Source organism: Bufo bufo, chromosome 3, assembly GCF_905171765.1.
Source record: "Bufo bufo chromosome 3, aBufBuf1.1, whole genome shotgun sequence".
Lineage (NCBI taxonomy): Eukaryota > Metazoa > Chordata > Amphibia > Anura > Bufonidae > Bufo > Bufo bufo.
This window is the reverse complement of record NC_053391.1, coordinates 60102072-60174160: the sequence shown is the minus strand read 5'-3', so window position 1 is coordinate 60174160 and position 72089 is coordinate 60102072. Positions and strand designations below refer to the sequence as shown.

At 42.2% G+C, this 72089-nt stretch overlaps 2 protein-coding genes across 2 annotated transcripts; both read left to right on the top strand.

Annotated features, from left to right (window-relative positions):
- The first annotated feature begins 32490 nt into the window (after positions 1–32490).
- LOC120994562 lies at positions 32491–42330 on the top strand. The gene is made up of 2 exons (XM_040423218.1): positions 32491–32688; positions 38613–42330. The coding sequence occupies exon 2, from the start codon at positions 38621–38623 to the stop codon at positions 41180–41182; it is 2562 nt and encodes an 853-aa protein (XP_040279152.1). The 5' UTR covers positions 32491–32688; positions 38613–38620; the 3' UTR covers positions 41183–42330.
- On the top strand, positions 33224–34879 carry LOC120993620 (posterior protein-like). Its single transcript, XM_040422097.1, has 2 exons — positions 33224–33800; positions 33849–34879. Exons 1-2 carry the CDS (start codon positions 33224–33226, stop codon positions 34877–34879), a joined length of 1608 nt encoding a protein of 535 aa, XP_040278031.1.
- Positions 42331–72089: the final 29759 nt, after the last annotated feature.

Here is a 72089-nt window from a genome sequence, read left to right as displayed (position 1 = left end):
TGGAAATGGTCAAGTGGCTCAACAGTTAACGATAATAGAGGGAGGATTCTGGAGGAATCTTCAAAAAGCCAGTTACTCAATAAGCTAATGGAATTGAACCAGAAAATAAATAGAAAGGTATATTTATAAGTAACAGTAGCAAGAGTAGAACCTATAATATCCAACAATATGCTGTAATAGGTGAGAGAAGTGAGAAAGATCAACACAAAAGGAGAGAAAAGACCTTACAGTGTATATGGGACAAATTGGGTTTGGCTAATGTCATTGCAAACAAATATAAACTATGCTGTACAATGAGCTACATTTAGCCATGAAATTGCACCAGAATTATAGTGAAATTTGTTCCACAAAATTTGGCTTGTGCCCTGCATCATATTTATTAATTGAGTGACTTTTTCCTTTTCATCCTACAAGGAGAAATGGCTTAGTGAAAAGGGAGTTTCTTTTGTGCACCAAAAAAATTGTGTGTCAAAAAAATGTGTGCACTTTGTATTGTAAACTGAGCTAACAAATAGTTTATGTAAAGATAGGCTGAACAGTCTTAAGATGCATCAAATATTTCATCAACTACTTATTAAATCTGGCACAGTTTAAGACCAAGTTCATACTAGCTAACTAATAAACGTTATCAGTAAATCTGCCCCAATGTATTTATTTGCTACTTTATTGATTACAGTTCCGTAATTTCATATTGTTTCTTTGCTACTTTGCGGATTAGAAACAATATGGCAACCTGATGCATGAGGATTATCTCATCATGGTCTATTTATATGGCATGCAGGTTCCTCACTCTTGTCTTGAGTATTAGCTTGTTTCTGCATTTATCATCCCTGCCACTTGTTTGCTTTTGGTTATCATACTGGTTCAGTTTCTGATTTACACTCCTAGTTCATTCTTAGTTGTAACACATCTTTAAATCTTTGACTTCTGCTTTGACTCATTGAATTTGTTTGACTGCTGATCCTCTATTAGGCTACTTTCACACTTGCGGCAGACTGATCCGTCAAACAGTTCCGGCGCCGGAATTGGCCGCCGGATCCGACAAAACGCATACCGCCGCACATTTTTACTGTAACGGATCCGTCCTTCCGTCGAGGTTTAGAAAAGCCGGATCCGTCGTTCAGTTTCCTTCAGTCGTCAATTTTCGTCGGATCCGTCGTAAAACCGGATCCGTCTATTCCGTTTTCTTCCGTTTTTAGACGGAAAGGCGGATCCGGCGTTTAAATTTAGAGATAAAAGATGCTATCTTTTTAAGCAAATATTACAACTGTCTATAAAAGATAACAGAAGGTCACAAAAAGATGCAATCTGTTAAAGCAAATACTACAACTGGCTATAAAAGACCACCGAAGTTCACTTACCACTCAGAAGTTCCTTCAGCAGAGTGCAAAGATGATGGCGGACCATCTTCGTTTTGGATTTCAGGCTTTAATTCTGGTTTCACGATGGAGAAGACGCCTTCAAGCCAGGCGGCGTAGAACGCGTCGCTATTGGGTGCATCCAATAACTTCTGCAAGAGTAAGAAGGGGAGTTTTTGAAACTCTATTTCCTGAATTGAGGGATTATCCACAAATTCTTTACCTATTTACGGATGACGGTAGAAAGTTTCGATGATCTTCTACAACGTGTGTCACCTCACATTCAAAGGCAAGACACCACTTTCCGTCACTGTGTTTCCCCAGCAGAACGCCTATTGTTGACGATAAGGTAAAGTGTATCATTTATTACATATTGTACCAATATTTTGTCAAAATTTTTAAAAGCTGCTTTTTTGTAGTGTGAAGCCATAGGTAGTGTGAAGCCATACATTTTTTGATCCAAATTTAATTTTTCTGGGATCACTGTACTTTCTGTGATCACTGTACAAAGTATTTTGGCCCCAATTGATGCTCATATTTTTTTTTTTTTTATTGTACATCTTGTTTTGGAAAAGTTTGAATCAATATACTCGTCATTGAAGATTTATTAACTGTGATGAATATTGTTCGCCATGGAGAACAAACATTTATCGTATAATTTTTAAAAAAATTATATTGGCCACATAAAAAATCTTGACCAAACTAATATATATGTAGGGGTGCAATAAAATTGCGTCCGATTGATATACCTTCTATATTGTCTTGTTTTGCAAAAATTTTTATACACTTATTTTTTTCTTTTAAATTATAGGTTTTTGGCAAGTGGAGAAAGTTTCAGCTCACTCCATTTTCAATTTCGCCTTGGGATATCAACTGTTTCAATAATTGTAAAGGAGACATGTCGTGTTTTGTGGGAACAACTGCATGATGAATTCATCCCACATCCAACTCGACAGCATTGGAAAGAAATATCTGAAAGATTTTGGGATGTTTGTCAGTTTCCCAACTGCCTAGGTGCTGTAGACGGGAAACATATTCGTATTATCAAGCCCCACGGAACCGGATCCAAGTTTTTCAATTATAAGAAATATTTTTCAATTATACTGATGGCCATCGCAGATGCTCAATATCGTTTTGTTGCAGTGGACGATTCAATGGTGTTTAAAAATTCTAATATGGGCCGTAGTCTATATAATGGACAATTCGATTTTCCTCTCCCTCAACCACTGCCAGGTACTGATGGCCCACCCATGCCGTTTGTATTGGTTGGTGATGAGGCATTTCAAATGTGTGGAAATCTACTTAAACCATATTCCAGCCGCGGATTAGATATAAAAAAACGCACATACAACTACCGCTTGACTAGGGCTAGAAGAATAATAGAATGCACTTTTGGAATTTTGGTCGCAAAATGGAGGATTTTCACTAAACCAATTCAGATGAAGGTTGAATCGGTAGACGAGGTTGTAAAGTGTGCTGTGGTGTTACATAACTACCTCCTTCATAAAGAACCACTCAATTTGGAACAGGTGCCCGAGGACAGCGAGATCGCAATCATTCAAAGTTGTCGACATCGGTCAACTGTAGCGGTTGCACGGATGCGAGACTCGTTTGCAGATTATTTTTGTACTGAAGCTGGAAGGGTGGACTGGCAGGACCAATTTTTATAAACAATTTGGGATTAATTTTCAAATAACCGTTAATTTATGTTTGTTGTGCCGTTGGTTGATGGTTACAGTGTGTTGTATTTGATTTCAATTGCATTTTGGGTTCAATAAATATTGTTTTTACGTAATTGTGATTTTATTTTAATATATTGATGTGCTAACGCTGGAGTAGCGACACATACTTGTGTCGCTCCAATCAGGCCTGTTATGGAGACTGTCTGCCCACGCTGGAGGAGCGACAATTTGTTGTGTCGCTCCGCCAGTGCTGGGAGATTATGTCTGGCCTATTAGACACCTAGCTTTCTCACAATCTACCAACGCTGGTGGAGCGACAATTTGTTGTGTCGCTCCGCCAGTGCTGGGAGATTATGTCTGGCCTATTAGACACCTAGCTTTCTCACAATCTACCAACGCTGGTGGAGCGACAATTTGTTGTGTCGCTCCGCTAGTGCTGGGAGATTATGTCTGGCCTATTAGACACCTAGCTTTCTCATAATCTACCAACGCTGGTGGAGCGACAATTAGTTGTGTCGCTCCGCCAGTGCTGGGAGATTATGTCTGGCCTATTAGACACCTAGCTTTTTCATAATCTACCAACGCTGGTGGAGCGACAATTAGTTGTGTCGCTCCACCAGTGCTGGGAGATTATGTCTGGCCTATTAGACACCTAGCTTTCTCACAATCTACCAACGCTGGTGGAGCGACAATTTGTTGTGTCGCTCCGCCAGTGCTGGGAGATTATGTCTGGCCTATTAGTCACCTAGCTTTATCACAATCTACCAGCGCTGGTGGAGCGACAATTTGTTGTGTCGCTCCGCCAGTGCTGGGAGATTTTAATTATAAAAAAATGTAAAATATCTATCTTTATTTAAAAAAAATTATTATAAATAAGAATAAAATAAATAAAATAAATATTTACAAATTAAGGAAATGGTGGGGGGTGGAGGGAAGTGGTTGGTTTGGGTCCACTCTCTCCTGTTGTTCTTCTGCCACTGTGGACAACAAAGTGCGTGTTGATGCAAGTGGCACAGAGGGAGTATGAAGACTGGATTGGGCAGGAGAAGGAGTTTCCCGAGCAACAGTAGAGGGAGTGGTGAAAGAGGTAGGAGCATAGTAAGAAGGAGGAGAAGAAAAGCTTTGAGAAAAGAGCTCGGGGGTTTGGGATGGGGGTGGGTTGTGGGGAGGGGGAGGGGGAGGGTGGGAATGCTGAGCCTGGTGGGGCTGTAAATTTGGATAGGTGTGGGATGGGGGATAGGTGAAGGATGGGGGATAGGTGTAGGATGGGGGATAGGGCAGGGGTGGGGGAATGGTTGTGGGGCGGTGTGCCAGTTGCCACAAAACGCTGTCCATCTGTCTTCTGGCCTCATACTGCTGGTCGGGTGATAAGCGTTCCAGCGTAGGTAACAACGACACAAGATAGTGATGCATCGGACTCATTTGTGTCGTCAACACCACCCCCTCCTGAAGACGACGCGAATGATCCTCCACAGATGCAACCCTATTTGTGATCCCCGCCAAGGACTCATACATGAGCCTTGTGAGGTCTTCGTAGTTAGTCTGGCGGCTCCTACCTGACCTCTGGCGACGCATGAGGGCCTCAAAAAGTGGTGCCATCGTTGCCATCGTTACGTCGCCAGAGGGCACAAGTAGGGGAACATGGTGTTCCTGACAAGCAGTAGGAGCAGGGCGAGAGGGACCCGCGGCGGCTTGCTCTTCAGGGACCGCCTCCTGAGGAACTTCGGGCGCAAGAGTGCTGCTTGATGTTCTGTGAAGCAAAGAAAAAAATAAATTTAGCATTTTTTATGGATGGGAGAAACATTCGGATAGAGGTGAGCAAAGAGACTTCTGAAGCGACATAGGAGGTTACATTAAAAAAAAAAGAGAAACATACTGTACATAGATAGAGGCCATGAATTAAATGAATTTTCAAGAAAGTGTCTATGTACAGTATAGCCTTTTTTTTTTTGAAAACAACTTCAAATGTAAAATCAGAAGCACACATTGCTACTCTCTACTACACTAAATACAATGTGGATGTCGAAGACAAAGTGCCAAATTACAGTCTGTCTGGGCCATACACCTAGTTAGAATTTTTTTTTTTTTAGAGACACCAAATACCTTACCTTTGCATCTCAAGGGTCCTTCGTAGGAACCCCAAGGCGGCTGAATAGCGGTATTCACGCCTTGAGGTTCCTCCTGACCCACTCGGGCGCCGAAGTTCCTCATTAAAGGCCTTCTTGTAGCGGTCCCTGATTGAGCACCACCTAACCATGATCATATCTCCTACAAAGAAAGAAATCAAATTAGGATGTATAAAAAGTGGTTTAATCAAAGTTGGTTTACAATTAACTTGAAACAGCCACAATAAGAAAAAAATTTTTTTTTAAAAAACTTAAGTGGCGCTTAAAAGAAAATTATACTGTAAACCACTTTTGATTAAAAAAGTTTTTTACATGTCTGCTATCCACAAAAAAATTTATACTTACGGCATTGGCCCTGTTTCCTTTCTCGGAGGTCATCCCAGTTGGGCAGAATGGCCGCACATATCTCGTTCCAGAGGAGCCGTGTAAGATGATGGTCAGCATGGCGGCGGTCGGTGTGGTCCCACAACGGTGTACGTTCCTCCACCATATGGATGAGGAGGTCATTGTCAATATAAAATCTTTCAACGTCCTCCTCATGCCTTCTGGTGGAGGTTTGGGAGCCCTAAAAGAAGAAAAAAAAAAAATCAAATAAAAATTTAGTTGAATATTTGAAAAAACAAAAATATGAAAAATTAAAATAATTTACAATACTCACACGACCACGACCGCCGCGTGCTCCACGGCGTCCTCTGGAAGATCTTTGATGACCTCTCTCACTGGCAACAGGACGAGATGGCTAAAAAAAAATAATAATAAATAAATAAATATATATATATATATATATATATATATATATATATACTCAACAAATGACGAGGCAGCACTTCCAGCTTTTGGTGACAGGGTGACGAGGCCAAAACTTTTTTTTCAGCAACGTTTCGGCCTACTCAATGAGGCCTTTGTCAAGCTTGACAAAGGCCTCATTGAGTAGGCCGAAACGTTGCTGGAAAAAAAGTTTTGGCCTCGTCACCCTGTCACCAAAATCTGGAAGTGCTGCCTCGTCATTTGTTGAGTACGTATCGTGGAGGAGAAGCATACCTCTGTGAGGAATTGCACCCAGTGCACATGGTCTGACTGTGCTGCTGCGGTATTTGTGATTATATATATATATATATATATATATATATATATAATATATATTATAAAAAAACACAGGCATAAAAAACTTTGAAAAATATAAAAAAAATATTAACAAACCGTTTCTCCTCCACCCCCAACTTCCTCCTCCCCTGTTCCTCTGGCTCTTGCTTGACCGGGAGAACTCTCCTCCATAGAGTCCGACTGATAAACAAATAAAAAAATAATTATTTGAATAATAAACACAATATACAGTTTGGAATGCTTAGGAACTTTACATACCACATCCTGGAGGTGTCGTGATCGGGGAGGAGAGCTCCCGGCCTCGCTCGCAGATGAAGATGTGCCTTTAAAAAACAAAGAAAAAAAGTTGAATATTTGAACTTTTACATAAACATACATACCGACGAAAAAAATACTTACTGGTCATATTAATTTGCTGCCTGGCTGGCTGGCTATCTGGCTGGCTGGCTGGCTTGTTGGCTGTCTTGTTAGCTAGCTGGCTGGCTGGATGGCTGGCTTGTTGGCTGGCTTGTTAGCTGGCTGGCTGGCTGGCTGGCTGGCAGGCTGGCTGGCTGGCTTGTTTAGCTATCTGGCTGGCTGGCTTGTTGGGTAGCTGGCTGATTTTTTTTTTAGATCAGTCAAAAAAAATTTTTGGACAGGTTGTCATATTGTTGAACGAAAAAATACTACCCCTAACATGCACTGGGTAGTTATATTACCTGCAACCCCTATGCTACAGTACATAGGGGTATGCAGTTAATATAAGTACACAGTGGATGCTAGGAGTAGCAGCAGACAGGACTACTACCCCTAACATGCACTGGGTAGTTATATTACCTGCAACCCCTATGCTACAGTACATAGGGGTATGCAGTTAATATAAGTACACAGTGGATGCTAGGAGTAGCAGCAGACAGGACTACTACTCCTAACATGCACTGGGTAGTTATATTACCTGCAACCCCTATGCCACAGTACATAGGGGTATGCAGTTAATATAAGTACACAGTGGATGCTAGGAGTAGCAGCAGACAGGACTACTACTCCTAACATGCACTGGGTAGTTATATTACCTGCAACCCCAATGCTACAGTACATAGGGGTATGCAGTTAATATAAGTACACAGTGGATGCTAGGAGTAGCAGCAGACAGGACTACTACTCCTAACATGCACTGGGTAGTTATATTACCTGCAACCCCTATGCCACAGTACATAGGGGTATGCAGTTAATATAAGTACACAGTGGATGCTAGGAGTAGCAGCAGACAGGACTACTACTCCTAACATGCACTGGGTACTGACAGCTCCTATGTACTTATAGCTCCTATGTATAAGTACATAGGAGCTGTTTATATGACTTTTTTCAGTCATAATACAACATATACTCACCTTCTATGGCTTGCACCCGACTCCCTCGCAGGCAGGATCCAGACTGGATGGCGCGAAACTTGCTCCTCCTCTATCCAACGCAGGCGCAGACAGGATATCCGGATCAGTCGTTGCGTCGTTCCCCGGAAGATTTAAAGTCGGATCCGTCCTTAATACAAATCAATGGGACTTAAGGACGGATCCGGCGTTACGGCAAATGATACGGCTTTTGAGACGGAGAAGAAAATTATGCATGCTACGGTTTTTCGTTTCGACGGAAACGTCGAAAAGACTGAAGCGGAGCCATCCTGATGCATCCTGAAGGACGGACTCTCCATTCAGAATGCATGTGGATAAAACTGATCAGTTCTTTTCCGGATTTGAGCCCCTAGGACGGAACTCAACGCCGGAAAAGAAAAACGCAAGTGTGCAAGTACCCTTACTACTCCCTGAATATCCATTTTATTTTATTTTCTTCCCAATGCAAAACAACACATATTGTAATAGAAAAAACAGCCAATACAGGATAGTCACTATAAAACAATAGCGAACTACCCTATAACATAACACAGAATCCTACACAGATTATAAATATGACTATAAATTCACAAATGGTACAAAAAATAAACCTATAACTTCCCACCCCGTCCCCTCCAATTGGCTGTCATCACTACAGCTCTAGTAAACACAGACATAATTACACTAGTATCTATGTCTGAACAGTCACACGTGCCGCTCTCCGTTTCCTTTCCATATCCTCATAGACTTTAATTTGTTGGAGGTACAGGCTCCATTCATTTAATGAGGGTAGGGAGACAGGCCCCCATATTTGACTAAAATAACTTTTGCCACCATCAGACCCCTCATCCAGATCTGTCTGACCCGAGCCGACACTTTCATGTCTAAAGCATAATATCCCAACATCACTGTCAACATCCCAGGGCTATATGTCGAAGAAGACTCGTCCTGTTCCCAATACCTTTTTATTTTACTACATTCCCAAAGTAAATGCCTGAAATCCGCGTTCACATATCCACATTTAGGACAGCCACAGTCTCGGCCTTTATTTTGGGGAAATTTCGCTTGGGTTTTTGGCGTATAGTACAACCGATGCAAGATCTTAAATTGAATTAATCTGTGAGCATTAGAGATTGTGGCCTTTCTTACATTTCTATAAATACTAGTCCATTGTAATGGTGGGCAATGCAACTCTCCCATTTACTTGGACCTTTAAATAGAGTTACAGTTGCCAGTGCCGTTCGAAGTTTACTATATAGACTAGCTATCTTAACCCTCTGATCTGTCTGGGCATAACAATAATCAAAAAATACATTCTCCCATGGAAAAATATACCCTTTATTCCTAGAGGCCACATAAACGTGTTTTAAACGTGAATACATAAACACATCTAATGATGTACTATCAGTGAAATTATGATCCGAAAAGGATTTAAAGTGTTTAAAAACAAAAAGGTGACACACATTAACAACTCCCCTACGTAGCCAATATACAAAATCTGTGATTTCGAAGAATTCCACCAAATTCCTGTTCTCCCACAAAGGGGTGAAAACAAAAGAGTAGGAGACTTTCAGAATCCTCTTAAGCTTATTTCAAACCTTCTGTAGAGTCCAAGGGATCAATAGGGACTTTCTCACTCCCAAATAACCAGATTCCAAAAATGTAAAAATGTTATAAATTGGTTTTTCCATAACCTGCGTCAAATATTGTGCAAATAAACTCTCTTTAAATTTACAACAACTTTGAACCTGTGCACATAAATAATATCCTTGAAAAAAAGGAAATGATAGCCCAACATCTGAGTCTGACAGCCATAAATAACTCAGTTTTATCCTCACCCTCTTCCTTCCCAATATTAGATCGTTAATAAGAGTCTCCAATCTATAAAAGAAAATATCATCATCCAGACAGGGGAGGCACACATCGGGTACATGACAATAGGCAGAATAATCATTTTGACCAGCGCTATTCGATCCGTCTGTGCCAGTATCAATTTCTGGCAAGCGCATATTTTAGACTTAACTTTATTCAACATCGGGGCCAAATTAAGCTCATAAAACCTGTTTATGGGAACCCCAATCTTCACCCCCAAGTAGTCCAAGATTTCATTGGGAGCCAGGACCCGGACTCCACTCCCCTCATCTACGGCCTTGCGGTTCAGCAGGAGGAGCGATGACTTGGTCCAATTAACCAGATAGCCCGATAATTTACCAAAGTCCTCTATTGCTGCCATCACATAGGGGAGGATTTTACATCCCTGGTCCAAAAACAAAATAGCATCCTCGGCATAGAGACTTATTTTATCACTGACTCCTGCCACCCCAAAGCCGTCCATGCAGTTATCTGAACGGATCTTACAGGCCAATGGTTCAATAAATAAAGCAAAAAGAAGGGGAGAAAGAGGGCATCCCTGTCTCATCCCCCGCCGCATCATAATGGGAGAAGAACCAATGCCATTAATATTGATACGTGCTGACGGCTGTTCATATAGCATTTGGGTCATTTCTATAAATACAGTCCCCAAGCCAAAATGAGACATAGTGGACCACAGAAAAGACCACGCCATCCTGTCAAACGCCTTTGCGGCATCTAAAGACAGGATGGAGTGGTCTATGCCAACCCCAACAGAAAGATTCAAATACACCCTATAGAGACTGATCTATATTTGCCGGCCCGAAACGAATCCCGTCTGATTGGAATGTACCAGAGAGGCAATGACCCTTTCCAAACGATTTTTTGCAAAAATTTTGTAATCTGTATTTTAGAGCGATATGGGTCTATATGATCCCATATCGCATCTATCTTTATCCTTTTTCAACACCAAGGTAATCACTGCCTCTCTGAATGATGGAGGCAAAGAACCAGATACACAGGATTCATTCAAGACCGGCAAAAAGATTGGAAGGAGCGATTTAGCATGGTACCTATAAAGTTCAAACGGCAAACCATCAGTGCCAGGGGATGAATTATATTTCAGCAATGGAAGTATCGATCGCAACTCCTCCAAACAGATAGGCCAATCCAACATTTCCCTATCCTTTAAATCTAACTGGGGAAGCCCCAGTTGTTGTAAGTATTGCTCCATATCATCCCGTCTAGGCGTAGGGTCAGACTGATAAAGCGAAGAGTAGTATTTCACAAATTCCTCCCTAATCATCTCTGGGGACCTCACCCTATTGCCTTTTGAATTCCTAATCTCACTTATACTAGTAGCCTCTCTCTGATTAGAGACTAACCGTGCCAAGAACTTACCTGTTTTACCCTATTCACAGAAGCGATTTTGACCTTGGAAGAGAAGCTTATGTTGAGCTTTACTGTACAAAAGTATCTTAAGCTGTGAGTTGGCCTCTTTTAACTGGGTTATATATTCCTCATTATGGTGAGTAACTAATACACCTTGTAATCTCCTAATTGTCTCTGTCAACTGTTGTTCCCTTTAACGGAGTTCAAATCTATACCGGTTAATCTTAGTAAAATATAAGCCCCTTATATGGGCCTTCAATGCATCCCACACATAATGAATATGTGTTGAGCCTACATTAAAGCCCCAGAATTCCTGTACATCCTGGTCAATTCGGCCTTGCTCCCCTATCACATCAAACCAGTGCGGGTTCAATTTGAAGGTTCTACTGGGGCTGGAGGGTCTACCTCTCTGAACGAGATCAGGACTGGGGAATGATCTGAAATTCCATGAGGTTCATACTTCATTCTCACAATTTGATGACTCAAATTACGGCTTGCAAAAGCCAGATCAATACGGGACATTGACCCGTAGGACTGGCTAAAGCAATAGAAAATGTTCTTATTGCCATAGAGGTGGCGCCAGATATCAACCAGCGCCAGCTCCCGGCAAATAGTACTCAAAAGAAGATCCAGTCCGACCCCGCCCAGAAGAGGCAGAAAAGCGATCCAACTCGGAACAGCATTAAAATCTCCAGGTACTAATAATGGACATTGATTTTTTGTGGCTAGGTATTTAGATAATAGGGAAAAGACAGTTGATTTATATGGTGGAGGAATATAGATAAAGGCCAATATAATCTCCTGCCCTTTCCAAAACCCATGTAGGAAGACAAATCTACCTTCTTTATCAATCATGTTATCTACCGGTAGAAATTCCATCCCACCGTGAATATATACACTAACCCCTCTTGCATAAGAGGAGAAATAAGCATGATATTCCAAAGAAGCCCATTTTCTTTTCAATGTATAGAGCCTACCTACTGTCACGTGGGTTTCTAATAATACCACAATTGCCGGCAAATGACGGGCCACAAGATCAAACACCACCGTCCTCTTCACTCTGTCTCCCAACCCTCTCACATTCCAGAATAGAATGTTACGTAGCATAAGCAGTGTCTAAATGACATTCCCGGTCCCCCATCTAATAGAGAGAGACGTAGACCTAGAAAGCAAGTGACGACAGCCAATCCCACCCTTATACCCTCCCCCCAAAAAAAACCTCCATGGTTGATAAGGAATATCACATTACCCATTAACCTCTTCCAATCCCCCAAACCTCCCCCCTGGCCACTTCCCCATTAACCTCCCTCCTCCCCACATTTAGATTTTCTTTATAGCCCCATCGAGTCCAGCCATTGAACAACATCCGCCTGTGTAGGAAAGAAGCGGACAGAATCATTGTGGACCACCCTCAATTTGGCTGGATATAACATTGAGTACTTAATGTTAGCTGCAGCCAATCTTTTTTTAACATCAAAAAAGGATCTTCTTTTAAGTCTGGGTATATTAATATCAGATTACCATCCAAATATGTATCCAATACTTCTCTTTTACGTCTAAATACCCAGTCCCGATCTTTTGAGCAAACTAGTTTCGCCAAAATTGCCCTGGGGGGGCCCATGGAGGAAGTTTTTTAGAGGGGATTCTGTGGGCCCTTTCCACGCAAAAGGTAGCTGCATCGTGATCTAGCCCTAGATTTTCAAGTTGCCATTTTTGGATAAAGTTAGCAGGATTATCCTGTTCTGCGCCTTCTGGGAAACCTACCAGTCGCAGGTTGTATCCACGAGACCTATCCTCCAGATCTATCACTTTCCTTCTGAGCCAAGAATGATCTTCATCTACCTCTTCTAGTCTCTTTTTTAATAGACTGTTCTCTAACGTAGCAGAGTTAACTGCAGATTCCAGTTCCTTCACCTTCAGTCTCAATTTGGTCATCTCATCTCTGATTATCGTGACATCTCCTTGTACTACCGAGAGGGAAAAGGCCAACTCTGCCACGGAGGTGCTAGTAGAATTTACTACTCCCAGTATATCCGAAAGTTTTTTATTAATACTCTCAAAACCTTCACTCTGGGGCATGGTAGTTTTTAAAGTACCCAACTCTGAACGGTCCATATTGACCACTCTCTGCTCAACGTGTGGGGCAGATCTTTGCACACCTCCCCTGGTTTTAGGTGGTGGTGACTTCAAAAATGTATCTAATCGAACCTGGGGGCTTCCCCCCGGGCCACCTTTCGGCGAGGACATCCCTCCTCATTTACGGTACTTAGGCGGCATTTTTAGGGAGCCTAATAGCAGACCAATGTACATACAATTCACACAAAAAGGAGCTTAGTATTAGAGCCAGACAATATGCAACACGGGAGGATTTCCAATACCAGATCCACTAGCAGTCCGGATCTACATGAGAAATACCCAAAGTTAACTATAAGACCCAGACAGCCTGTTTCGTGCTCATAGAGAAGTAAATGTAGCATATGTAGCATATGTAACATATGAAAATATAATGCCCAGTAACTAACAAAGCTGAGTACATATACAGGAAGAACATAGAAGCTGGGTACATATACAAACCGGATTCCAAAAAAGTTGGGACACTATACAAATCGTGAATAAAAACTTAATGCAATGATGTGGAGGTGCCAACTTCTAATATTTTAATCAGAATAGAACATAAATCACGGAACAAAAGTTTAAACTGAGAAAATGTACCATTTTAAGGGAAAAATATGTTGAATCAGAATTTCATGGTGTCAACAAATCCCCAAAAAGTTGGGACAAGGCCATTTTCACCACTGTGTGGCATCTCCCCTTCTTCTTACAACACTCAACAGACGTCTGGGGACCGAGGAGACCAGTTTCTCAAGTTTAGAAATAGGAATGCTCTCCCATTTTTGTCTAATACAGGCCTCTAACTGTTCAATCGTCTTGAGCCTTCTTTGTTGCACCTTCCTCTTTATGATGCGCCAAATGTTCTCTATAGGTGAAAGATCTGGACTGCAGACTGGCCATTTCAGTACCCGGATCCTTCTCCTACGCAGCCATGATGTTGTGATTGATGCAGAATGTGGTCTGGCATTATCTTGTTGGAAAATGCAGTGTCTTCCCTGAAAGAGATGACGTCTGGATGGGAGCATATGTTGTTCTAGAACCTGAATATATTTTTCTGCATTGATGGTGTCTTTCCAGACATGCAAGCTGCCCATGCCACACGCACTCATACAACCCCATACCATCAGAGATGCAGGCTTCTGAACTGAGCGTTGATAACAACTTGGGTTGTCCTTGTCCTCTTTGGTCCGGATGACATGGCGTCCCAGATTTCCAAAAAGAACTTCGATTAGTGACTCGTCTGACCACAGAACAGTCTTCCATTTTGCCACACTCCATTTTAAATGATCCCTGGCCCAGTGAAAACGCATGAGCTTGTGGATCTTGCTTAGAAATGGCTTCTTCTTTGCACTGTAGAGTTTCAGCTGGCAACGGCGGATGGCACGGTGGATTGTGTTCACTGACAATGGTTTCTGGAAGTATTCCTTAGCCCATTCTGTGATTTCCTTTACAGTAGCATTCCTGTTTGTGGTGCAGTGTCGTTTAAGGGCCCGGAGATCACGGGCATCGTGTATGGTTTTACGGCCTTGACCCTTACGCACAGAGATTGTTCCAGATTCTCTGAATCTTCGGATGATGTTATGCACAGTTGATGATGATAGATGCAAAGTCTTTGCAATTTTTCGCTGGGTAACACTTTTCTGAAATTGCTCCACTATCTTTCTGCGCAACATTGTGGGAATTGGTGATCCTCTACCCATCTTGGCTTCTGAGAGACACTGCCACTCTGAGAAGCTCTTTTTATACCCAATCATGTTGCCAATTGACCTACTTAGTGTTAATTGGTCTTCCAGCTCTTCGTTATGCTCAAATTTACTTTTTCCAGCCTCTTATTGCTACTTGTCCCAACTTTTTTGGGATTTGTTGACACCGTGAAAATTGGAATCAACGTATTTTTCCTTTAAAATGATACATTTACTCGGATTAAATGTTTGATCTGTCATTTACGTTCTATTACAAATAAAATATTGACATTTGCCATCTCCACATCATTGCATTCAGTTTTTATTCACAATTTGTTTAGTGTCCCAACTTTTTTGGAATCCGGTTTGTAGAACGCAGAAAAAAACATATTCAGCTGTGCACATAAACACTCCCAGAGCTATACCAATTTGAGGTCACAATATATAGGCGGAGGTCTCCTTTAACCCCAAATGTCAGTCTGGGTCAAATAGCAAAAGGGCAAACAAGCAAAAGCCACTGTATATCTAGAGATCTTGCTGAATGAGAATTTGTCATATAGTTCACCAGTGGTGTATCAGGTAAGAGCCTCCTCGGACCTCGCGGTCCTGCCCTCCAAATGGAGCCCCCAAATATGCCATTTCCACCCAGCAAACACATTTGTCAAATCGCTCGACTAAATGGCTCCCATGCCTCCCAGCGCCTGATATTAATCCAGAGGGCAGGGCAAATCCATCCAGACACACGGACAGAGGCAAACAGAGGCACCTTATAATTGCAGGTGGCACTGAAGACCTCCACTGGCATTCGTCTGTGACCTCACCCCCTCTCAGGCACACAGAAGGACTCAGCTCCCCAGACTCCACGGCATGCAAGTCCAGCCTCCACAGCCGACTCCACTGGCATCCACAACCAAACACCACAGTCCACCGGGATCCACTGAAGGGTCCACCGCCCTCCCCGGAGAGAAAAAGGCGCAACATTGCCCACACACCCGGATCACGAGGCCTCCACCGTCTCCCGTCACCCACCGGAGGTAAGCATCTGAACTTCAGCCGCATCACCCTCCGGTCAGGCAATTGCTATGCTTGCTAGATATTTGCTTTGTCCTGAATACAACTTCAGCCTGCTTCCAATGCAGTTTCTGTATAGCTGCCACTGATCACTAAGACAGCTTTTATTCACTTAGTGTTTCGTCAGTGTTTGATGAGCGATTTCTATCTGTGATTGTGAGCCGAACCCAAATGCAGGTCAAAAACACAGAACAGGTGTAAAATCTTATAGCAGTAACATTAAACCTAATATTTCCCGTTCAAAGACTTAAATACTTTTTGATGTTTTGTTGAAGACGTTAATTTCAATAATTGTATAAAAAAAAATGGGATTATATGCTTGCAGCTTTATCCAGAGCATGTTGGAGCGGGGCTACGACCGCACCCGGGTCCATGCAGAAAAGAAGGTCATTGTGACTGACATTCTGTCCGAGCTGAAAAGAAAATTTAAGGTCAATCACCCTCGGATGGCCTTTTTGAAAAATTGGTCTGATTTGAAGTGTTGGAACTCGGATCGTATCAGAGAGATCCGCGACAGAAAATGCCCAGGTACAATGCTTACATTACTTTTGCATCTCTCGCCAACACTCTGTAATGTATATATATATACAGTTATGAAAATAAGTATTTCATCCCTTTACAAATGATTACTTATTAACTGGTGTGACATGTAGCAAATCAGCTGGTTAAATCATACATACATCTCTACCTCGCCATGAGTGTATATATACAGTGGGATACGAAAGTTTGGGCAACCTTGTTAATCGTCATGATTTTCCTGTATAAATTGTTGATTGTTACGATAAAAAATGTCAGTTAAATATATCATATAGGAGACACACACAGTGATATTTGAGAAGTGAAATGAAGTTTATTGGATTTACAGAAAGTGTGCTATAATTGTTTAAACAAAATTAGGCAGGTGCATAAATTTGGGCACCATAAAAAAGAAATGAAATCAATATTTAGTAGATCCTTCTTTTGCAGAAATTATAGCCTTTAAACGCTTCCTGTAGGTTCCAATGAGAGTCTGGATTCTGCTTGAAGGTATTTTGGACCATTCCTCTTTACAAAACATCTTTAGTTCATTCAGGTTTGATGGCTTCCGAGCATGGACAGCTCTCTTTAAGTCACACCACAGATTTTCAATTATATTCAGGTCTGGGGACTGAGATGGCCATTTCAGAACGTTGTACTTGTTCCTCTGCATAAATGCCTTAGTGGATTTTAAGCAGTGTTTAGGGTCGTTGTCTTGTTGAAAGATCCAGCCCCGGCGCAGCTTCAGCTTTGTCACTGATTCCTGGACATTGGTCTCCAGAATCTGCTGATACTGAGTGGAATCCATGCGTTCCTCAACTTTGACAAGATTCCCAGTCCCTGCACTGGCCACACAGCCCCACAGCATGATGGAACCACCACCATATTTTACTTTAGGTAGCAGGTGTTTTTCTTGGAATGCTGTGTTATTTTTCCTCCATGCATAACGCCCCTTGTTATGGCCAAATAACTCAATTTTAGTTTCATCAGTCCACAGCACCTTATTCCAAAATGAAGCTGGCTTGTCCAAATGTGCTTTAGCCCACCTCAAGCGGCACTTTTTGTGCTGTGGGCGGAGAAAAGGCTTACTCTGCATCACTCTCGCATACAGCATCCCCTTGTGTAAAGTGCGCCGAATGGTTGAACGATGCACAGTGACTCCATCTGCAGCAAGATGATGTTGTAGGTCTTTGGTGCTGGTCTGTGGGTTGACTCTGACAGTTCTCACCATTCGTCGCTTCTGTCTATCCAAGATTTTTCTTGGTCTGCCACTTCGAGCCTTAACTTGAACTGAGCCTGTGGTCTTCCATTTCCTCGATATGTTCCTAACTGTGGAAACAGACAGCTGAAATCTCTGAGACAGCTTTCTGTATCCTTCCCCTAAACCATGATGGTGAACAATCTTTGTCTTCAGGTCATTTGAGAGTTGTTTTGAGCCCCCATGTTGCTACTCTTCAGAAAAAATTTAAAGAGGAGGGAAACTTACAATTGACCCCCTTAAATACCCTTTCTCATAATTGGATTCACCTGTGTATGTAGGTCAGGGGTCACTGAGCTTACCAAGCCAATTTGAGTTCCAATAATTAGTTCTAAAGGTTTTGGAATCAATAAAATGACAACAGTGCCCAAATTTATGTACCTGCCTAATTTTGTTTAAACAATTATAGCACACTTTCTGTAAATCCAATAAACTTCATTTCACTTCTCAAATATCACTGTGTGTGTCTCCTATATGATATATTTAACTGACATTTTTTATCGTAACAACCAACGATTTATACAGGAAAATCATGATGATTAACAAGGTTGCCCAAACTTTCGCATCCCACTATATATATACAGTGGGATGCGAAAGTTTGGGCAACCTTGTTAATCGTCATGATTTTCCTATATAAATCGTTGGTTGTTACGATAAAAAATTTCAGTTAAATATATCATATAGGAGACACACACAGTGATATTTGAGAAGTCGAATGACGTTTATTGGATTTACAGAAAGTGTGCTATAATTGTTTAAACAAAATTAGGCAGGTGCATAAATTTGGGCACCACAAAAAAGAAATGAAATCAATATTTTGTAGATCCTTCTTTTGCAGAAATGACAGCCTCTAAACGCTTCCTGTAGGTTCCAATGAGAGTCTGGATTCTGGTTGAAGGTATTTTGGACCATTCCTCTTTACAAAACATCTTTAGTTCATTCAGGTTTGATGGCTTCCGAGCATGGACAGCTCTCTTTAAGTCACACCACAGATTTTCAATTATATTCAGGTCTGGGGACTGAGATGGCCATTCCAGAACGTTGTACTTGTTCCTCTGCATAAATGCCTTAGTGGATTTTGAGCAGTGTTTAGGGTCGTTGTCTTGTTGAAAGATCCAGCCCCGGCGCAGCTTCAGCTTTGTCACTGATTCCTGGACATTGGTCTCCAGAATCTGCTGATACTGAGAGGAATCCATGTGTCCCTCAACTTTGACAAGATTCCCAGTCCCTGCACTGGCCACACAGCCCCACAGCATGATGGAACCACCACCATATTTTACTGTAGGTAGCAGGTGTTTTTCTTGGAATGCTGTGTTCTTTTTACTCCATGCATAACGCCCCTTGTTATGGCCAAATAACTCAATTTTAGTTTCATCAGTCAACAGCACCTTATTCCAAAATGAAGCTGGCTTGTCCAAATGTGCTTTAGCCCACCTCAATCAGAAAAGGCTTCCTCTGCATCGCTCTCGCATACAGCATCTCCTTGTGTAAAGTGCGCCGAATGGTTGAACGATGCACAGTGACTCCATCTGCAGCAAGATGATGTTGTAGGTCTTTGGTGCTGGTCTGTGGGTTGACTTTGACGGTTCTCACCATTCGTCGCTTCTGTCTATCCGAGATTTTTCTTGGTCTGCCACTTGGAGCCTTAACTTGAACTGAGCCTGTGGTCTTCCATTTCCTCAATATGTTCCTAACTGTGGAAACAGACAGCTGAAATCTCTGAGACAGCTTTCTGTATTCTTCCCCTAAACCATGATGGTGAACAATCTTTGTCTTCAGGTCATTTGAGAGTTGTTTTGAGACCCCCATGTTGCTACTCTTCAGAGAAAATTAAAAGAGGAGGGAAACTTACAATTGACCCCCTTAAATACTCTTTCTCATAATTGGATTCACGTGTGTATGTAGGTCAGGGGTCACTGAGCTTACCAAGCCAATTTGAGTTCCAATAATTAGTTCTAAAGGTTTTGGAATCAATAAAATGACAACAGTGCCCAAATTTATGCACCTGCCTAATTTTGTTTAAACAATTATAACACACTTTCTGTAAATCCAATAAACTTCATTTCACTTCTCAAAGATCGCTGTGTGTGTCTCCTATATGATATATTTAACTGACATTTTTTATCGTAACAACCAACGATTTATACAGGAAAATCATGACGATTAACAAGGTTGCCCAAACTTTCGCATCCCACTGATGCTCACACATTGAGCCGAAACGTCGCTTGTCCCGCATGGGTAATTAAAGATTTTTTTTCTTTTACTTTTTGGAGTGCTGCCCTTTTTGTTTTTTCTGTCTATTTGGATTGGCTTTCATCCACGCTGGGCCAGCTGCACCCGCATTTTTTTCTTTTTCTTTGACGGTGCTGCCACTGAACTTTTTTGCTCTCTATATATATATATATATACAGTACAGACCAAAAGTTTGGACACAAAAGAATTTTGGGTATAGTAGCTCACCCCTCCTGATATCATGAACCGGTGCTCACACTAAGGTGTGGTTCACCCCAACCACAATGTAGTATAGAGAGGATAAATATATATAGTGGGCACTCAATATCTGTAGCTGCATTCAGGGTACAACACGTTTATTATGTGATATTGTATAAAATTCAATAAAACATTCAAAACACATAGTAATACATAAGAATCAATGGCAGTTAATATGGCAATCTGATAAAAATTGTTAATTCATTAAGACCATCCTAAAAGTTCCTAAAAATCTTTCACACTGATTGTGTGATTATATCAAGTCCCGATATTTCAAGCACTTGTTGGTGCTATATCCGTGCTGTTTATGGGTTAAAATAGTCTCAAGTATAGATGATCAGGGTGGTAATGAGGGGTTAGTTTTATACAGTGTATAATTTGTACTCACTGTCTATAGTCCGCTCTTTTTCTATCACTGACTGCAGAGGCGTCCCACTACAGGTCAGCGCACTCACCCATCTTTTTCTGTCCGGCAGCGTGTGTGGATCTGCGGTTTGTCCTAGTCACGGATACCGCGTCTGTTTGGTAAGGTAGTTCCGGTTTCTTCTCAGCGTCCCACGTGTTGAAGATGTCTCACGTGATCGGAGCTTGAGGAAATTCCACGTGATCTGTGTTCTGTTCCGGAGGCGGTACCAACCCCCGTATTGAAATATGTTAGCACAGATGTTTCCTGGTATTTTTCGCAATAATGCCGGTAATTACGATGCTGTACAGTGTCTTCTTAGTATGGGGATCTCATCCGCTATCGCTATACGCGTTTCGGGGTCACCTACCCCTTCATCAGTAGCTAATTTCTGAGATCCATCTTACTTCCTTATATAGTCATATAGGTTACACCCTTTGATTTAATTGGAGTTATTTATAAAATCTGGTTCGGATCTTATAGGATTTTGGAGTTAATTACATTCTTCATATCGGAATATATTCATGCAGTGTATTATTTGTAGTATATTCGTACGATTCTTTTTCTTTCTTTAATATTCTATATATCTATAGGGCTATAAATTTCATAAAACCCTAGATTTCATAAAACCATAGTCTCCATCCACAATCTATTATCAAGACAGTGGGTATTCTCTACTCCATATGTATTTGCTATCTAATATTATCAATATTTTATTCTACCACAATTCATAAAATTACTAATAGTTAATAATTAATACATAATAAATACAACAAATTTTTTTATTTATAAAAATTTAAAATTTTAAATTTTTATAAATAAAAAAATTTGTTGTATTTATTATGTATTAATTATTAACTATTAGTAATTTTATGAATTGTGGTAGAATAAAATATTGATAATATTAGATAGCAAATACATATGGAGTAGAGAATACCCACTGTCTTGATAATAGATTGTGGATGGAGACTATGGTTTTATGAAATCTAGGGTTTTATGAAATTTATAGCCCTATAGATATATAGAATATTAAAGAAAGAAAAAGAATCGTACGAATATACTACAAATAATACACTGCATGAATATATTCCGATATGAAGAATGTAATTAACTCCAAAATCCTATAAGATCCGAACCAGATTTTATAAATAACTCCAATTAAATCAAAGGGTGTAACCTATATGACTATATAAGGAAGTAAGATGGATCTCAGAAATTAGCTACTGATGAAGGGGTAGGTGACCCCGAAACGCGTATAGCGATAGCGGATGAGATCCCCATACTAAGAAGACACTGTACAGCATCGTAATTACCGGCATTATTGCGAAAAATACCAGGAAACATCTGTGCTAACATATTTCAATACGGGGGTTGGTACCGCCTCCGGAACAGAACACAGATCACGTGGAATTTCCTCAAGCTCCGATCACGTGAGACATCTTCAACACGTGGGACGCTGAGAAGAAACCGGAACTACCTTACCAAACAGACGCGGTATCCGTGACTAGGACAAACCGCAGATCCACACACGCTGCCGGACAGAAAAAGATGGGTGAGTGCGCTGACCTGTAGTGGGACGCCTCTGCAGTCAGTGATAGAAAAAGAGCGGACTATAGACAGTGAGTACAAATTATACACTGTATAAAACTAACCCCTCATTACCACCCTGATCATCTATACTTGAGACTATTTTAACCCATAAACAGCACGGATATAGCACCAACAAGTGCTTGAAATATCGGGACTTGATATAATCACACAATCAGTGTGAAAGATTTTTAGGAACTTTTAGGATGGTCTTAATGAATTAACAATTTTTATCAGATTGCCATATTAACTGCCATTGATTCTTATGTACTGTATTACTATGTGTTTTGAATGTTTTATTGAATTTTATACAATATCACATAATAAACGTGTTGTACCCTGAATGCAGCTACAGATATTGAGTGCCCACTATATATATTTATCCAAAAGTTTGGACACACCTTCTCATTCAAAGAGTTTTCTTTATTTTTATGACTATGAAGGCATCAAAACTATGAATTAACACATGTGGAATTATATACATAACAAACAAGTATGAAACAACTGAAAATATGTCATATTCTAGGTTCTTCAAAGTAGCCACCTTTTGCTTTGATTACTGCTTTGCACACTCTTGGCATTCTCTTTATGAACTTCAAGAGGTAGTCACCTGAAATGGTCTTCCAACAGTCTTGAAGGAGTTCCCAGAGATGCTTAGCACTTGTTGGCCCTTTTGCCTTCTCTCTGCGGTCCAGCTCACCCCAAACCATCTCGATTGGGTTCAGGTCCGGTGACTGTGGAGGCCAGGTCATCTGGCGCAGCACCCCATCACTCTCCTTCATGGTCAAATAGCCCTTACTTTCAAAGTTTTCCCAATTTTTCGGCTGACTGACTGACCTTCATTTCTTAAAGTAATGATGGCCACTCGTTTTTCTTTACTTAGCTGCTTTTTTCTTGCCATAATACAAATTCTAACAGTCTATTCAGTAGGACTATCAGCTGTGTATCCACCTGACTTCTCCTCAACGCAACTGATGGTCCCAACCCCATTTATAAGGCAAGAAATCCTACTTATTAAACCTGACAGGGCACACCTGTGAAGTGAAAACCATTTCAGGGGACTACCTCTTGAAGCTCATCAAGAGAATTCCAAGAGTGTGCAAAGCAGTAATCAAAGCAAAAGGTGGCTACATTGAAGAGCCTAGAATATTACATATTTTCAGTTGTTTCACACTTGTTTGTTATGTATATAATTCCACATGTGTTAATTCATAGTTTTGATGCCTTCAGTGTGAATCTACAATTTTCATAGTCATGAAAATAAAGAAAACTCTTTGAATGAGAAGGTGTGTCCAAACTTTTGGTCTGTACTGTATACAATCTATGATGAACAGAGCACATGCGCAAAAAATTAGGCATGCACAACACTTTAAGAGAATTCTAATACTCGATAGTTGATAAAGTCCAAGGGCGAATAAGTGGTCCTTGCTGGTAGTCCTCAGCAAGATCAGGACAAAAAGCAGCAGCAGATAATTGTTAAGGGTATAGTATAAGGCCTACACCTAGCTGGACCAAACTCAGCAGGAGCAGGTCAGACTGCAGCAGGTACACGGTAACACTGTAGTGTAAAGCATACACAGAGCTATGCCTAACTCAGCAGGAACAAAACAGATAGCAGCAGGGAAATGGTAACGCTGTATTATAGGGCATACACATAGCTTGGCCTTACTCAGCAATATCAGGACAAAAAGCTGCAGCTGGTAAATAGTAACGCTGTAGTATACGGCATACACATAGCTGAGCCTAACTCTGAAATTTTAGGACAGATAGCAGCACCTGGAAAATTGTAACGCTGTAGAGTCAGGCAACAGAACAGACATCATTAGGGAAATTGAAAACGCTATAGTATAAGGCATACACATAGCTGGCCCTAACTTAGCAAGAACAGTACACACAGCAGCAGGGAAATGGTAATGCTGTAGGACAAGGCCGACACATAACTCATCAAGATAAGGACAGACAGCAGCAGCAGATAAAGGTAACGGTGGAGTATAAGGCCTACACATAGGTCAAGATGCTCAGGACAGACAGCAGCAGCAGGTACATGGTAATGGTTTAGTCTAAGGCCTACACATAGCTCGGCCCAACTCAGCAGAAACAGACAGCAGCAGGTTCTTTGTTTGCAGCAGGAATGTGTTCCCAGGAATGGGCCCCCACCAGACCTGGCCAACAACAAAAATAAACTTAGACACCTTTGACAGCAGTAGGTTCTTTGTTTGTAGCAGGAATATGTTCTCAGGAATGGGCCCCCACCAGACCTGGGCAACAACAAATATAAACTTACATATCTTATAGCAGCAGGTTCGTCGTCTAGAGCAGGAATGTGCTACCATGCATACAAAATGCTATATTTTCCTTTGACAAAATTGTTTATTGATTGTATTTTAAGTTTGTACAGCCCACAATAAATTAGTTTTACATTAGCTCCACACGCAGATCGAGTCTAGAAAAGAACACTGCGATAACGCAGCCTGCCACACCATATGCTGATTCCTCCAAGCCAGAGGGCAGCAGGACTGGCGGGGTTTAGCAGTTTCTCTGTCATCCTCCTTTTGTATGTGAAGAGTCATGGTTACCGCGGATCGCACGACCCATACATAATCAGAGCCACACACACGCCAGGTTCCAGCCATAGGCAGCACCCAGCCGTCCTCTGCCCGTCAGAGCACAGAAGCCAGTGAGGAACCAGCTTGCCTCGGCCTGGGTGTGCAAGTGTCCCTGGATCTGCCGCCGGGATCATTTCCCCTCTCCTCGGTGATGACTCTGTCACGGTCCCCCGGCTGCTGGCGGGGTCCTCGGCTGATGCCTGAAGTGCGCAGCCCGGATCATCGATCATAGGTCAGGTCATGCTGCTGAATAAGGATTTAGCTGCAAGGCTTGGCTACACATGGGGGGGTAGTGTCACACAGCCCGGGGCAGACTTTACCAGGAATGGGCTGCACCTACACTGCCATCCAGCAGAGTGGAGTTTGTAGTCTGTTTTGAAGGCACCATGTGTTAAAACGAACAGCCGGTAAACTTATCACACAAAATGAATGCAGCTTTACTTATTCTTTGTGGAGTTGACATAGAAATTCATATTTCTTTAAGTTCATGAAAAACGTACAGTAATCAGGTCCTATACAATTCAGATGTCTGGAGGGGGAGAATAATGCAGGGCTTCCAGAGAGAGATGGGATAGATAGATTTATACATGTTGTCCATCATGCTATATTCTTTCTATCTACCCCATCTCTCCCTGGAAGCCCTGAAATGTCCTCCCCCTCCAGACATCTGCATTATAGAGGACCGGATTACTGTACGTTTTTCTGGAACCTACAAGATCTGATTTTCTATGTCAAGTCCACAAAGATAAAGCACAGCTGCATTTGGTTTGTGGGGTAAGTTTACCGGCAGTTCTATGTAACTCCAGAACACATGTTGCCTTCAAAACAGACTACAAACTCCGCTCTGCTGGATGACAGTGTAGGTGCCTGTCAGCCTCTTCCTGGTGAAGTCTGCCCCGGGCTGTGTGACACTACCCCTCGTGTGTAGCCAAGCCTCGCAGCTAAAGGCTTATTTTACAGCATGACCTGCGATCGATGATCCGGGCTGCGCACTGGAGGCAGCAGCCGAGGATCCCACCAGCAGCCGGGGACCGTGACATAGTCATCACCGAGGGGAGGGGAACTGATCCCGTCGGCAGAGCCGGGGACACTTCCACACCTGGGCTGAGGCAAGATGGTTTCTCACTGGCTTCTGTGCTCTGAAGGGCAGAGTACAGCTGGGTGCTGCCTATTGCTGGAACCCGGTGTGTGTGTGGCACTGATCATGTATGGGTCGTGCGAGCGTCGGTAACCATGACTCTTCACAGATAAAAGGATGATGAGAGAACCGCTGCTAAACCATGTCAGTCCTGCTGCCCTCTGGCTTGGAGGAATCAGCACACGGAGTGGCAGGCTGCGTTATCGCAGTGTTCTTCTCCAGACTTGATGTGCCCGATATGGAAACTAAGAGCACACTGGTGCAGGCAGCGTGTGGAGCGTTGTGTGCCAATTTGTATCTGAGAGGTCCATTTTCCAATATGGTTTATGTAAGGAGGCCAGTGTCTAGAGATTACACAGAGGAATAAGGGTTACACTATACTAGGGATTAAACGATTAATCAATTGAATCGAGCTATTCAACAAAAACGTCTGAATGTCTGCTCAGACAGTACGCTGGAAGGGGGGGGGCAAGACAGTAACTTCTAGCGCATTCTGAGCGAGCTCACAGCAGGTGTCCAGCCTTGCATCCCAGTACTCAATGGGGTAGTCGATGCTCATGCTGTCGGAAGCACCGACGGACCCCATGTAGTCTGCCACCTTGCGGGCCAGCCGCTGGTGATGACTGCTGCTGCTGCTACTGGATCGCGCAGGCTGTTAGATCAGCATCATCTCACTCATAAGATCACCTGCTTGGCTGGAGGTGCTTGGGCCAGCCACCTGCTGGGTGAGATGGGTGGGAAGAACTGGAGTGTGAGGCTGAGGGTTTGAGCAGACAGGCAGGTTTTGCATACGGGCCTCCCTCCGACTGGCTGGGATGAACTGCTCCAGTTTCCCCTTGCAGTGAGAGTCTGTTGGAAGTCAACATGAGTTTGATACAAGTTGATACACTTTGATAGACTTGGATGTGTTGATGGGGGAGCAATGGACTACTGTCATCCTGGTGTAAATAGCAATGTCAATAGGCCTAACATCTGAATAAGCCTGAACATCTTGTTTTCATCCTGTCGTAAACAGCATCTGTCATAAAAGCTGCAACAATAGCAATGTGAATAAGCTTGACATCTGAGTGATAAGAATGGAAATGAGATAGGGTTCCTGTTTCCCCTGTCCTGATGACTTGAAACCAGCCCCTGCGGTGTTATACACAATGGACTGCGCATTTGTAATGGTGTAGGCATCCTGTCGGCCCTAAAAGGTCTGATTCTCAAGGAAGTTTGGACGGACAGCTGTTGACATAGCTGAAACAATATGCCATGCCTCAGGCCCAAGGCAAACTAAAAGGACACCAGCGCCATCCGCAGGAAGGTGGCAGTTACTGCATCAATATGAAGGAGTGGACTCAGATCAGATTACTGCAAGTTCATTGGACGAATGGTAATGAAGAAGGCCGGAAGATACTGGAGTAAGGGGTGGAATTGTGGGCGTGAATGTGGTTCGATTTGATATATAATATACACTAGATCAATGATAGTTAGATATAGTTAGATATGTATTGATTGTTAGGAAGCTAGTACTAGTATGTTTATATTCTTTTCAAGTATAGGACATTGAAGGAAGGTTTGCTTTATACTCTGTTATCCATTTATCTTGTAACCTTTTACCTTACTTTTATTAATTAAATAAGCCATTGCTTAACCACCTCCCGACCGCCTAACGCACGGATGCGTCCGGAAGGTGGTTGATTCATTCCTCCTGGACGCATCCGTGCGTCATCTCGCGAGACGCGAGATTTCCTGTGAACGCGCGCACACAGGCGCGCGCGCTCACAGGAACGGAAGGTAAGAGAGTTGATCTCCAGCCTGCCAGCGGCGATCGTTCGCTGGCAGGCTGGAGATGTGATTTTTTTAACCCCTAACAGGTATATTAGACGCTGTTTTGATAACAGCGTCTAATATACCTGCTACCTGGTCCTCTGGTGGTCCCCTTTGTTTGGATCGACCACCAGAGGACACAGGTAGCTCAGTAAAGTAGCACCAAGCACCACTACACTACACTACACCCCCCCCCGTCACTTATTAACCCCTTATTAGCACCTGATCACCCCATATAGACTCCCTGATCACCCCCCTGTCATTGATTACCCCCCTGTCATTGATCAACCCCCTGTAAAGCTCCATTCAGACGTCCGCATGATTTTTACGGATCCACTGATAGATGGATCGGATCCGCAAAACGCATCCGGACGTCTGAATGAAGCCTTACAGGGGCGTGATCAATGACTGTGGTTATCACCCCATATAGACTCCCTGATCACCCCCCTGTCATTGATTACACCCCTGTCATTGATTTCCCCCCTGTAAAGCTCCATTCAGACGTCCGCATGATTTTTACGGATCCACTGATAGATGGATCGGATCCGCAAAACGCATCCGGACGTCTGAATGAAGCCTTACAGGGGCGTGATCAATGACTGTGGTTATCACCCCATATAGACTCCCTGATCACCCCCCTGTCATTGATCACACCCCTGTCATTGATCACCCCCCTGTAAAGCTCCATTCAGACGTCCGCATGATTTTTACGGATGCACTGATAGATGGATCGGATCCGCAAAACGCATCCGGACGTCTGAATGAAGCCTTACAGGGGCATGATCAATGACTGTGGTGATCACCCCATATAGACTCCCTGATCACCCCCCTGTAAAGCTCCATTCAGATGTCCGCATGATTTTTACGGATGCACTGATAGATGGATCCGATCCGCAAAACGCATCCGGACGTCTGAATGAAGCCTTACAGGGGCATGATCAATGACTGTGGTGATCACCCCATATAGACTCCCTGATCACCCCCCTGTAAAGCTCCATTCAGATGTCCGCATGATTTTTACGGATGCACTAATAGATGGATCCGATCCGCAAAACGCATCCGGACGTCTGAATGAAGCCTTACAGGGGCGTGATCAATGACTGTGGTGATCACCCCATATAGACTCCCTGATCACCCCCCTGTCATTGATTACACCCCTGTAAAGCTCCATTCAGACGTCCGCATGATTTTTACGGATCCACTGATAGATGGATCGGATCCGCAAAACGCATCCGGACGTCTGAATGAAGCCTTACAGGGGCATGATCAATGACTGTGGTGATCACCCCATATAGACTCCCTGATCACCCCCCTGTCATTGATCACCCCCCCTGTCATTGATCACCCCCCCTGTCATTGATCACCCCCCCTGTCATTGATCACCCCCCCTGTCATTGATCCCCCCCCCTGTCATTGATCACCCCCCTGTCATTGATCACCCCCCCTGTCATTGATCACCCCCCCTGTCATTGATCACCCCCCCTGTCATTGATCACCCCCCCTGTCATTGATCACCCCCCCTGTCATTGATCACCCCCCTGTCATTGATCACCCCTCTGTAAGGCTCCATTCAGACATTTTTTTGGCCCAAGTTAGCGGAATTATTTTTTTTTTTTCTTACAAAGTCTCATATTCCACTAACTTGTGTCAAAAAATAAAATCTCACATGAACTCATCATACCCCTCACGGAATCCAAATGCGTAAAATTTTTTAGACATTTATATTCCAGACTTCTTCTCACGCTTTAGGGCCCCTAGAATGCCAGGGCAGTATAAATACCCCACATGTGACCCCATTTCGGAAAGAAGACACCCCCAGGTATTCCGTGAGGGGCATATTGAGTCCATGAAAGATTGAAATTTTTGTCCCAAGTTAGCGGAACGGGAGACTTTGTGAGAAAAAAATTAAAAATATCAATTTCCGCTAACTTGTGCCAAAAATTTTTTTTTTCTATGAACTCGCCATGCCCCTCATTGAATACCTTGGGGTGTCTTCTTTCCAAAATGGGGTCACATGTGGGGTATTTATACTGCCCTGGCATTCTAGGGGCCCCAAAGCGTGAGAAGAAGTCTGGTATCCAAATGTCTAAAAATGCCCTCCTAAAAGGAATTTGGGCACCTTTGCGCATCTAGGCTGCAAAAAAGTGTCACACATCTGGTATCGCCGTACTCAGGAGAAGTTGGGGAATGTGTTTTGGGGTGTCATTTTACATATACCCATGCTGGGTGAGAGAAATATCTTGGTCAAATGCCAACTTTGTATAAAAAAATGGGAAAAGTTGTCTTTTGCCAAGATATTTCTCTCACCCAGCAAGGGTATATGTAAAATGACACCCCAAAACACATTCCCCAACTTCTCCTGAATACGGCGATACCACATGTGTGACACTTTTTTGCAGCCTAGGTGGGCAAAGGGGCCCATATTCCAAAGAGCACCTTTAGGATTTCACAGGTCATTTACCTACTTACCACACATTAGGGCCCCTGGAAAATGCCAGGGCAGTATAACTACCCCACAAGTGACCCCATTTTGGAAAGAAGACACCCCAAGGTATTCCGTGAGGGGCATGGCGAGTTCCTAGAATTTTTTATTTTTTGTCACAAGTTAGTGGAAAATGCTGATTTTTTTTTTTTTTTTTTTTTTTTTATACAAAGTCTCATATTCCACTAACTTGTGACAAAAAATAAAAACTTCCATGAACTCACTATGTCCATCAGCGAATACCTTGGGGTGTCTTCTTTCCAAAATGGGGTCACTTGTGGGGTAGTTATACTGCCCTGGCATTCTAGTGGCCCAAATGTGTGGTAAGGAGTTTGAAATCAAATTCTGTAATAAATGACCTGTGAAATCCGAAAGGTGCTCTTTGGAATATGGGCCCCTTTGCCCACCTAGGCTGCAAAAAAGTGTCACACATCTGGTATCTCCGTACTCAGGAGAAGGTGGGGAATGTGTTTTGGGGTGTCATTTTACATATACCCCTGCTGGGTGAGAGAAATATCTTGGCAAAAGACAACTTTTCCCATTTTTTTATACAAAGTTGGCATTTGACCAAGATATTTCTCTCACCCAGCATGGGTATATGTAAAAAGACACCCCAAAACACATTCCCCAACTTCTACTGAATACGGAGATACCAGATGTGTGACACTTTTTTGCAGCCTAGGTGGGCAAAGGGGCCCATATTCCAAAGAGCACCTTTCGGATTTCACAGGTCAATTTTTACAGAATTTGATTTCAAACTCCTTACCACACATTTGGGCCCCTAGAATGCCAGGGCAGTATAACTACCCCACAAGTGACCCCATTTTGGAAAGAAGAGACCCCAAGGTATTCGCTGATGGGCATAGTGAGTTCATGGAAGTTTTTATTTTTTGTCACAAGTTAGTGGAATATGAGACTTTGTATGAAAAAAAAAAAAAAAAAAAAAAATCATCATTTTCCACTAACTTGTGACAAAAAATAAAAAATTCTAGGAACTCGCCATGCCCCTTACGGAATACCTTGGGGTGTCTTCTTTCCAAAATGGGGTCACTTGTGGGGTAGTTATACTGCCCTGGCATTCTAGGGGCCCAAATGTGTGGTAAGGAGTTTGAAATCAAATTCAGTAAAAAATGACGAGTGAAATCCGAAAGGTGCTCTTTGGAATATGGGCCCCTTTGCCCACCTAGGCTGCAAAAAAGTGTCACACATCTGGTATCTCCGTACTCAGGAGAAGGTGGGGAATGTGTTTTGGGGTGTCATTTTATATATACCCATGCTGGGTGAGAGAAATATCTTGGCAAAAGACAACTTTTCCCATTTTTTTATACAAAGTTGTCATTTGACCAAGATATTTATCTCACCCAGCATGGGTATATGTAAAAAGACACCCCAAAACACATTCCTCAACTTCTCCTGAGTACGGCAATACCAGATGTGTGACACTTTTTTGCAGCCTAGGTGGGCAAAGGGGCCCATATTCCAAAGAGCACCTTTCGGATTTCACAGGTCATTTTTTACTGAATTTGATTTCAAACTCCTTACCACACATTTGGGCCCCTAGAATGCCAGGGCAGTATAACTACCCCACAAGTGACCCCATTTTGGAAAGAAGAGACCCCAAGGTATTTCGTGATGGGCATAGTGAGTTCATAGAACTTTTTATTTTTTGTCACAAGTTAGTGGAATATGAGACTTTGTAAGAAAAAAAAAAAAAAAAAAAAAAATCATCATTTTCCGCTAACTTGTGACAAAAAATAAAAAGTTCTATGAACTCACTATGCCCATCAGCGAATACCTTAGGGTGTGTACTTTCAGAAATGGGGTCATTTGTGGGGTGTTTGTACTGTCTGGGCATTGTAGAACCTCAGGAAACATGACAGGTGCTCAGAAAGTCAGAGCTGCTTCAAAAAGCGGAAATTCACATTTTTGTACCATAGTTTGTAAACGCTATAACTTTTACCCAAACCATTTTTTTTCTACCCAAACATTTTTTTTTTATCAAAGACATGTAGAACTATAAATTTAGAGCAAAATTTCTATATGGATGTCGTTTTTTTTTGCAAAATTTTACAACTGAAAGTGAAAAATGTCATTTTTTTGCAAAAAAATCGTTAAATTTCGATTAATAACAAAAAAAGTAAAAATGTCAGCAGCAATGAAATACCACCAAATGAAAGCTCTATTAGTGAGAAGAAAAGGAGGTAAAATTCATTTGGGTGGTAAGTTGCATGACCGAGCAATAAACGGTGAAAGTAGTGTAGGTCAGAAGTGTAAAAAGTGGCCTGGTCTTTCAGGGTGTTTAAGCACTGGGGGCTGAGGTGGTTAAATCCGGATTCCTCATCTTTCAAAGACATACAAGGATAGTCAGCAGAAACCCTTGGATACAACATTTGGCACCCCAGATGGGATCGTGGAAAACAGCACTCTACGAAGGACCCAGACGATTTGATTCTGCTTTATTCAGTTATTGAAAGATCAAGGAATATCCTGCATTGAGACCGGACCAAAACCTTTGCTAAGAAAGACAGAACAAGGGGAAGTATCATTGGTGGACAAGTAGCACGCTGGTTCGTGAATTCTAAGGAACACCTGAGACATCAACCTGAAGTTCGAGATTATACTGCATCAGTAAAAACGGACGCGTTTAATTGGTGAGTAGCAGTTCCTTTACTTGAATTGTATATATGCAATGTTATGTTATGTATGTTAGTAATAATCTATGCAGTTCAGGCCTGTGTATGTGTTGAATTGTTAAGTGTTGCCGGCAAATTAGGGTTAGTACCCTGTTGACTGGAGTACTCATAGGATCTAAAGGAAAAAACCAGACATCTCTGCGAAGAAAGTGAGGGAGAGTAAACTCTCTGAACCTCATGTTAAGGGGAAGTAGCCTTATGCTTCAATAGGAGATCACTCTTGGCCTGGATCTTGGATCGGTAGTTGATCAGGTATATGAGATACGGTCAGTCAAGGATAGGTAAATCACGAGACTCTGATAGTGGTTTTGGAGTGTGATTACCATAGGGAGGATTTTATGAAATCTTTGTCCCTGGTGTTGTTTGTTTTGTAATGAATTAGTATTTACTAGTTGCAATACATTTGTGGTATATTTATTTTTCTTTGTGAATTGTCATTTACTGACTAGTAAGTTAGTGGTATTTTGTTCTGTTGTCTGTAGTAGTAAGTAAAATGGAAATTGTCGATAAATTTGTTGAAAAACATGCATCTGCTAGTTTTAAGATTTGTACAAACGATGCTTTAACACATCAGTTTAATGATATGATAAAGCAATGTGATGAGCAGAATGCGAATAGCAAACATAGAAAGTCAAATAAGAAAACAAAGAAAGAGAAATTGGCTAATATGTTGTGCATGCTAATGAAAATGAAAGAGATTGCAGAGCAAAAGGAATTGCAGTGGTACTCTGAAAAGGCTCAGTTAAGGGGTGAGCTGGATAGAGTTGAACAGGGAATCACTGTGGCTATTGCTAGCGCTGAAAATGATGGTTGTGAGTGTGAAGATCTCAGAGAGGAAGTGGATAGGCTGGTTCAACAGAATTGTGATTTGGAGGATGAAATAGAGGAGTATGAGGAAAGATGTAGACTTAGAGATCTGAAAATTGCATCTTTAGAAGAGAAAGAAGAAAGGAATGATGATGTTGTAAAAGTACTTAAAGATCGATTGCATGATGTTGATAATCAACTGATTCATAAACAACATTGCAATATGACCTTGAGATCACAGGAAAGTGCTAATAATCATTGTTGTGGTGATCAAACACAGGTGTACAGTTCCCCTGAACAGGAGGAAAAAGATCGTAAATGGGGGGAGGAGCAGCCTATTTGCACTGCAGATGGGCCACAATCAACCCCAGATCATAGTTCCTCTCTATTTACTCCTTTGTCAGATGAAAGCAGACAAAGAAGAGATAGTTTGCATATTCATGGTAGCAATCGTATCCAATCCACAACACTCTCTATACAGGATAAAACAAACCTATGCCAAATATTGGGGAAATTTGATACAAGTGCTTCACCCATTAATCTTTCCAACAGGCTGGAAGCTGTGGTTACGCAGTATAATCTGAACAATAGGGATGCATGTGCCTTATTTAGGGTATGGCTCCCATCTCAGCTGTGTGAGAAGTTACAGCCTCCTGTGGGCACTCACAAAGGATTATCTGCAGAACTCAACTCCAACTGGGGAAATGCAAGTGATAGGCTGAAAGAATTGCAGAGAGTAATGGGGGGAAGAGATATTAGAGGTACCAATGCCCTAGAGAATGCAAAATTAAGGAGAGGGGATGACCCAATCATTTTCTGTAGTGAGTATTTGACCCTATTTCGTGCTACATATAACTGTCCTGACATGCCTCCTGACGACAGCAGTTTTCTTTATTCAATGGCTAATAAATGCACATTTGTTGACTACCCAACAAAGGTTGCCTTAAGGAACGCAAATTCCTATCAAGCCTTTCTAAATATTTTAAAGGACTGGATTCAGGAGACTTGTAATGACAACAAACCTCAGAAGAGAATATCAGAGATAGTTAAGAATGAAGGCAAAGTAAGATTTATGGGGAAGTGCTACAAATGTGGAAATACAGGTCATACTATGAGAGAATGCAGAAGTAATAGGAAAGGCAACAATGACAGAGCTTTTTTCCCAAGAAAACAGCAGCAAAGGCAAGGATTAGATAATGCAGCAGATGGAGTATCTCAGCCTCCTGAAGCTACATTGTATGGTCCACTTTTGAAAGAAATCAGAAGGATAGGAAAAGCAATAGCGGAGTTGCCAGAGGAATTTAAGGCCCCACCACCAACAAATCCTTATGTAAAACCATAGGGATGTCAGGCCCCTGTGTTGTCCCTTGTGTGCCAGCTAGATAGGGACAAAGGCGGTAGACCACGTATCCAGGGTGCGGTAGGGGGCCATCGTACAAATATTTTAATGGATACGGGGGCAGCGGTAAGTTTGACGAATTTGGATTTGACCATGAACCCTAGAGGTAAAAGTATTTTTCTGAGAGGCTTCGGTGGACAATTGGTACCTTCTAGGCAATCTGTACCGGTAGCTATAAGCATGGGAAACCTAGGTGTGGAGCATAGTTTGTACTTGTCTCCAACACATGAGGGTACTATCATTGGATCAGATGTAATGAGGGAACATGGGCTCATGGTTGATCTGTGTAACTGGATGTTGTGGAAAGGATCACGATATAAAGGCTGCCTTAAAATGGTTACTGATAACTATGGAATTGCTGCGATCAAGGGTGCAGAGTCTCTAGACCCTGCTGCATTATTAAAAACAGAGGATAAACGATTGGCTGATATCTTGTGGCAACATAACAAAGTGTGGGCAACATCAAAAACTCAATGTGGCAAAGTGTCAAATATGATTGTGATGGTAGAAGGCCCAGATCCCCCTCCCCAGAGGCAATACAAGATACCACCTGAGTCAATTCCATATATCAAAAACACAATTGAGGAATTGCTGGTCCAAAATGTAATCAGGGAATGCCAGTCTACAAACAATGCGCCTTTATGGCCCGTTCGGAAACCAAATGGGTGGCGCCCTACGCTAGACTACAGGGCATTAAACAAGTGTACCCCTCCCGTTACAAATGTTGTCGCCAAAATGCCCGACATGATGACAACACTTAAGCCATCTTCCACGGTATACTCATCAATAGACATCTCAAATGGGTATTTTTCAATTCCTATTCATCCTGATTGCCAATACAAGTTTGCATTTACATTTCAAGGGAAACAATACACATTTTGTCGGTTGCCACAGGGTTTCAAATCCAGTTCAACATACTTCCATAAATGCATGGTTGGAATATTGTTGTCATTTTCAGAGCCTGACTGTATTGTGCAATATGTGGATGACATATTGCTCCAAACTGACAACAAGGAAGAACACTACGTGTTACTAAATGAGTTGTTGAGACTTCTTGAAGAAGCAGGCCTTAAGCTAAATCCTATGAAGGCCCAGTTAATGAAGGAATCGGTGACATTTTTGGGAGTCATAGTTTCAAAAGGAGGGAGAATTCCTGACCCTAACAAGTGTGAAACTATACAGAAGTTGCCGAGGCCAAACACAAAAACAGCCCTTAGGCAGTTTTTAGGGATGGTTGGATTTTGTAGGGACTTCATAGAGGGATTTGCTGAGAAAGCTAAGCCGCTCTATGAACTCCTGAAAGGAGAGGCACGGGAAGCAGACCCCCTTGGGTGGATGCAAGAGCATGAGGGAGCGTTTGTTAGGCTGAAGATCAGCCTCACTCAGGCACCTGCTCTAAGCAATCCGAACCCAGATTTACCCTTTGCAATACAGGTAAATGCCTCCAAAATAGCAATTACGGCTGTGTTGCTACAGGAGAGGCAAGGAAAATGGGTTCCTGTTGGATACCTATCAAGGTTATTGAGTCCTGTGGAAATAGGATTTGAGGACTGTGTCAGAAATCTTTTGGCAGTACACTGGGCAGTGATAGCTACAGAACACATAGTGGGGTTTGCCAAGATCATCTTACAAACACCTCACACTCCCATCAAGATGCTCTTGGAGCGGACGCTCAGTGGAGTGTCATCTCAAAGGGTAGCCAGATGGCTGGTAGATCTGACACCAAGAAACATCACTGTAGCACACAGTACCACCTATGTGCTGCCACAACTGATGCAATACGAAGGTGAGAAACATGATTGTGGAGAGGTGCATAGGACTAAGACACAGGAAGTATTCAAATTGACAGCAGGAAAGGCAGATCTGAAAATTTGGGTGGATGGATCTAGGTATTGGGAAGAGGGACAGTTTCACACAGGGTACGCCATGTGGTGTCCACAAACCAATGAACAAATTCTCATTAAGTGCCCAAGAAATTTCTCTGCTCAAAGAGCAGAATTGGAAGCGGTAAGAGAAGCCATTTTCCACTTTCAGTCAGGCCCAATTGCTATCTTTTCCGACAGTGCCTATGTTACTAGATCACTAACTGAGTACATGCCTTTGTGGCATACAAGAGGATTTAGTGATGCATCAGGGAAGACACTTGCACATGGTTCAGTGTTGAAGGGCATTTGGGACAAAGCCTGTTTAGAACCACAGAGAGTAGCAATAATAAAGGTGAAGGCACATCAGAAGGGCATTGATGAAATTGCGGTTGGCAACAATGAGGTAGACAAACTAGCCAAAGAGGCAGCTGTCATGGGGGCCAGGTGGACTCCCTATGATATTGAGGGAAGACAGGCCTGGAATGAACATGACAGTGAGGACGGAGACCAAATGGATCTTAAACTTGAATGCCTGCCTGTGGTTAAAGCACCAACACCGTGCTTAGCAGCAGAGCAGGATAAAGACTCTAATTTACAGCAAATCAAATGCTCCATTAGGGAAAAGACAGCACAGAAACCCCAATATTACAATATCCAGGATGATTTGTTGCTCAGAGAAACCCCAGACGGCCCTAGATTTGTGGTACCTTGTCAATATCAAAAAGACATTGCCAAAGAGAACCATAGGCTAACAGGGCATATGGGTACTGAGGGTACTTTAAAGTTTATTCAAACAAAATATTGGTGGGAAAACATGAAAGACACTGTTGTGAGGGTTATACAAGAATGTTTAATCTGTGCGCAAATGAATCCAAGGCCAAAAGGACAAAGGCCTGTGCTGTCCAGGATACCGTTGGCAGAAGGACCATGGGAAAGGCTACAAATTGACTTTGTTGGCCCTTTACCCAGTGCTCCTGGAGGGTATCGTTACTTGCTAGTGGTGATTGATGTGTTTTCTAAATGGGTGGAAGCCTTACCCATGAGGAGAGACACTGCAATAGCAACAGCAAAAGCCCTATGGAGGGAAGTCATCTCAAGATGGGGATTCCCTAAGACCATAGAGTCAGACCGAGGCACACACTTCACAGGAAAGATCATGACAGGCATGTGTGAGATGTTAAATGTTGAGCAAAAATTTCACGTGCCATATCATCCCCAATCGTCAGGAATGGTAGAAAGAATGAACAGAACCCTAAAGGAAAGACTTAAAAAAATGGTACTACAATCTGGAAATAACTGGTTGTGTCATTTACCCACAATTCTAATGGCAATACGGGGTACAGAGGCAAGAGGCACTTCAATCACCCCATATCAATTAATGACTGGTAGAATTATGAACCTGTGCCACCCTGCAGACCCGAAGCTTAGTACACCAATGAGGGACAGTGCTGAAAAGGAAAGATTCCTTGCACAGTTGCAAGACCAGGTGCAAAAATATCTATACTTTGCGGCCAGCAATATGGCTCCAAAGGCAAAAGAGGAACCTGGCAGGCCACCAATTAAACTAGAAGTAGGAGACAGGGTGATGGTAAAGAACTTTGTGCCTAAGTCTTCATGGGATGCCAATTGGATGGGCCCATTCCTGGTAACAGTAAGATTGAGTGATCAGGTTGTAAAGGTCAAACGGGTGGACAACAAGAAAGGGACCAAGTGCATGAAAAGGAGGGATATGGAGAAGTGGGTTCATGCAGATCAATGCAAACGGATGTAACTGATAAGAATGTGATGCTTCTCTTGTTCTTTTATTCCAGAATCTTAAATGAAGCATGAATTAACAGGCCGAAAATTCCGGATTCTGGATATGGAGATTACAACAGTTTTGTTGATGATTGGCATCACCTATGTTATCGGAGTGCAGGAATTGGAACAATCAGGAGATGAGGACACATTTATGTTTCCAGATGGGGAATATGAAAAGGCAATATTGATACCATCAGAATTGATAACCATGGACATGCCACAAAGAGTTAATAATCACGAAGTTAGGAGTAGGAAAGTGCGACTCATTCCAGAGGGAAAGGATGTAACCAAGAGATATTATCAGAATCCTGGTGGGCAATTCAAGTATAGGGTGGTTTTCTCTTTTGGGAGGGTAAATCATAGTTCAAATATTGGGAGATTGGCAATAACGCATGGTGCACAGGGAATATTGCCAGAATCACTACAACCATTCATGATGGCAACAATATATGTCAATGATACTGGTTATTGGCTGGGAGAAGAGTCTGACTTGCCAAATACGGGTGAGCAGAAAGGTATTCAATATGGAGTATTTAGTGACTACTTAAGGGAAGGAGAATATTTGTTTGTATGTGGCATATATTGGCATGACAATATGCACCCGATGTTCACTCCAAAAAATATTAACCTGGCTTATAGAAGGACAAGCCTTGGGGAAGCCAAAGACATTGATATGTCAATTCAACATGGTGGAAATTATCTTATCGGTACTATGTCCAAATCATATAAATCTTATAGGGAGATGGTCGGTCACTGGACATGTGGTACACGTGAAATAGAGATTGGGGGTATGCATATTGTTGATGCCACTCCAGATAATATTAAGCCATGCACAAACAAAGATTCTGAGAATACTCAAAAGGCCTTACAACTACAAGAAGGACAACCCTTTCAAGTTAACCTAGACTCTGCCCAGACAATGGCTAGTGGTGTTCAATATGCGTTTATCACATGGCGGTTTAATATTTCTCTATGGTTAATTAAAACCCACTATCCAATATGTACAGGACATACAATGAATCAGGTGCGTTCCCTCTATCAATGGTTGATTTCCAAAAACACTAGGGCTCGTCATCATTTGAGGAATGGGAAGAGCAGAGGAAAAAGGGATATGGTCGACACAATATTGGGTGGCGTAGGAGCTGGAATGGGAATCATTAATCAGGCAGATATTAGCGTCTTAAAAACCAAACTTGCAGCCATAGCATCTAACAGTAAAAACGGGTTTGAGGTACAAAGGGAAATTAATCAAATAATCAGTAACCTACAGCAGGGGCATATAGACACTAGCATTGGGGTAGCAACAGACGTTATTCAACATTTCAAGATGTTCGTGGAAAATATGCAGGCTGATGGGAGGAACATATCCTGGGCTCTGGCCTGTACACAAGGGCAGGTGGAACTATCAACTAATATAAAATTGGCGATTCAAACCTTGTATAATGGGCAATGGCCATATGAATTAATATCTCAGGCCACTGCTGCATTACCAGAGCTCCTCACTTTCACACACTCCAAATGGTGGGCGAGTGCTTGGATTGGATGTATTAATCATAACTTGGAAACGTGTTATGCCTCTTCCCTGATTCCATACACAAGCTCCCCGTTAGAGGTAGTGTATAAGGTCACTTCAATTGGTATTCTTACTGGAGGATCCACACTACTACATCCAAGATTAGACCATCCTCATGTAATCAGGAAGGATGGGGTGTGGAAGCAGGTTGATATTTCCCTCTGCTTACATAGAAATCAGGATATATTGTGTACACCAGGCCAGGATAGGTTGGTGGAGGACAAGTGTTGGAACAACTCGTCGGTTTGTGTTCTGGATGGGGAGTTTATTACAAAAGATAAGACACCAGTCACATACCTAGGACATCAGAGAATCTGTTTCTTTCTATTAAACATCACCAATGTAACTCTGATCACAAGTCAATGTTCAATAACAACAGCTGTGGATAAGGGTGCATGGTGCACGCTTGGTAATGTCACGGAAATCCAGACACCAAGTTGGAGATATGTGTTTCCCACCATTGCAAACTTATCTATTGATATTGAATATCATAACCCTGTCAATCTTCAAGCATTAAATTTGGGAATGGGGAAAGAGCTGCATGATTGGCTGATCAGATTTGATCAAGATGAATATTTGCTTAGAAAGCTACGGCAAGAAGGAGCTAATGCTACAATCGTTATACACCATGACCAGAAAGAGCTAAAACATATTACTCATCTGTTAGAAAATAATGCTAAGGGTTATTGGTGGGAGGTTATATTTGGGCATTCAAGTGCAGCCAATGGAATCTTAAATTTCTTAATCCATCCGATTGTGGTATTGCTCATTGTTGCTGTAGTTTTATCCTTATTGCAAATTTACATGTGTTGTATGACACGGTATCTATATAAAAGGCTCCAGGCCCTATCCATGGAAATAGAAATACAAACTAAATATAAAATTGCATCATGCGAATTAGATGTACCAAAGAGCCTGGAGGAACATCTTTTAAAATGTGACAACTGTGGCAGACAAGGACATAGCAGGGGAAAGTGCCTGATCCCTGAACGATACAACAGATTGTAATCAGAAAATGAATGTTTAGTTACATCATGCATGAAATACTTGAATTATATTTTCATGGTGTGCTTAGTATAGATGATATATGTATTTTGATTTTGTTGATAAGTATGTGAATATATTGATGATTCAAATGTTAATGACTTCCTCAATGTCCTAATAAGAGTGTAACAAGATTTATTGGAATGAATGGAAAGTGATGAATGGTGAGCGGCAGGATTCACCCTTACTCTATTCGGATGATGATGGACCGCAAGGTTGAAGAGAACTATGGACTGTAAAGTGGTCATCAATGGTGTGTCATTCAGACACAAAGGGGCATATGTTGGAAGTCAACATGAGTTTGATACAAGTTGATACACTTTGATAGACTTGGATGTGTTGATGGGGGAGCAATGGACTACTGTCATCCTGGTGTAAATAGCAATGTCAATAGGCCTAACATCTGAATAAGCCTGAACATCTTGTTTTCATCCTGTCGTAAACAGCATCTGTCATAAAAGCTGCAACAATAGCAATGTGAATAAGCTTGACATCTGAGTGATAAGAATGGAAATGAGATAGGGTTCCTGTTTCCCCTGTCCTGATGACTTGAAACCAGCCCCTGCGGTGTTATACACAATGGACTGCGCATTTGTAATGGTGTAGGCATCCTGTCGGCCCTAAAAGGTCTGATTCTCAAGGAAGTTTGGACGGACAGCTGTTGACATAGCTGAAACAATATGCCATGCCTCAGGCCCAAGGCAAACTAAAAGGACACCAGCGCCATCCGCAGGAAGGTGGCAGTTACTGCATCAATATGAAGGAGTGGACTCAGATCAGATTACTGCAAGTTCATTGGACGAATGGTAATGAAGAAGGCCGGAAGATACTGGAGTAAGGGGTGGAATTGTGGGCGTGAATGTGGTTCGATTTGATATATAATATACACTAGATCAATGATAGTTAGATATAGTTAGATATGTATTGATTGTTAGGAAGCTAGTACTAGTATGTTTATATTCTTTTCAAGTATAGGACATTGAAGGAAGGTTTGCTTTATACTCTGTTATCCATTTATCTTGTAACCTTTTACCTTACTTTTATTAATTAAATAAGCCATTGCTTAAATCCGGATTCCTCATCTTTCAAAGACATACAAGGATAGTCAGCAGAAACCCTTGGATACAACAGAGTCTAAAAGGGTGGCCAAACAAAACTCATCCCTCTCCTTAATTTTCCTGATCTGGGGGTCCCTCCTGAGGCATCGTAGCATGTTGGCAGTCATGGGAAAGAGGACAGCCCGCTGTGACTCTTCTCGGCTGCCCGAGACCATGACATCTTGGTCCTTCTGCTGCTGCTGCTCCCTGTCAGAGCCGCCCCACCCCCGGACTAACGGTGCTCCCCGCACCGGCTCTCCCTCCTGACCAGACCCAAAATCCTGGACGTCGGCAAACTCCCCAAACAATTCTTCCTCCTCCTCGTCCTGGGCCTGGTCTTGGTGGAGCATTGTTGCCTCATTGTTGCCTCTTCTTGCTCCACCAAGGTACTCTCCCCAGCCTTGAGCAGGTGATCTAGTGTCTTGTCCAGCAGGAACACTATGGGGAGCACGTCATTGAGGCCGAAATGCTCACTGCTGACCATCTTGGTTGCCTGCTTGAATGGGGCCAACACGTAGCAGACCTGGTGTATCTGCCCCCACTCCGCATTGGTGATGTAGGTGAGTGGGTGTGATGGCCTGGAAGTGCCTTGATCCAGCAGGTATTCTTTCACTGCCCTTGCTGCTCCCAAAACCTCTCCAGCATGTGGAGGGTGGAGTTCCACCGTATCACGCTGTCCACAATCAGCCTATGAGGTGGCAGACTGTTGTCCTGCTGCAGTTTGGACAGGGACGCATTGGCGGTTGGGGAGCGTCGGAAGTGGCTGGCAATCCTACATACCCTTGGCACGATGTCGCTCAACCTTGGGTATGTGCGTAGGAACTTCTGTACCACAAGGTTGAGGACATGTGCCATGCAGGGCATGTGTGTGAGACTGCCAGCATGGTGGACGGTGAGGAGGTTGCCGCCGTTGTCAGAGACAACCATACCTGCCTGGAGCCTTTGGGGTGTCAGTCACTAGAGCCTGGAGGGCGGCCAGAACATCAGATCCAGTGTGTCTCCGTTCCCCTAAACTCACAAGCTGGAGCATGGCCTGGCAGAGGACGTGCCCCACATTTGCATAACTACAGGGACGCTTGCTGGGGGGCTCAGCAGCGGTGGAGACAATGGCTTGAGGGAGAGCAGCAGTTCTCCCCTGGACACCCCAGGGCAGCACCACAAACTGAAATGCCACCACATCTGATGATCCCCCCCTGGCGCATCGGAGGGACACCCAATGGGCTGTATAACTGATGTATCGTCCCTTCCCATATCTGATGGTCCAAGCATCCATTGTCAGATGCACCCTGTCGCTGACAGTATGATCCAGCGACAGGGATACATTCTGCACAACGTGCTGGTGTAGGGCAGGGACGCCAGTCCTGGCAAAGAAATGGCGGCTGGGGACATGCCATCTGGGTTTGGCCTGCTCCAACATTTGCTGGAATGGATTGCTGTCCACAAGATTAAAGGGCAGCAGATGTTGGACGATAACCCTTGCCAGGAGCCCATTGAGTAAATGCAGGTGTCGGTCCCTGGGGGCGTAGGCTGCGGTGCGTTCAAATGTGTCGGCAACTGAGAGCTGTCGCCGCAAGGTAGTGGAGGTGATAGAAGAGGGAGCAGAGGAGGCAGAGGTCTGGCTGTCGGTACCAGTACCTCTAGGAGAGGGAGTGGGGGAATGGGAATGCATTGTTGGAAGGGGTTGGGGTGGCTGCAGGACAGTGGCAGGAGCTGCTGTCCCCTGTGCACTGCTGCTGGTGCTGCTATACCACCCTGCATCTGTTCCCACTCCTGCCAATGGTTGACTCTCAGGTGCTGAGTAAGGGCAATGGTACCCAGCCTAGCAACAGACCTTCCTCTGCTCAGCCTGGCATGGCATATCTGGCAGATGGCAATTGTCACATCATCTGCTGCCAGGGTGAAGTAAGCCCAAACAGGCGACTTACGCACCGACCTCCTGTCAGATGGGGTGGTGCTGGCTTACGCCTGTTCGGGCTCGGTGCGCACAGGTGGAGCAGGAACCTGCTGCTGCCACCTCCTGCTGCCATTACCAGTGGAGCCCCTGACACTGGGCTCCCTGGTGACCTGGCACACCATTTGCCTTGGGTGCCTACCTTCCTCATCAGTGCTGCTGTCAGTGTCACCTGACAAGGGAGGTGGCACCCATTCAAAATCATCCTCCTCTTCATCGCCTGTAATGTCAGACCCAAGGTCAACCAGTGGTTGACTGATGGGAACAGCAGACTTGACAGGGTTGGGGGCTGGTCCTGCAGGAGGTGGAGAGCTGCTGCTGCTCAGAGCAGACAATAATCCCTCCCTAGAAAACAAAACCCTAAAACAGTAATACTAAGACACAGGCAATAATCCCTCCCTAACAAAGAAAATCCTAAAAATGTTACACTAAAACACAGGCAAAGACTTTTTTTTTTTTTTTTTACAGACAAAATACGCAGACAATAATCTCTCCCTAACAAACTACGCCCTAAAACTGTTAAACTAAAACACAGGCAAATACTTTTTTTTGTTTTTTGTTTTAGTTTTTTTCACAGACAAAAGACGCAGACAATAATCCCTCCCTAGCAAATGAAACCCTAAAACAGTAATACTAAGACACAGGCAATAATCCCTCCCTAACAAACTAAACCCTATAACTGTTACACTAAAACTGATACACTAAAACATAGGCGAAGACTTTTTTTTTTCTTTTTTTTTTTCACAGACAAAATACGCAGACAATAATCTCTCCCTAACAAACTAAGCCCTAAAACTGTTACACTAAAACTGATACACTAAAACATAGGCGAATACTTTTTTTTTTCTTTTTTTTTTTTACAGACAAAAGACGCAGACAATAATCCCTACCTAACAAACAAAACCCTAAAAATGTTACACTAAAACAAAGGCAAATACTTTTTTTTTTTTACAGACAAAAGACGCAGACAATAATCCCTCACTAACAAACTAAACCCTAAAACTGTTACACTAAAACACAAGCAAATACTTTTTTTTTGTTTTTTGTTTTTGTTTTTTTCACAGACAAGAGACGCAGACAATCCTAGCACAAAAACATAGCAAAATACTTTTTTTTCACAGACTAAACAGACAGCAAAAGGCTACACTATACTATATCTCTATCAAACCTACACTACACCCTGCACTAAACCCTATCAGCTACACTATTAACTAACTAATCTACACTATTTTACACTAACTATCTGGATTATATATATATGACTGAGCTACCTAACTAATGTAGCTAACACCCTACACTGGAACCTAATCAGCTAACCTATTCCCTAACTAACCTACAGTATCTACCACTAAATATCTGGATTATATATGAGGTATCAGAACTATTATAAAACAACAATTCAGCACAGCACAATTATTACACTCCAATATCTCTATCACAACTGCATTAAACAGCATAAAATGGCTGCTGGGGAGGTTCTTACAGTCCTGATCAAAAGTTTAAGACCACTTGAAAAATGGAAAAAAAATCTTATTTTACATTGTTGGATCTTAACAAGGTTCCAAGTAGAGCTTCAACATGCAACAAGAAGAAATGAGAGTGAGACAACACATTTTTTAAGCATTCAATTAATTGAAAATAACGATTAAACTGAAACAGGCTGTTTTTCAGCTGATCCAAATTTTAGGACCGCATGCCTTTAAAAAAGGCCAAATCTGTGCAAAGATGTGGATTCATTGTCATTTTCTGTCAGGTAGTCACACGTTGTGATGGCAAAGGCAATAAAACTCTCCCTTTTTGAACGTGGTCGGGTTGTTGAACTGCATAAGCAGGGTCTCTCACAGCGCGCCATCGCTGCTGAGGTGGGACGCAGTAAGACAGTCAATTGGAATTTCTTAAATGATCCTGAGGGTTATGGAACAAAAAAGTCAAATGGAAGACCCAAAAAAATTTCATCAGCACTGAGCCGGAGGATCCAATTGACTGTCCGTCAAGACACTGGACGATCCTCGACCCAAATTAAGGCCCTTATTGGTGCTGACTGCAGCCCCATAACCATCAGACGCCATCTGAGACTGAAGGGCTTCAAAAACAAAAAACGTCTTCAAAGACCTCGTCTCCTTGAACGCCACAGAACTGTTCGTTTGGACTTTGCAAGAGAGCACCAAACATGGGACATTCAAAGGTGGAAGAAAGTTTTATTCTCTGATGAGAAAAAATTTAACCTTGATGGTCCTGATGGTTTCCAACGTTACTGGCATGACAAGTAGTGATGAGCAGGAGGTGCCATATTCGATTTCGCAATATTTCTCAAATATTTACTTATATTCGTTGAAATCGAATATTCGTCATTATTCTATTTATCGCGAATAATATACGCGTATAAGGCAACGTTCCTATGACTATGGCTAGGCTAATATGTGTATTTTACAAGACAAAGTTAGAGGAATATTACGAATATTCGTAAAATACACATATAGATTGTAATTTAGCTAATATAGTGCTATAATCTTTTTTTTTTTGTCAATTTTTTTTTGCCTCTTCTGAACTTCAGTTTTGGAAAATATGTACACTATTAAAAAAATTACTATAGCACTATATTAGCTAAATTACAGTCTAAATGTGTATTTTACGAATATTCGTTATATTGCTATAACTTCGTCTTTTAGAATATTATGAATATTCTAAAAGACGAAGTTAGAGCAATATTACGAATATTCGTAAAATACACATATAGACTGTAATTTAGCTAATATAGTGCTATAATCTTTTTTTTTTTAGTCTATTTTTTTTGCCTCTTCTGAACTTCAGTTTTGGAAAATATGTACACTATTAAAAAAAATTACTATAGCACTATATTAGCTAAATTGCAGTCTATTTGTGTATTTTACGAATATTCGCTATATTGCTATAACGTAGTTTTTTAGAATATTCGCAATATTCTAAAAGACAAAGTTATAGCAATAGAGCAAATAAATTTGTTATTTAGAATATTTATCTTTTTTTTTTTTCCAATGTGTACTGTTATTCCACTTTGGCATACTGCTCCCCGACAAGCGTCCCCGTAACCATGGGAACGCCTGTGGGTTAGAATATACCATCGGATCTGAGTTTTCACGATCTCAGGGAAAACTCAGATCCAATGGTATTTTCTAACCCACAGGCGTTCCCATGGTGACGGGGACGCTTGTCGGGGAGGAGTATGCGAACAACTGTACAGATAGGAAATAAATAATGCCAAAATTTTTAATAACAAATATATTCACTATATTGCTATGTATTAGTTTTTTTGAATATTGGTAATTTTATTTTCCATATGAAAACATGATTCCCCCCTGCTTAAGTTGCTTGTGGGCCAATGGCTTATTGACCCACAAGAAAGAAGCAGGGAGGAATCATGTTTTCAGATGTTAAAAAATGATGAATATTCGATATAACTAATATATAGCACTATATTCGTAATATTCGCGAATTTCCAAAGTTACGATATTCGCGATTAATATTTGCTATTCGAATATTCGAGCTCAACACTAATGACAAGCAGATCCCACCTGAGTTTTCTACGCGCCACAGTGGAGGGGGCTCCATAATGGTCTGGGGTGCTTTTTCCTTCAGTGGAACAATGGAGCTTCAGGAAGTGCAGGGGCGTCAAATGGCCGCTGGCAATGTCCAGAAGTTGCAGAGAGCATACCTCATGACTGAGGGCCCTCGTCTGTGTGGCAACGACTGGGTTTTTTAACAGGACAACGGTACAGTACACAATGCCCACAGGACAAGGAACTTCTTCCAGGAGAATAACACCACTTGGAGAAATGTTCCCACTCACCTCATGGAATCGCTTGCATCATGCATGCCAAAACGAATTTTTGAAGTGATAAACAATAACGGCGGAGCTACTCATTACTGAGTTCATGTTTGGAAGTTGGATTTCTGTTTTGGGGGGGGGGGGTTATTTTTTTATAGAGGTGTGGTCCTAAACTTTTGATCAGCTGAAAAACAGCCTGTTTCAGTTTATTCGTTGTTTTCATTAAATTGAATGCTCAAAAAATGTTTTGTCTCACTCCCATTTCTTCTTGTCGCATGTTAAAGCTCTACTTGGAACCTTGTTAAGATCCAGCCATGCTAAATATGATTTTTTGCCATTTTTCAAGTGGTCTTAAACTTTTGATCAGGACTGTATATAGTAAGGGTGTGGCGAAACCAACCTCGCCACTGGGTTTTGGAGAGGCCTGTTTATCAGCCTCTTGCCTCAGGATTATGGCCCATACTAACTTTTAAACCCCTGAACCTATTCAAGTGAATTTTGGATAGGTTTGTCCCCAAGTTATACTGTTTAAATTGATGTAAGTTATATTTATGGCCAATGTAAACTCACAAAGTTGTAACAATTTATAATAAGTGTAACTTGTCAGCTTGGGAGGAATATGCTGGGTGTGTTTCTATTGTGCCATTGTCCCATTGTGTGTTTAAATGGTGATGTCTGTCCTGTTATATCCACATGTGTATTGGTGATTTCTCTTTGTCTTGAGAGATAATTGGATTACGCGTCGGGTGTCTCCAGGGCAGAGAGGAGGAAACCTTGATGCATTGTGGGGATGTATTGTCTCTGCATATCTGTCCTGTGTCCCAGTCTTCCTTCTGGTCCCCTAGGGGCGTGTACTTGTATGTGTTGTAACATATTGATTGGCTGTATTTCAAACCCCTGTGGGCGGACCTGTATTTGCAACAACTGTAATAAAAACCAGGCTGGGTGTGCCAGCACCTCAGACCACTGCTTGACCCTCAACACGGAGCCTTGTCTCGTTATTGGGGGGATCCGCTGTATGCTGTTAGAGACTGATTGCCAGGAGTGTAAGCTGATTCCTGTTCGTCTGCTAGCAGCTATTCGTGAGGTTCCAGTTTGGGGTGCTATTTTGTATCCAGTTCGGGAGTTTGGTGTTCTGCAGTAGCTGGGCCTGTCTCTCAGAAAGGGGCACATCGCCTAAACGGATTTTAACCCCTTGTCTGCTGAAACGGTCCATTACAAAGGGGTAGGCAACTTCATATTGGTTTCTATGAATATTGCTAAGCTATGACAGAGATATTGCAGCCTTCTCATTGGCCCTCAAGCTAGAAGCAGGGGGGGATCATGTGTACTGTGAAAAAAATAACTAGAATATTCAAAATTATGAATGTATATCACTATATTCTAAATATTCGCAAATTCTTGAAGTGCCGATATTCGCAATTAATATTTGCCATTCAAATATTTGCGTTCAACACTATTCGACTCACCCCAATCTCCTGTGACAGATGATGGGTGCTATCATGTAGTCTCTTGTGGTAGAACACTAGGATGGCTGTCTTTGTTTTTTTGCTGTGGCAGTTTTGCTATGTCCACTTTTTGGCCACTCCAACACAGAAACTGTTTTGCGAAATGTGGCAAGCAATTTGCCAACAGTGTCATGGCAGATGTAGGATCTGTTAGGGTGCCGAACGTTGAAATCTGCTGCAATGAGTGGGGTACTGTGCTCCCTTGATATTAGTATAATTTCCTCTCCTCCTGTGTTAATCTCACAGCCATACCTGAGTCTGTAACAAAGAATAAAGTCTGTAACAGGAATAAAGGTACATCACACATAAGCACAGATTTGGATTCCTCATCAAATTTGCCTTTAGATACCATTTGAAAATATCAACTTGGTTTTAAAGTGGTGGCATTCAAAATGGTCACTGTGTTGGACACAGATTTACCCCTTCTCTTTACCAACATGCCGCACACTGTATGGCATTCCCAACCACCATTTTCCATTTATTCAGGTGTCTCCATACTTTTGAACCACCTTGCACATCAATCTAAATGTGGTAAAGATGGCCCACTCATCTTGTGCATGACAAAGTCATTATACAGGAGTATGGATGGCGGTTTTAGAACAATCAGCATTTCTATAATTGTCGGCTAATATCATCAGAGTGTGTGTTATTACTCAATGATCAAACCCTGAGCTCGTTTATGTCTGCAGCACAGAGGTACATAGTGTGCAGTGGTATGCTTGATGAACTTTTTATTTGTGGGAAAAAGTTGCAGTGTGCACTAATCATCCCATATAAATGTCCCCTGGTTTATTATTGTACATTTCCACATGAGCAAGTCTTATTAGTGTAATAGAAAATGCAACCAACGACTCACACCAGAAACCATGTGCTTAAGTATTATAAGACTGGGTGAGGAATATGTAAATGAATCTGAATATTAAGCATTTTCAATTTGATTCACTTAATGTCACAAGCCATTGCTTTATTTGCCGGTAATGGTCTGTAAAATGTAAAAATTGATCTAGCAATAGGAACCTAGCACTCTACTTTGTGCTGCTTACTGCGCATTAGTATATTCCTTTGTTTTAATGATCTAATAAATATCATGTAGTTTCCAGCAATGAATGCACAGTATTAGGTCAAAGATATTGCTGTTTTAGGAACAAACTATCAGTAAAATGCACTTGGCAGAATATTATCTGTATTATACTGTATAGTGTTCACGTCTATGGCCAGGGGTCGACTGACCATAGACTTCCTAGGGGAAATGTCCTGGTGGGATGGTGCCCAGGGTGGCCACCTGAGATCTCCTTGTGGCTGCTGGCTGGGAACATAATGATCTGATGCTCTTGGTGTTAACACTGGAAGCATCAGGTACTTACTGTATATATGCAAATGCCCTCCTGAATTCTATTTTTTCGCCGTCATCAGGATGGTTATCCAGTTGAGTGCTGCAGAGGAGTACGAGAGTCCAAGCCTCTGTGCCTCACTGTTCACTCTCATAGGCCAAAGGCCATTATATGATGTGGTGAACAAATGGTGCATGAATGCAAAATGGAAAAGGTCTTTAGCCTGCACCACAGATTATAGCTTGGAACAGGACTCAGAAATTGTATTTTTTATTATTTTCTTGGCCATTTGGGGAGCATACTACGGGCGGCAGTATACGGGCAGTCCAGGCAGCATGCTGAAGATAGGGATGACTTGTTGCTGTGGTTGCAGACACACCTCCCATGTTTCCTGCTCCATATCTTTTTTTCTTTTCAAAGCTCTTTTTATTGGTTTTATATAATCATAAAAACTGTAAACAGCAAAAAAAAACATTTGGGCACAGCTAGTAAAGTAATATAGGCACAAAAGATAATATGATAAAGTACAGATCATCTTAAGATTGGTATGTCAATATGGATATTCAATTAAGAGATCAGTTCACTCGTAGATAGAGCAACAACATGCCTAACAAAGTAGTACAACCAAATATATCTCATCTGGGGGAAGGGGGTGCTGGGGAACAAATTTACTAGGTGGGGAGGGGCTGAGAGGTCCTATATGAGAGGCTGCCATGAACAAGAAGTCAACATATAGTCGGTGCGCTGACAACAGATATACCTATACATTAGTGAGGCTAATATAAATAAAGAGAGGAAATAAATAGTATGGTTTGAAAGGTAAGGCCAGGAGTATATAGGTGATTTGTGGCAACTTTCTAGGGGTTCTTTATAAATTAGAAAAGTGTCTGCCGTGCCCAGGGATTCCAAATGGACTTAAACAGGGAGTGGGTTCTGGTCTGCCAGCTGGCTAATTCCTCTAGGCGGTATAGGGAGTCAACCTTCTCCGTCCATTGTGTGAGTCACGGAGGTGATTATGATTTACACAGAGTGGGGATTAAAATTCTACCAGCGTCAAGAAGTTGTTTAGTTAAGCTAGGCGTATTTTTAGGAATCCAGTCATGAAATAGATATAATAGGCAGATTTCTGAAAGAAGAGGAAGGTTTAGCGCAGTAAGTCAGTTAACTTGTGTCAGTACAAATGACCAGTATGGTTTTATAAGGGGGAAGGTCCACGACAAGTGGAAGTATGTTCCCAGATGTTAACCACATCTCCAGCCACAGGGATCATAGCTAGGATTATATTTATTTAACAACACTGGTGTGAGGTGCCACCTAGTTAGTATCTTATAACCACTTTCCTTCATCCTCACACACTTGGACTGTTTAGGCGCAAGAAAGAGCCTCTGAAGTTCATCAGACGTGAATTTCCAAGCAATGTGGATTCCCATGCCTTAATAAAGGTGTGTGCAGTATCATTTTGTGGGGATAGTAGTAATTTACTGAGTGATTCGAACTTTGTCATTGACCTGTTAAGGTTTTCTGTGTGTAAAAGCTGTTTTACCCCTTAAGGACTCAGGACGTACCGGTACGTCCTAAGTTTAAAAGTACACTGCGGCACGGCAGGGGTTAATAGTAACAGGATGCCCACTGAAATCATTCAGCGGGCATCCTGTCACAACGACGGCGAAGGGGGTCATGTGACCCCCCGTATCGGCGATCGCCGCAAACTGCAGGTCAATTCAGACCTGCAGTTTGCAGCTTTTACCTGCGGTTGCGGCGGCGGCGGGCGGTGCCATCGGGTCCCCATGCGACTGTGGGGGGGACCCGATTGCATGGAAGGCAGCGCGATGTCTAAGGAAGGCATTGCGCTGCCTTCCGGTGACGAGTCTGTGAGATCCAGCCCCCTGGATCTCACAGGCCGGAAGCTGTATGAGTAATACACACAGTATTACTCATAAAGCCAATGCATTCCAATACAGAAGCATTGGAATGCATTGTAAAGGATTAGACCCCCAAAAGTTCAAGTCCCAAAGTGGGACAAAAAATAAAGAGAAAAAGAAAGTTGAAAAAATAAAGTTTTCCCCCCCAAAAATTTTAAGTTTCAAGTAAAAATAAACAAAAACGTAATTTTCCCCAAATAAAGTTTTAAAAAAATTGGTAAAAAATAGGGGGAAAAAATAATAATACGTATTAGGTATCACCGCGTCCGTATCGACCGGCTCTATAAACATATCACATGACCTAACCCCTCAGATGAACACCATAAAAATTTAAAATAAAAACTGAGCTAAATAAACCATTTTTTAGTCACCTTACATAACAAAAAGTACAACAGCAAGCAATAAAAAAGGCATTTTCCCACCAAAATAGTACCAATCTAACCGTCACCTCATCCCTAAAAAAATGAGCCCCTATCTGAGACAATCGCCCAAAAAATAAAAAAAACTATAGCTTAGAATATGGAGACACTAAAACATCATTTTTATGTTTTAAAAAAGCTGTTATTGTGTAAAACTTACATAAATAAAAAAAAGTATACATATTTGGTATCGCGGCATTCGTATCGACCGGCTCTATAAAAATATCACATGACCTAACCCCTCAGATGAACACCGTAAAAAATAAAAAATAAAAACTGTGCTAAATATACAATTTTTTGTCACCTTACATCACAAAAAGTGTAATAGCAAGCGATCAAAAAGTCATATGCACCCCAACATAGTTCCAATCAAACCGTCATCTCATCCCGCAAAAAATGAGACCCTACCTAAGATAATTGCCTAAAAACTGAAAAAACTATGCCTCTCAGAATATGGAGACACTAAAACATTTTTTTTTGTTTCAAAAATGATACTATTGTGTAAAACTTACATAAATAAAAAAAAAGTATACATATTTAATATCGCCGCGTCCGTATCGACCGGTGTTCTGCCACTTTTCTATACCCGGACAAAAGTCTATACCCGGAAGTGATGTAGCTGCACCGGAAGTCACGTGGACGCGTTGGAATCAGCTGGAGGAGGGGGTGTGCGCTCTGCGCAAGCGCATTCGGCTAAAGTATGTTAATCTGGCAGAACGCCCCTGCATTTTCCCAGCCCTCCATTTCTTTACTATCCATCTCTTTCTTTACCATCCATCTCTTTCTTTACTATCAATGGCGGCATAGAGTTAGTTTTAGCAAATGCCAAGCGCAGCAAGGCCGAGCCTGCGCGCACACCCCCTCCTCCAGCTGATTCCAACGCGTCCACGTGACTTCTGGTGCAGCTACACCACTTCCGGGTATAGACTTTTGTCCGGGAATAGAAAAGTGGCAGAACACCGGCTCTACAAAAATATCACATGACCTAACCCCTCAGATGAACACCGTAAAAAATTTTAAATAAAAACTGTGCTAAATAAACCATTTTTTGTCAAGCGATCAAAAAGTCACATGCACCCCAAAATAGTGCCAATAAAACCGTCATCTCATCCTGCAAATATCATACCCTACCCAAGGTAATCGCCCAAAAACTGAAAAAAAAATATGCCTCTCAGACTATGGAAACACTAAAACATGTTTTTTTTTGTTTCAAAAAAGAAATCATTGTGTAAAACTTACATAAATAAAACAAAGTATACATATTAGGTTTTGCCGCATCCGTGACAACCTGGTCTATAAAAATATCACATGATCTAACCTGTCAGATAAATGTTGTAAATAACAAAAAATAAAAACGATGCCAAAATAGCTATTTATTGTTATCTTGCCTCACAAAAAGTGTAATATAGAGCAACCAAAAATCATATGTACCCTAAACAATACTGCCACCCTATCCAGTAGTTTCTAAAATGGGGCCACTTTTTTGGAGTTTCTACTCTAGGGGTGCATCAGGGGGGCTTCAAATGGGACATGGTGTAAAAAAAAAAACAGTCCAGCAAAATCTGCCTTCCAAAAACCGTATGGGATTCCTTTCCTTCTGCGCCCTGCCGTGTGCCCGTACAGCTGTTTACGACCACATATGCGGTGTTTCTGTAAACTACAGGATCAGGGCCATAAATATTTAGTTTTTTTTTGGCTGTTAACCCTTGCTTTGTTACTGGGAAAAATGGATTAAAATTGAAAATTTGCCCAAAAATTTTAATTCAGAAATTTCATCTCCATTTGCCAATAACTCTTGTGGAACACCTAAAGGGTTAACGATGTTTGTAAAATCTGTTTTGAATAGCTTGAGGGGTGTAGTTTCTTAGATGGGGTCACTTTTATGGAGTTTCTACTCTAGGGTTGCATCAGGGGGGCTTCAAATGGGACATGGTGTCAAGAAAAACAGTCCAGCAAAATCTGCCTTCCAACAACCGTATGGCATTCCTTTCCTTCTGCGCCCTGCCGTGTGCCGGTACAGCTGTTTACGACCACACATGGGGTGTTTCTGTAAACTACAGAATCAGGGCCATAAATATTGAGTTTGGTTTGGCTGTTAACCCTTGCTTTGTAACCTGAAAAAAAGTATTAAAATGGAAATCTGCCAAAAAAGTGAAATTTTTTAATTGTATCTCTATTTTCCATTTATTCTTGTGGAAGACCTAAAGGGTTAACGATGTTTGTAAAATCTGTTTTGAATACCTTGAGGGGTATAGTTTCTTAGTTGGTGTCACTTTTATGGAGTTTCTACTCTAGGGGTGCATCAGGGGGGCTTCAAATGGGACATGGTGTAAAAAAAAACAGTCCAGCAAAATCTGCCGTCCAAAAACCGTATGGCATTCCTTTCCTTCTGTGCCCTGTCGTGTGCCCGTACAGTAGTTTACGACCACATATGGGGTGTTTCTGTAAACTACAGAATCAGGGCAATAAATTTTGAGTTTGGTTTCGCTGTTAACCCTTGCTTTGTAACTGGAAAAAAAATATTAAAATGGAAAATCTGCCAAAAAAGTGAAATTTTGAAATTGTATCTCTATTTTCCATAAATTCTTGTGGAACACCTAAAGGGTTAACAAAGTTTGTAAAATCAGTTTTGAATACCTTGAGGGGGCTAGTTTATAGAATGGGGCAATTTTTGGGGGTTTCTGTTATGTAAGCCTCGCAAAGTGACTTCAGACCTGAACTGGTCCCTAAAAATTGGGTTTTTTAAAATTTCTGAAAAATTTCAAGATTTGCTTCTAAACTTGTAAGCCTTGTAACATCCCCAAAAAATAAAATATCATTCCCAAAATGATCCAAACATGAAGTAAACATATGGGGAATGTAAAGTAATAACTATTTTTGGAGGTATTACTATGTATTATAGAAGTAGAGAAATTGAAACTTGGAAATTTGCAATTTTGAAAAACTTTTTGGTAAATTTGGTATTTTTTATAAATAAAAATGTTGTTTTTTTTTTTACTTCATTTTACCAGTGTCATGAAGTACATTATGTGATGAAAAAACTATCTCAGAATGGCCTGGATAAGTCAAAGCGTTTTAAAGTTATCACCACTTAAAGTGACACTTGTCAGATTTCCAAAAAATGGCCAAATCCGTAAGGTGAAATAGGGCCGAGTCCTTAAGGGGTTAAAGGAAAGCGTGAGTTAATTAATTCCCCACTCCATATCTTAATTAGCGACACCTGGAGGCAGAGGAGGAGGGCAGAACACATCAGCACATATCAGAACATATCATCTAGAGAGGTATTTTGAACTGCATTGTGGTATTTAGTTTTGTTGGGGCAGTATTTAGTGACGCATTATAGTATTGTTGACCCTGCCTACTTGTGTTGCCCTGCCTCCTGCCAATTTGGACATGCCTACAATATGGGGATACTTTTTTTTTTAGGGCCACTTAAAGTTCCAAGTCCACCCCTGTCTATGACATATTCTAAAGTAATATCCCAGATATACAGCTTCTGCGCGCGACGTTACCAGTTAAGTGCTGCATGCATCACGATGGTCTTCAAGCAACATTCATTGTCTCAACGATAATTCTACTAAAGCAAGTCATGCGGACTGAGTAATATCTGATTGCAATGGGCTCGGTTGATTAAAACCCTGGCAATAAGCTTTTATTGTAATGTGTGGTGGGCCTTTTTAAGATACAGTACAGACCAAAAGTTTGGACACACCTTCTCATTCAAAGAGTTTTCATTATTTTCATGACTATGAAAATTGTAGATTCACACCGAAGGCATCAAAACTATGAATTAACACATGTGGAATTATATACATAACAAACAAGTGTGAAAAAACTGAAAATATGTCATATTCTAGGTTCTTCAAAGTAGCCACCTTTTGCTTTGATGACTGCTTTGCACAATCTTGGCATTCTCTTGATGAGCTTCAAGAGGTAGTCCCCTGAAATGGTTTTCACTTCACAGGTGTGCCCTGTCAGGTTTAATAAGCAGGATTTCTTACCTTATAAATGGGGTTGGGACCATCAGTTGCGTTGAGGAGAAGTCAGGTGGATACACAGCTGATAGTCCTACTGAATAGACTCTTAGAATTTGTATTATGGCAAGAAAAAAGCAGCTAAGTAAAGAAAAACGAGTGGCCATCATTACTTTAAGAAATGAAGGTCAGTAGGTCAATCGAAAAATTGGGAAAACTTTAAAAGTAAGGGCTATTTGACCATGAAGGAGAGTGATGGGGTGCTGCGCCAGATGACCTGGCCTCCACAGTCACCGAACCTGAACCCAATCGAGATGGTTTGGGGTGAGCTGGACCGCAGAGTGAAGGCAAAAGGGCCAACAAGTGCTAAGCATCTCTGTGAACTCCTTCAAGACTGTTGGAAGACCATTTCAGGGGACTACCTCTTGAAGCTCATCAAGAGAATGCCAAGAGTGTGCAAAGCAGTAATCAAAGCAAAAGGTGGCTACTTTGAAGAACCTAGAATGACATATTTTCAGTTGTTTCACACTTGTTTGTTATGTATATAATTCCACATGTGTTAATTCATAGTTTTGATGCCTTCATAGTCATGAAAATAAAGAAAACTCTTTGAATGAGAAGGTGTGTCCAAACTTTTATTCTGTACTGTACATGTTCTTATTGTACTGAACTCTATTTAATAAAGCTGCAATTAGGTTTTAGGTTAATTCTGAGGTGCAAAAGAAGCTTATCAAATCTTGGAACTTTGACCACTATGCAAAGTGTTACCAGAGTCTGTCCATACCTAGATACTGTGAATCACCACCTAAATGTCTCTGTGGGTCATGGAGAAGCTACCCTCTACCAAGACAGAATCCTACAGCAAGGATTTTGTTTCACCGTATGCCTAGAACTTGCTCCATTGCAAGCATGTGATGTAGGTTCTAGAGGTGGCTAGCCGATACCTCTTAGTTGACAGATTCAGTACTCAAGAAATATTCATCAGGGTACCCCATTGAATTTTATAGTTACAAACTGTATTTGCAACTAAACTTTAACTGGCACATATGGGTTATGGTACCACAGCACAAGAACCCTTTTAGTCTCTATTGTGAACACTCACAGTCTATATTAGTCATAAACGCACATGTAGCATTGGTACAATGGATTCCTTTACGCTCTACGCTCTCTTTGTGTACTCATAGCTGCTGGCCCAGTCCGATCCTACCACAATGGGAAATTTTTGTTGCTTGTTACAGCGACGTCCCACCACCGCCACTGTTCTGCTCACCCAGCTCTCCACTTCTTCCTAGCGGGTCCAGCTGCTGGTGTAGCTTTGTCCCTTCTGCTCATTCTCTCTTTGTTTGCTTATAGGGCACACACACACTTCCTCTGGCTTAGCAAGGGACATCATGCACCCTAGGCAACACCAGACAATGGTTGGCCACCCTGGGGGTACATAAGGCACCTTTCCCTGGGGTAAGGTGCCTGAGCAACAGGTTCCTTTTTTGCTAGTATCCTGCTAGGTGTGCTGCAATTGTTTGTCTGTGTACCAACTTCTTCCAATATTCTAGATACTGATTCTCTGCTGCATGACCAGACCTGTGTCTGTACTCCGTATTGACCTGGTGCAGCCCACCCTGACTTTGGACTGTTTATCATATTACTCATACTCTGCCTGCCCTGACCTTGGCCTATCCTTGACTATAGTCTTGCCTGATCAGTTAGTGCTCTGCATCAGTTTCTCTTAATCCCAATAGGTTAGCTGTTAATCAAATAGAGACTACTCCATGAGGTAGCGGCCTGGTGGTTACCCTACAGCAGAGTCCAGATTCCTGTAAAGGGTGAAAAACAAGAGAATTTCAGTATAACACCCTTAGGAGAATCTTCAAGTAAAATCTGTTGGTTGAGACAGTGGTTCCACACACACACACACTGTGTAACGTTGGTTAAGGAGTCAGGACTGCACTTTCTCATGAACCAATTTAAATATAATAGTCTCCTATGTTAGCAAAACATTTGACAGCCAAAAACATAACTGCTGGGTGGCCAAACTTAGACACATACAGGGAGGCTCAGACTGGCCCACAGGAAAACTGTTGAATCCCTTGGTGGGCCCCTGGCAAAGGTTGGCGCAAGTCTCTCACCTGCGCATGGTATAGTGGATAGCATCTCAACTAGCTATGTCCATAAAATAAATTAAAAAAACAGGTAGCTTATTTAACAAATTACCCAATTTATTATTAGTGATGAGCGGCAGGGGCTATATTCGAAGTTGTGATATTTCAGAAATATTTTGGCGATTATTCGTAAAATATTTGCAAATTCGAGAATTTGCAATCTCCATTCATTATTTTCTTCATTGCGAAAATTGGCAATGTAATATTCGCGTATTGTGCATGCACAAAACAGGCGTTGTCTAGTTTAGCAACTGTTTACCCGAAGTTTGATGAGATTAAAAAACATGGTTGGCAGCAATTTTCGCGACAGTGTTTTGTTGAGGACATTATTTTTAATACTTGTATTAAAAAAATTGGGATTATATGCTTGCATCTTTATCCTGCAGCACATGTTGGAGCAGGGCTATGACAGGACCCGGGTCCAGTCTGAGAAGCAGAGGATAGTGAGGGGGATTCATTTTGAGCTATGGCGGAAGTACAATGGCAGGCACAATAATATGGACTTACTAAAGAAATGGTCCGTTCTGGAGGAGGCACTCAGAGCGGATCAGAGAGATCCTTGACAGAATATGCCCAGGTACAATGCTTAAATTACTTTTTTATCTCTCGCCAACACTCTGTAATGTATACATACAGTTATGCAAATAAGTATTTCATCCCTTTACAAATAATTACTTATTACCTGATGTGACACGTAGCAAATCAGCAGGTTACATCATACATCTCTACCTCGCTATGAATATATATATTTATACAAACATCGAGGTACAGATGCATGATGTAACCGGCTGATTTTGTGCATTTCACACACACATAAATACAGTATATATATTTGTGTGTGTGTGTGTACGGTATATACATAAACTGCAATCATTCTATATTCCAGTAAAAGGCTCCGTCCATCATTACATTATATACATCCCCCACTTAATTTGCATTTGTTAAGAATTCTGAGTTATTTGTCAAAATTCTGAACATTGTGTGATTACAGAGGTTCCCGTTCCCTTCGTCCGCAGCAGGCCTTTGACAGAGGATCTGGAGGTGGTGGTGGTGTCCGCCGAGGAGGAGGAGGGAGAGGAGGGAGAGCAGGCTGGAAACTCCCAGCAGCAGAAGCATGATGTGGGCGAAGAGGTGGACGTGGAAGAGGCTGGACCCTCCGAGCAACCGGATTCCCCCATCAGCTACTGATGACAATGAAGAAGAGGAGGTTGTCACCAGCACCCGCCAGGAGGGTAAATATGTGCACATTGCAATATAATTCTGTATCTGAAATGCAAGTAATTTTCATATATTTTTTTATCCTAACAGTACTGATTAATAAATAAAAAAAATGCAGATGTGGAAGCAGATGCGAAAGATGGAGGCGCTGCACCGCAAACGGATGCAGGAGACGTTGGACCATCATGACTAAAAAAGTGGCCTCAGAGGAATGTTTATAAATAAATATTTTTTTTTCAGTTCTAATGTGCGCTTCCGTTTTTTAATATTGTTTTGTTTTCTTGTAATTTTAAACGATAAGGTTGCAGTAAGGCCCCTTTAGTCCAGGGTCAAACTCATCAGGATCAGGACAGACAGCAGCAGCAGGTAAATGGTAACGGTGTAGTATAAGGCGTACAAATAGCTCGGCCAAAATCATCAGGACAGACAGCTGAAGGCAAATGGTAATGGTGTAGTATAAGGCCTACACATAGCTCGGCCAAACTCATCAGGACAGACAGCAGCAGGTAAATGGAAATGGTGTAGTATAAGGCATACACATAGCTCAGCCAAACTCATCAGGACAGACAGCAGCAGGCCAATGTTAATGGTGTAGTATAAGGCCTACACATAGCTCAGCCAAAATAATCAGGACAGACAGCAGCAGATAAATGGTAACGGTGTAGTATAAGGCCTACACATAGCTATGCCAAACTCAGCCAGAACAGACAGGAGCCGGTTCTTTGTAGCAGGAATATGTTCCCAGGAATGGGCCCCCACCAGGCCGGGGCAACACCAAAAAATAAACTTAGACACCTCTGACCTCAGCAGGTTCTTTGTCTACAGCAGGATTGTGTTCCCAGGCATAAAAATCACAATATTTTCCTTTGACAATTTTTATTTCAAAAGATTTTTAAGACTGTAAAGCCCACAACAGATAATAAAAAAAAAAAAAATATATATACAGTACAGACCAAATGTTTGGACACACCTTCTCATTCAAAGAGTTTTCTTTATTTTCATGACTATAAAGGCATCAAAACTATGAATTAACACATGTGGAATTATATACATAACAAAAAAAGTGTGAAACAACTGAAAATATGTCATATTCTAGGTTCCTCAAAGTAGCCACCTTTTGCTTTGATTACTGCTTTGCACACTCTTGGCATTCTCTTGATGAGCTTCAAGAGGTAGTCACCTGAAAAGGTCTTCCAACAGTCTTGAAGGAGTTCCCAGAGATGCTTAGCACTTGTTGGCCCTTTTGCCTTCACTCTGTGGTCCAGCTCACCCCAAACCATCTCGATTGGGTTCAGGTCCGGTGACTGTGGAGGCCAGGTCATCTGGCGCAGCACCCCATCACTCTCCTTCATGGTCAAATAGCCCTTACTTTCAAAGTTTTCCCAATTTTTCTGCTGACTGACTGACCTTCATTTCTCAAAGTAATGATGGCCACTCGTTTTTCTTTACTTAGCTGCTTTTTTCTTGCCATAATACAAATTCTAACAGTCTTTCAGTAGGACTATCAGCTGTGTATCCACCTGACTTCTCCTCAACGCCACTGATGGTCCCAACCCCATTTATAAGGCAAGAAATCCCACTTGTTAAACCTGACAGGGCACACCTGTGAAGTGAAAACCATTTCAGGGGACTACCTCTTGAAGCTCATCAAGAGAATGCCAAGAGTGTGCAAAGCATTAATCAAAGCAAAAGGTGGCTACTTTGAAGAACCTAGAATATGACATATTTTCAGTTGTTTCAAACTTGTTTGTTATGTATATAATTCCACATGTGTTAATTCATAGTTTTGATGCCTTCAGTGTGAATCTACAATTTTCATAGTCATGAAAATAAAGAAAACTCTTTGAATGAGGTGTGTCCAAACTTTTGGTCTGTACTGTATATATATATACACACATATATATACACATATATATATATATATATATATATATATTAATATATATTGTGGGGTTTCGTTCTGGTAGATAGGGTAAGCAGACGCAGTACAGAGGCAAAGTACAAGTTCTTAACTCAAACTTCAGTGTTTATTCACAGTTGTGGCAGGTGCACAAAACAATAGAGATGGCCTTGTGGTTCGCCCGGCCGTCGTTTCGTGGCGAACTTCGCTCGTTCGCTGTTCGCCGAAAGGGCAAACATATGTCGATATTCGCACCCGCCATATTCTTTTACATTGTGAAGAACTTTGATACATGACACATCCATCAGGTGGTACAGGACAGCCAATTGAGACGTTTCAGCACATGGACATACCCCCTACCTTATAAATAAACCTGATCTGTCCGCTATTTTACATTCAATTTTTTGCCAGTGTAGGGAGAGGCTGCTGTGTGGAGCAGGGACAGACTGTTAGGGACACAAAACGCTTACTAATAGGGCCACAAAAGTCCTTTTAAGGACTGGTATAGGTGTCCTATCGATAGGTGTGACTTACTGAGGGGTGTAATATACTTATAATATACTTTCTAACATAGAAAGTATATTATAGTGCAATTGTATACTGCAGCCACACAGAGTGCCAAACTCTATTGGAACAGATAATTTATACTGTTGTGATTTACCAGTTGCCTCCCCAAAAAAATTATTGAAGCAGGGGTGCTATATACCAATAATATACTTTCCATATAGTGCATTTATGTAGTGCAGCATTTGTCTGCGGTTTTGCTGCATTACCACAGATTGTGGTGCTAAGGACCTTTGCGCCACAATCTGCCTCAGAAATACGCCTAACATAGACATATTTCTATATAATGATCACCTAATTGTATTATCATTCGGGGGTAGGGCTAATATCTTTGTATTATATAGATTCTAGTTTATTATACTGTGCCCTGAATTTCCCAGTAGAAAATGATCCTTGGAAAACTCAGTCCTCATCCCTGACCACCAGGACCAGTTAGCGCTCTGTCAGTACATGGTGGCCTCCCTTCTTCGCCATGCTGCTCCACTGTGTACTGGTGCTTATTCTGACACTAGGGCTGGGTTCACATCCTATTTTTGCCATCCATTTAATGCATATCAAAAATGTAGGCATTAACAGATGCCTCAGACTGATGCTGTACAGTGGCGTCCGTCCACCATACAGTTCCATGGTAGAAATAAAATTCACGTTAACGTATGCATTTTTTTTTAATAGACTCTGCAGGATACAAAAACGTGGAGTGCTGCACATTTGTATACATCAAACCGATAGGAATTTTTTCTAGGCTCCAGCAGGGCACATTTTTGAGAATTTCCCTTTAAGACGCATAAAAATTGCCCCTGATTAAAATACATATTTTTTGTGGGAATTTTTGACAATGATCGCCCTCTGGTATATCACTGTCCATGTTGTGGGACTATTTGTGTACTTCTAGTAAGTGTTTGCTGGCTGAAAATATGAGCTGAAGGTTTTACAGGTTTGCCTGCCATTAAAGTGAATTGGACCCGCCGCAAACTTGCAGTTCGCGAACATTTGATCGCGTTCGTGCACCGTCCCGGCCAATGTTCGTCCATCACTACAAAACATGTAACTTTGCAGTCTTTGGTCTTAATTCACACACAAATGGAAAGTTCAATTTGCACAGAACAACAGGTCACTTTGCAGTCTTTGGTGTTAATTCACACACAATGGAAAGTTCATATTGCACAAGTTACCTTATTGGCAGTTCTGCCTCCAGTAGTCCACAGCAGGCTTTAGGGGGCCTGTTCCCCCTGCACATGGGTCTCAGCCCTCAAGTCCGGCACAAAACCTCAGATCCCAACACAGAGACTCCGCTGCTGAGCCCAGCTGCCTATTTAACCACTTCACATTCGCCCATAGGATATAAACGTCCAACGTCCTATGGGTGGATATTTATCTCTGAATGGACGTGCAGCTGCCAAGCGGGGGGCCCCAGAGAGAAGACAGGGACAGTTTCCAGGTGTCCCTGCCTTCTAGATCGCTGTATACACAGCTCTCAATGAGCCGGGTCCCCTAAAGACCTTCATTAGCCCTGCATTGAGGCCTTACAGCGTTGTATTCTTCTGTACAGCCTCTATGGGGGGTGTATTTCCACTGTAACTGTGGCTACTATGTCAGCCCCAGTTACAGGAGAAATCAAGAGTAAAAAAAAAAAAAATATGAAGTTTAATGTCCCCCAGAGGTCTTGTATGACCTTACAGGGAAACCAAAGTGCAAAAAAATAAATAAAAAGGTTTATAACACCCCGAATTAAGTAAGTTTTAAAAAATGTTATAAATTGAAAAAAAAAATAGACATATTTGGTATTGCTGCGTCCATAACGATTGGCTCTATAAATATATCACATGATACACCATGTCTGATAAACACCATTAAAAAATAAATAAAAACCGTGTCAAAAAAGACATTTGCCACCTTAGATCACAAAAAGTGCAACTCCAATTACACCAATAAAACCGTCACCTCATCCCGCAAAAAATGAGCCCCTACATATGAAAATCTCTTAAAAAATAAAAAGTAAACTATTGCTCTCAGAACATGGAGACATTAAAACAACATTTTTTTTGTTACAAAAATGCTATTATTGTGTTGAAGTAAAATAAATAAAAAAAAGTATACATATTAGGTATCCCCATGTCCGTAACAACCAGCTCTATAAAAATATCACATGACCTAACCCCTCAGGTGAACACCGTAAAAAGAAATTAAAGCCATTTTTTGTCACCTTACATCACAAAAATTGCAAGACCAAGCGATCAAAAAGGCGGATGCCCCCCAAAATAGTACCAATCAAACCGTCACCTCATCCTGCAAAAAATTTGACCCTATTTAAGACAATCGGTCAAAAAATAAAAAAGCTATGGCTATCAGACTATTGAGCCACTAAAACATCATTTTTTGTTTTTAAAAATGCTATTATTGTGTAAAACTTAAATAAATAAGAAAAAGTATACATATTAGGTACTGCCATGTCTGTAATGATCTTCTCTATAAAAGTGTCACATGACCTAACCCCTCAGGTGAACGCTGTAAAAATAAATAAATAAAAACTGTGCTAAAACAACAATTTTTTTGGTCACCTTGCCCCAGAAAGTGTAATAATGAATGATCAAAAAAATCATATATACCAAAAAATGGTACCAATAAAAACATCAACTCTTCCTGCAAAAAACTAGCCCCTGCACAATATGATCGTCAGAAAAATAAAAAAAATATGGCATTCAGAATATGGAGACACAAAAACATAATTTTAGATAGGTAGGTTTCAACGTCATCTAAGGGGGTCATCTTGGGGATTGCCGCACGGACCGCTTTTCGGGCATCGTGGATGCTCTGGGATGCTCCTGCCACCTGAAAAGCCATCACATGTTGTAACAGCAGCTGGTTTGTTTCTTGCTGCTGCTTATTAGCCTCCTGCTGCTGCAGGTTAGCCTCCACTAGGGCTTTTGCGACAGCTTCCATTTTGTCGAGGGACACGGGTTGTAACCTCGCTGGTTTGATGTAAGACATACAACTGTGCCCGGAAAAAAATAAAAAATAAATTTCGGCCTTCACGCCAGCCTCACTGCACTGCACGCATCTTCCACCAATTGTGGGTTTTTTCTCTGGTAGATAGGGTAAGCGGTACAGAAGCAAAGTACAAGTTCTTAACTCAAACTTCAATGTTTATTCACACTTGCGGCAGGTGCACAAACAACACGTCACTTTGCAGTCTTCGGTGTTAATGCACACACAATGGAAAGTTCATATTGCACAAGTCACCTTGTTGGCAGTTCTTCCTCCAGTAGTCCACAGCAGGCTTTATGGGGCCTGTTCCCCCTGCACATGGGTCTCAGCCCTCCAGTCCAGCACAAAACCTCAGATCCCAACATAGAGACTCAGCTGCTGAGCCCAGCTGCCTACTTAAGGACAGCCAGGTGCTGCCAAAACCCGGACCAGCACTTAAACTCCGGTCCGGTATTTGACCTCACCTGGCTGGAAACCAACCCAGCTGCACATGTTGGGAGGAAAATACCTGCCTTCCCAGACAAAACCCCTCACAATATATATAAATAAACACATGCCACGTCACAGCCTCCAGATAATGTGCGTTTATTCACCCAAAAGCGACGTTTCGGTCCACACAATGGGACCTTTCTCAATCAGTGACAAAAGTAAATGGTGCCAAGTAAAATAGAAATACAATGAAATATTAATAAGTGAATTACAATTAATGTGTTTGAATAGTATTGTGTCTAAAAATAAAAAAATACTGTATAAAAAAATGACATAATATACAAGTATTCATACTGTGAAGAGATTAATAACTTCAATTAAACTATGTGAATTCATAATATGTGCTTAATTCATCATAATTGCATATTAAAAAAATATGTCCAAAACCAATTGTGTCATTAAAATATCAGGTGTAATGATTAAAAACATAATGGAGGGGGCCGAGAACAAACCAGCATAGATCCAATATAGCATCCCGTTTGGTTAAATGAGCATGTCTGCGCACAGCTTCCGCATTACATAAAGAAACATGTGATGCAATCACGTGATCAAATCGAACAACGAACGCACACAGGCCGCAAGCGTCCATAGACAGGGCGGTCACATGATAACAGATCACGTGTTCGCACCTGTAATGGAACGCACGCTGAGCCACAAGCGCCTCACGTCTATGCGGTCACATGATCGCAACCATGCAAATGAATACACCAACTCGCAAACTGGTGACCTGGCTTCAAGAATATTATATATTCAACAGTTTATATTGCAAAGTGAAAAGATGTGATTATATCCAAAAATAGCATGTGCAACTTATCATTACATAGTAACATAAAATATAACTGTATATATAGATATTGTAAGGAATTAGCTCTCTTCCTGTGGTCACTCTCATAAGTATCTTCGCCAGACACCAAGTTCAAGGTCCAAACGTGAGCTTTATTTTCACAGAACAAACACAAAAGCCCGTCTGGGCTCTAACTAAACATGAAATATCCCTACCCCTACCCCACTTAAAGCACCGTTCGCACACGGTAATAACATGTGGCTTTTCCAGCCTCTCAGGCTGTAGCAAGTCCAGTAGCCCTGGGCACCTCAGCCAGCCCGGCTGAGACCACTCTTACAGAGTCTCCAGCACGACTCTGTTGCACAAAGAATCTCTCTCTCCCACACTGACATACTGCGAAGTACTTTATGCCTGCCTGATTATAGCAGGCCTCACCTGCGATCACCTCAGGTGAAAGGGAATACTGGGTGTGGACTGGCAGCTCCCACTACCAAGCCTAACTGCCAGTCCAAGAAAAATCCAGCCCAGAAAATGTATGCAAAACTATGATTTTGCTGAGACCACTGCCACTCTCTGGATTTTATATGTCTCACCCATCTGAGGTACCTGAGTGGGACAACACGCCTTCCAGCACTGTTCACATTACCACATATATCCCCCCTCTGTTGAAACCTGTGGGGGTGAACGCTAGTACCAACCGGATGCTCGTGACCGGGCATCCACACAATCCTGTTACTTTCCAGCTCAATCTTCCCCCTGGAAGATGTGGCCAGCGTCATAGGTTTCCCTTTATTTTTGCCACACCCAGGCCAGCAGAGCTTGGTTTGTCATAAACACTGACTTTTCACCCAGTAGAAACTGCCTAATGGTCTTCTGTGCCCATCTAACGGCCGGACACTCTCTCTCTACTGTGTTCCTAGTGACGATGACACGCCCTTGCACTCTTTGATTCTTTATTCTATCAAAAGATCGCATCTCTTTTTTTACTTTACTGAGCTCCTTCAGCAGAGCTCACTTCTTTTATCCACAGTGGTTTCCTCTGATTTGGCCTCAGTTTCAGGGTCTTCTGCTTCTTCAGTGGCTATCCCCACTTCGGCAGACTCTGCAACCCTTGAGGACTCCTCCCACTTCAACACATCTGCCTTAGCTTCTTCAGCCTTGGTCTCTTTGTCATCTTTCTCGGACATGGCATCATATACTTGTATTCTTAACTCCTCCTATTCTTTATCACTGAGGTAGGAGTCACCGGGGACACCGGGGTCTTCACCAGACTCGTCAACTTCTGGTATTTTCTCCAGAGGCTCACTCAGGACACTGTTCTCCTTTCGGGAGGCCTTCAGAAGAGTCGGCCCATCGTAGTAAACAGGATCCACATACTGATCATCCATCTCCTAGTTTTTCTTCCCTAGCATACTGCTAGCTACTTGGAATGCCTTGTAGGCGGAGGGGACGTCTTTCACAACCAGGTCCTGGCTACACACTTACATGAGTCTCTTGGCCTCTGCATCCATGTCAGCCCCATCAACGGGTTCAGCAGAAAGATCTTCCATCTTCTCTGACAAAACTGGCACTGCATCGCCACCATCTCCAGACCCATTCTTACCAGGCTCTGGCTTAGACTTCTCTAGCTCATCCCTGTTCTGCTCCACGTGATGTCTGGATCACTCAGCAGCTGCAAGTTCCCCTTGAAGTTGGAGAATTTCCGCTCCTATTTGTGACTCCAGATCCTTTTTCTCTTCTGGAGCTTTCTTCAGTTGCTCTGCGAGAACAGCTAGTCCCTTCTCTAGTGTATCTAGGGACTGTGGGGAGCAAGCAAAAACATCTTCAAGTTTGTAACTGTACTGACCAGTTAGGTCAACTATCATTGCCTGGGTATGACACTAGGCTGACGTCTCCTGACTTAATCCTCGTCTCATCAGATACAACTGTCATCTGGTCGCTACTAGTGGCCACCTAAACTTCGCGAAGACTTTGACATGGTAGCTTCCCTGATGGAGTTGCTAACGGTCACAGCACATACGTCACCTATACCGCTCATGTCATTATTAACACTGACCTCTAGGGTCACTGCCGAGTTAATCACCACCTGGGACATTAGCTTATTGACCCAAGAACACTGTGGAGACTGCATATCCAACTCTGGTACGTGTGGTACACCCTCTAAGACTGCGACCCTTTCTTGCATGTTCACCAGAGTAAGATCGCTCCACTCTGTGTTCACAACATTTATCTGCACTTCTGCATCAATTATATGTTTTCCACCAGGGGGCGCTTCTCCCCTGTCCGTGACCTGAAATGGAAAAGGCATCTCATGCTCACATCTTTTGCAAAAATCCACATTGTCATTATGCCATTCAAGTAACTTGACACTTTCACTTTGCATCTTATCTTCACCCTTGTTTTCAATGTGCAGCTCCTTCACATTATCATTTAAAGGGACAGGTACAGGTTCTGCAGGAGTTTTGTCACTCTCTGCAGAAGTATCTCCATTACTCAAAACCTCCAAGCATAAGGGTAAATCATGGCCCAACATTCCCTCATGTACGGTATGAGCGTATTTCAAGTTCACAAGACCCAGTTATCACTGGAGACTCCCGCTCAGTGAGAACCAACTGATAGTCTGTATTTTCTGCATAATTGTCCCGAACATTTAACATTCTATCAGTCTCTGGGGCGGCTATCATGCTACCTCTTACCCGGGCTAGCATGGGATCTCTGACTTTCACCACCCCAAATCTAGCCTTAATTACACGCTCTTTGGGCAATCCAGAAACCTTCTCCCCTGCAGGTTCCTGTGAGGGAGCAACCGCAACAGGCTTACCCGCCTCTTCAGACATTGCATTTTTCCCAATGTCACACACTTCTGAGACAGTTTCTCGCCTCTCACTATCACTGGAACTGCCACAAAATTATCAACAGGAACAGTCTTACCGCCTGATGTTGTGGATTCGGTAGTCTCGGGAGACAAAGATATTCCCAGGACATCTCTACCGAGATCACCAGCCTTCTCTTGGTTCCTGGTATCCCGAACACTGGCAGACTCTTTACTGCAACCGTTGCCACTGGAATGGTCTTGAGTCCTGACTTTTCCTGGACGGTCAATCCAGCAGCACCCTTTAGGACTCTGTGCACAGTCACAGGTAATATAGGAACTCCGGAAAACAGCACTGTTCTCCATCTTCTTGTCTTTCCAACGGTTATCCTTGGCAACGGCACACATCCGCTTTTCCACCGGAACTCCGACCGCAGAATGTGAAATACTCTCACCACCGGACTCTTGGAATGTTGCAAAGTGTCCATACAGCGTTGAGGACCCTCTCTTCTGGGCCAACTGCAGTTGCGCCTCCAAAGCCTTTCGCTCCGCATCAAATTTTGCCAACTCACTTTGGGAGCAACCTATCGTTGTGGCCATTTCTTCTCCCTGCTATATGCGCCACAACCGCCAGGCGTATTCCTCCATGAGCCCTACTCTAAGTCTACTTTTGCTGGGCTACTGGCCCTTTAAATGTCCAGCATAACCCGAGCAGCACTTGCTCCACCAGACAAACAGGCTTCTGGCCCTTTTACTCCCATACAACAGTATTCAGAAGCACCTGCACAAAGTCCCTGGCCTCCAGGTGTCTCACTCTCTAGAGACAATTTCAGCATTCACAGTTTCTTTCACAGTGCTTCTGGCCCTTTAAACTCACACAGCAATTTCCTTTGCAACCCAGCAAAAAATGTCCAGAACAGCACCGACGCTACTCTTTGCTGTAATGTCATTGCCCCTAGCTTCCACTTTGCCTTTTACTTTCTGTGTTGTCCTTTCAGAACGGACGCATCCTCCACCATATGTAAGGGATTAGCTCTCTTCCGGGGGTCACTCTCACAAGTATCTTCGCCAGACATCAAGTTCAAGGTCCAAACGTGAGCTTTGTTTTAACAGAACAAATATAAATTAACATCGTGCCCATCTGAGCTCTTACTAAACATGATATATCCCTACCTCACTTAAAGCACTGTTCACACACGGTAATAACATACGGCTTTTCCAGGCTCTCAGACTGTAGCAAGTCCAGTACCTTTGGGGTATGTGGTCTAGCAGTCCTGCCGACTCTGACCTTGCGACCGTTGTTTCCCAGACCTCGCAGAGTCCCCCAAAGTTCAGGCTATCACCTAGCCCCGGGCCCCTTAGCCAGCCCGGCTGAGACCACTCTTACAGAGCCTCCAGCAGTACTTTATTGCACAAATAACCTCTCTCCCCCACACTGACATACTGTGAGGTACTTTATGCCCGCCTGATTATAGCAGGCCTCACCTGCGATCACCTCAGGTGAAAGGGAATACCTGTGCCGGAAGGGTGTGGACTGGCAGCTCCCACTACCAAGCCTAACTACCAGTCCAAGTAAAATCCAGCCCAGAAAATGTATACAAAACTGTCTCAGCAAACTATGCTTTTGCTGAGACCACTGCCATTCTCTGGATTTTATCTTTCTCACCCATCTGAGGTACCTGAGTGGGGCAACACGCCTTCCAGCACTGTTCACATTACCACAATATATACATGTGGCAATTACGCTCCATTCCCAAAACCGGATTACCACACTCATCAATATAACGCCAGTCACACCCAACCATGTAGAGAGGTCAACATGGAAGTCAGGCATCCTGTTCAGGACACCACGTTCGAACCTAAATCTGAAATTAAACAAACAAAAAAATAATAAAATAATAAAATGAGACCTTTTGACAAGGGAAGCCCACATGCGGTCCCCACCTAGCTTTA

Coding starts and splice junctions, on each gene's coding strand:
- LOC120993620 (XM_040422097.1), top strand. CDS start 33,224: ATGGAAATTGTCGATAAATTTGTTGAAAAACATGCATCTGCTAGTTTT. Junction 33,801..33,848: donor AAGTGCTAATAATCATTGTT/GTGGTGATCAAA, acceptor AGGAGGAAAAAG/ATCGTAAATGGGGGGAGGAG.
- LOC120994562 (XM_040423218.1), top strand. CDS start 38,621: ATGAAGCATGAATTAACAGGCCGAAAATTCCGGATTCTGGATATGGAG.